The 71,639-nt window shown below is 34.7% G+C and overlaps 4 protein-coding genes across 4 annotated transcripts; 1 reads left to right on the forward strand and 3 right to left on the reverse strand.

The window, feature by feature from the left end:
• Positions 1–14,500: 14,500 nt before the first annotated feature.
• LOC110708043 (pentatricopeptide repeat-containing protein At3g53700, chloroplastic-like) lies at positions 14,501–17,387 on the reverse strand. The gene is given in 2 exon segments (XM_021886138.1): positions 14,501–15,584; positions 15,586–17,387. Coding segments are annotated over 2 exon segments (2,304 nt in total). The 5' UTR covers positions 17,095–17,387; the 3' UTR covers positions 14,501–14,789.
• A 15,809-nt stretch (positions 17,388–33,196) lies between these two features.
• Positions 33,197–34,741, forward strand: LOC110708044 (triphosphate tunel metalloenzyme 3-like). The gene has a single exon (XM_021886140.1). It carries the CDS (start codon positions 33,902–33,904, stop codon positions 34,520–34,522), a length of 621 nt encoding a protein of 206 aa, XP_021741832.1. The 5' UTR covers positions 33,197–33,901; the 3' UTR covers positions 34,523–34,741.
• A 2,609-nt stretch (positions 34,742–37,350) lies between these two features.
• Positions 37,351–39,799, reverse strand: LOC110708045 (prostatic spermine-binding protein-like). The gene is made up of 4 exons (XM_021886141.1): positions 39,661–39,799; positions 39,438–39,570; positions 38,045–38,103; positions 37,351–37,960 (listed from the first exon to the last, which is right to left on the reverse strand). The coding sequence occupies exons 2-4, from the start codon at positions 39,555–39,557 to the stop codon at positions 37,615–37,617; spliced, it is 525 nt and encodes a 174-aa protein (XP_021741833.1). The 5' UTR covers positions 39,558–39,570; positions 39,661–39,799; the 3' UTR covers positions 37,351–37,614.
• A 2,290-nt stretch (positions 39,800–42,089) lies between these two features.
• LOC110708046 (protein OS-9 homolog) lies at positions 42,090–47,518 on the reverse strand. The gene is made up of 8 exons (XM_021886142.1): positions 47,271–47,518; positions 45,668–45,744; positions 44,503–44,706; positions 43,714–43,785; positions 43,038–43,153; positions 42,876–42,942; positions 42,686–42,792; positions 42,090–42,410 (listed from the first exon to the last, which is right to left on the reverse strand). Exons 1-8 carry the CDS (start codon positions 47,359–47,361, stop codon positions 42,242–42,244), a joined length of 903 nt encoding a protein of 300 aa, XP_021741834.1. The 5' UTR covers positions 47,362–47,518; the 3' UTR covers positions 42,090–42,241.
• Positions 47,519–71,639: the final 24,121 nt, after the last annotated feature.

Below are 71,639 nucleotides of genomic sequence, written 5' to 3' on the forward strand. Positions count from 1 at the left end.
TCAACTAAGTACACATGAAAGTCCGAGCCAAAAGACTTTTCTTTCCTTGTCCTCTTACTTCTCCTAGGTTGAGATGATGATGTTGATGCTTCCCCTAAATGAGTTTGGTCATCAATTTTTTGATCAAATTCAATTTGATCAAAACTTTGAGCATTGGTATTTGAAGTTATATCCTTTGGTCTAGGAATTGATGAATATCTATTTTCATCAAATAATGCATCTCTAGACTCAATGGTGGTATGAACCGACCAATAGTCATTTTGTTCAATTACATAGAACCTATAGGATTTGCTATGTTCCGCATATCCTATAAAGATGCATTCCACTCCTATTTCACCTAACTCTTTATGTTTAGGTTTCGGCACTTTTACAATTGCCCTACAACCCCAAACTTTGAGCTGACTCAAGTTTGGTTTCTTTTTATACCATATCTCATATGGGGTTACCTCATTCCTTTTCATTGGAACTTGGTTTAAAATGTAACAAGCGGTTAATACCACTTCCCCCCAAAATCCATCACTCAAACCTGAATAGGACAACATGGAATTAACCATTTCTTCAAGAATCCTATTCTTCCTTTCCGCTACACCATTTTGTTGTGGTGTATATGCCGCAGTAGTTTCATGTACTATACCTATTGATTGGAAATAACTCGGATTAAAATGTTCACCACCTTTATCGGTTCTTAATCTTTCGATTTTACTGTTTGTTTGCAATTCTACTTCATTCTTGTAGATTTTAAATTTGTCAAGGGCCTCATCCTTAGAATGCAATAAATAAATATAGCAAAATCTTGAAAAATCATTAATGAAAGTTGCTAAATACTTTTTGTTGCCTAAGGAAGGTGTGCTATGAAAATCACATAGATCACTACACACTAAATCAAGCAATGCATTATTCTTTTCTACAACTTTAGGAAATGGTTTCCTTGTGATTTTTTTTAACATGCATGTCCTGCACTTCTCTATCCTTGGATCAAAAGACAAATTAAATCATGCCTTGACATAACATACAACTTTTTATAATTAACATGTCCAAGTCTTACATGCCATAGAGAAGAGCAATCATTAACAACATATACATTGTCTTTCAAAGCATTAGAAATACTAAGCTTAAACCTTCCATCACATAAGTAACCAAGTCCTACAAATAAACCACATTTAGAAAATATAAATGTATCCGACTCAAACACCATTTAAAATCCTAAACGATTCAAGATAGCACCAGAAACTAAATTTCTCCTAAGCTTGGGAGCATACAACACATCCCTTAAAATACGAGATTTGCCCGAGCTAAAAATTAACTCTACTTGCCCCTTGCCCAGCACTTTTGCGGTGGAGTCGTTCCCCATGTAAAGAATCCCTCCATTGGTCGCCTCAACGAAGGATGTAGACAACGAACGATCCTTGTAAACATACCTCGATGCACCCGAATCGATGTACCAAGAAGTTTCACCCTGCACACATAGGATTTCAGAAAATCACATACAAATAATTCATTAAAGAATTAAATGAAATTTGTGCACAAGAATTACCTTGCTTGTCTTGGGATTGGCTAGAACCGCCTTTCCCACCTTGAGCTTTCTTGTTGCTCATCTTTTTCTTCCAAATGGTACAATCTTTCTTAAAATGTCCGGGTTTTCCACAAACCCAACAAGCTCGTGATGTTTGACCACCACTTCCCACTTTAGGCTTTTTACCTTTATTCTTGTTTGAGTCATTTCCTCTCTTCTTCTCATTAGGCTTAGCATCCTCCACCACATTTACCGTAGTAGAACTAGGATTAACATCCTTTTGTCCCTCTTGCACCCGGATTTCTTCCTCAATTCGAATATGAGAGGTCAAGCCCTCGAGATTATTGTCATCTTTCTTATGCTTTAAAGCATTTCGAAAATCTTTCCATGAGGATGGTAGCTTATCAATTATTGAAGAAACAATAAAGGTCTCATCTAGATTAATATTGTGTTGTCTAAAACTCCCTAAAATTCTTTGGATTTCATGAAATTGTTCCATAACCGGCCTACTATCAATCATTTTGAAATTATTGAACTTACTAACAAGAAATTTTTCTTGCTAGATGCATCCTCGACCATGTACTTACACTATAGTTCATCCCAAAGCAATTTAGCGGACTCATGAAATTGATAAACATCAAACAATTCATTAAACATACCGTTTAAGATGTGACCACAACATATGTAGTTGTCATTGTCCCACTTGATCCTCTTTCTAGTAGCCTCCAATGTCTCATTTTCCTCCACCGATGGCTTCGAGGAGGTGAGAACATAAGCCACACCGAGTGATGTCAACAGAAAATGCATTTTCTTTTGCCACCTTCTAAAATCCACACCCTCGATGTAACACCCCAATAATTCTCTCTTAAAAACTTGTAAATACCTTTATCAATTTGCAAGAGAATTACTAACGTGCTACCGCCACGTGTTCAAACGTTAAGGCTAGTTCAGAATTTAGCAGCAGAAAAACTAACTTAGTTATAAATAAGTTTCAAAACCAGAAATCAAAACCAAATTTAGTCTTACAAGTTGGAACCATTAAGGCCCTTATTCAAAACCCAATAAAAGTAGTAAATTAATCAAACCAAAGATAAAATAAATCCAAACTTATGAAACGAAATATACTGTGGAAACATCCAACACTCCACTCAAAATCCCGCCACCTTGATGCAAGTTCGGATTATGTAAAAACCTGTGATTAATCTGCTCCCCAATATTACAAGTGTAAAAATTGGATCATTACAGGGTCATTGAAAAGGCGAAGGCCATGACCAAGAAAAAGACACACAAAGGCAAGCAATCAACAACGCTGAGTACATACAAGCTACGAAATATAACAAAGAATTCCTAGCATACTACTAATAAGCAATCAACACACACAATTTAATTACTTACTCAGGCACATGTCTCAACTGTTTATATTACTAAGACTCACTAATTAATAATAAATAATTCATTTCATTCATTGATTGGATTAAGCAATAGACCAGGTTGTCCCCCTATGCTCCATTTCAGAACATTAACAAAAGAAAACCCTATGCCTCCTTTGGGAAACATTAATAAACATCCAATGGCAGACGGGCGCGACTCCGTGGCCATAGCTAGTATGAGATCTCATCTAACTCCTTATAATTTAAAGAAAAACATTTGTAAACAAGAGACTCGTAGATCAGACGGCCTCTAGAAAGTACACGGCTGATACCCCGTGTACCCCAACCCCTGATTGTCATTACTCTAGATGTGCACAAATCCAGAGTTTTATTGCTCATCCTTCTTGCACTTTACGTGATTTACCAGTTTAAGCTTGGTGATGACTCAATGCAAAACAATACAACCAATCATACATCAATCATTCAAACAATTCAAATTTCTAATTCAATTCTTGATTTATTAGTGACAAACAATATTTAGCGTTGAATCCTCTAACTACCTCGGTGTATAAACACCTTAAGTGCATAAGGCACCTCAATCCTCAACCTCGTCTCATAAGACTTTAATTTTCCCTTTACTCGTTCCACTTCAATAATCATGAGCGAGTAATAAAATAATTCATTCCACATATTCACGTACCTTTGCCTTTGCCTCTAAGCTCATCTTGCAAGTTAATGCATAAATATTACTTACAAGAAAAATCAATACGCAATTCTCATACATGAATCAAACCAATCATCACATTAGTCCTCAATCAAACTCACTACCAAACAATTTCATCCAATCTACAAGTTTCCTAACATGATTCTAAGTTTTCCAACTCCTTAAACATGCTCCTAGAGTAGTCAAGGTTTTCGTATCCTTGTACGTACCTTGAGTAAACGAGTTGGTTGGCCACTCTAGGAACTAGAAATCGCCTTCTACTAAGTCCTCTCCTAAACCAAATAAAAATAATTCAATCAATACCCAAGCAATATAATTTACAGCAATACTAACTTACTTTAAAACCCCTTAAACCTTTGAAATAATGCTTTTAATTGTTCCCAATAGCCAATGTTAATAATTCAATAGTTCAACTATAAGTCTATATGTTAAAATCATGAAAATGTAGTTTATAACATAAAATTCAAGCAACTTTAAAGTAAGGATTATAATCTGGAAATTTAGTTTAAGATTATAAAACAACCTCATAAACATCTCTACTTAAATAATCATTATACAGTAGGTTAGTATGTTAAAAACCTAAAAATCCATCATAAACCATGATTTAAAACCTTTAAAACCAAGATTAAAAATCTGAAAATTTAATTTAATAAACTTAAAATACATAATTAGAATTCAACTAGTTTCATAAAAACTCAATCAAACCTTCAAAATTCAATTAAATAACACTTTAAAACCTTCCTTTTTGCTAGAATTAAAAGCTTATACATTATTCTTAAAATTTCCTACACAAAAACATTAAGATACATACTTATTCATAAAATTACAGCAAGTTTAGGGCTTTATAAAAATTTAAAAATTTATTTTAAACATTAAACCTTCGATAAAAATCAAAAACTCCCGAAAACCATATTTAGAGGCTGAATTTGGCCACGAGATGGTAGTGATCATTACCAAAGGTAGTGTGTTTTGATTAAAACGTCGTTTGCACACGAAAAACATTATTTTTTTTGTAAAAATCGGACGAGTTAGAATCTAAACGTGATTAAAAATAAATTAAGAACGTAGATCAAAGTTGATTACGGAAAACTGAAAATTTGTTTTTATGCTTAATTAATCATTAGAAATTCAATAGGAATAAAAGCCCCAAATTAATTGATCATTAGAACCCTAAAATCCCAATTTAACTAAATTAAAACCCTAGGTTTAAAATTACAAAATCTGAAAATTAAAACAACAATTATAATCTGAAATTATTAGTTTAAAACATTAAAAACATGATTTTGATACTAAATAAACTAATTTCAAGCAATAAAAACCAAAACCCAAAAATCAATTACATAAGCTTTATGAAAATAATAAGAAATAAAGGAGGAAGAAAATAAGACTAACCTTTTTGTGTGGGAGAAAATTTGGGGATTCATGGGGTATTTATAGGAGAGAATTGTAAGGTAGAATTGGGCATCATGAAAATAATGGGCCAGTTAAATAAACAAATGGGTTAGACTTTGTTTTTATGATACTGGATTGTAAGATATAGGTTCATAAAATAATTTAGCCTAAAATAATTTTTGACCCAAATTAATAATTTGAAACTTAAATTCTGGAAAAATACAAATAAATATTATAAATAAAATAAAATTTCATTTATAAAATATTTAAAAATACGGGGGATTACACTCGAACTTGTCCAATTTATGGAAATTAGTCATCATTTCCTTCACATTTACCATCTTTGTAGTGGATTATACTTTTGGACTGTTGGAGATTTTCTAGTAATTAAGGGTCTCAAAGAAATAGAAATGAAATTATTGGAAAAATCTTTGAGGCGTGAACGGGATCACTTTCCCAAAAGTATAATTGCGACCCTATACTACAACCAGGTATCACGGAAATTACTCAGGAGATACAACGAAGAACAATTACAATTACTTGCAGGATTATTGTAATTCAATGTATAAAAGTGTTTGTAATTTTGTGAAAATGAACAACTGATTATAACTTCCTATGCCAAAGTGATAAGATAGAAATTATATTTCATCTCTCAGCTTTTTTCATCCATCATATGAGGAGTTTCTCATATATATATATAAGATAGTAGCTTAGTATGTCACTGCATTTTTCAAACGTAAAAATGCATTAAGTCATGCATTAAACAATGCTTTAAGTTATGCATTGAACAATGTATTAAGAATTTAAGACATACATAAAACAACGCATCAAAAAACAAATGTTAAGAGATGCATTAAACAATGCATTAATATACTAAGTGATAATGCATTAAGTACGTAACTGCCTAACTAAATCAAGATAAATTAAAACTGAAATCGTAAATAGTAACAGTTGCAATAATAGTGACGAATCAACCACTTTTTTTTCCTTTCTCTTGATTAGTTGTATACTACTACCTTAATCATATCTTGTCTAAGTCATGACACCTTAACCAAATGACTTAAACCTAACATAACATGAATAATAATCAACTTGGCTCCACTACCCAAGATCCAAACAATATCCGGAAAAAAATCATGGATAGTGTAATTAAGTAAAAGTAAAGTATGACCCAATAACAAAAAAGTAGAACTTTCCTTCCACCACATGAAATCTGTAAAGTGAAATAGATCTTCTTAATCTGATAGGAGTATAAAATTCTAAATATAGATTTAGTTTCTAGCCTTTCAACTACGTACTCATAATTATTTTTTGTTAAAAAAAAGTTTAATTGATGGGTACATGTACATCACTTTTCTTTTTTAATTTCTCCCTTTTTTTTGTCATTGTAATTTACAAGGTGGTATTATGGTAGATGCTTTGATGAAAAATTACTTGTAATTAGTAATGACCCTTTAATTTTGATTGCTTTTACATGCTATTCAGTATTGTTAAAGACATATATACTCGTACTCTTTATACAATATTTTACTCTATTCAATTTATCTTTCTAAAACTAAATATCGATCAAGCTGATACACTTAAAAAATGAAGGGAGTAAAACATAATATAGTTTATCTACTTATACATAGTCGGTGGGCCAAGGACAATGGATATGTAATTAAAATTAAGCTTTGAAGATAGTGTTTCTGACTTTGTTAAGGTCACCAATGCATGGTATGATCAACTGCTACATATCATTGATTGGAATAAAGAGTTGAATTAATGATTTATAGTACTCCAAATCTGGCAGTGGTCAAATGCCTTTAAGACCACAAATATTGGGCCCCTAAATAAAACCTAATTATACTACTATATGGTCTTATGTAGTGTATAAAATAATATTACCTACACATTTGGACTGTTGTTAGCAACTTCAAAGAGAATATAATATTTATTCAAATCCTTAATTAGTTTAATACAATAATAGTTAATTAATTCCTCTAAACAAGTATTCTGTTTTGGGATAATAAATTGAATTATCCCCATCTTTAACAATACCATATTGGGTTACCTAGTATATAGCGACATATTATAAATGGAATATTAATGTCATTAAGCTAACCTACCAAAAAAATACTTCATTATTGCTGCTACCTTATATATCTGGGATTATTGGTATTATTCAAAGTAAATGTTGGATCTTGGAGTCTTTCATTTATTCATATTTTGGTGGGGGTGTTTGAGTTGTTGGATCTAATTGTTGAAATTATGATTAAGTTTCTTAGCAAATACGGAGTAAGTACACAAACTCTCTAACTTAATATTATAAAGAACATCTTGTTCATATATTCAACTAATGAAAATTTAAGGTGAATATATATATTTCACTTGCTTGGTCGTTAGAAAATAGATAAAACGATTTCATATGTATATATATATAAGACAATCAAATAAATAAGCTACAATCTTATGATACACTTAATAAAGTTAAAGAAAAAAAGTCATACTCGTATTCATGTAATCTATAACGAACTTAAATATGTGTGGTTTGATAGAAGAGTGCTTTTCATTCTTTTATTTTCCAAGACAAGTTGTCAATAATGAGTATAAAATCTCTTTATACATCCATATACAATTATACATTAATGCATCAAGTTGCACTTGGTTGGCTTGAACTAAAGTAGTATAAATATATTTGGAAAGAAAAGAAAAAGTAATCTTATCCCAAATTAGACTACACTTTATGTGAATCAAATCACAAAATTATAAAAAATGGTACAAATCATGTGGATCAGGTAAGCACTTATTGAAGACAGATCATCTAAATTTTGGAGTCTAAAATTGACGGGAGTTTAAAGAATACTCTCATGTGTTGTTTGGTGGATAGAAGTTGGAAATTTAACCTAACATTACCAACCAATTGGATTCAGTTTTTGATTTTGCTTGCCCTTTAATTTGCTTATACCAACCTCAATTTTTGTGCTTTGATTTGATTTTTACTTCTCTTATAACAAGATATTAATTAACGTCAACCTTACTAAAATTATTATAATGTCTTTGACTTCATTGGGGGTTCGGTTATTTGATTGAGTTACGTTTTCTTAAACTCAAAATAACTTTATATATTTATGCATTTTGCTTGTCATTTATTTTTATTTTTTTGCTTGTCAATTTGTCAATGTATAGGTTTAATCTTTAACTTTATGTGTAACAAATTAAGATTATATTTTTAAAAAATTTAAAATAAATAAATAAATAAATAAATTACCGAGACAATGTACTAGGATTTACAAAAAAACTACATTTTTTCTTATGTATATACACCGTATCACAAAAGACTATCAAAAAGGAATGTGTATATGGAGTTAAGTCTAAACATATTAACGGCAAATTAAAGAAACAAAAAAAATACTCAATATATACTGAATCCAGACAAAATAAATTGAATAAAACATTAAAAACAACCTAATTTGAAAGTATAAACTATGTAAAAAATACTATATGACAAAAAGTTCCAATAATTTTAATGTGTACTCGGTAAATAATTTCTAAGATTGGCAGTCTTTATCCAGCAGCAAAGTACAATTGTATCAAAAGAACAGGCCCACTAAGCAAAACTACACATTATGTTGAGTCAAATATATATCACCTAGACCAAATGAATGCATAATTACACATTTCTTTGTCATCTCTAATTAAAGTTTTACTAGATTTTAAACACTTTTTTCTTAAAGTTACTGATCTAAAACGTAAAGAATTAGATGCTTTAACCAAATGCATGTTACTCAATAAAAAGCATTGCTTTTACTGGTTAAAAATGAAATTTTCATCAATCTTTACAACTAAGATGAACACTAATTAGCTAAAGTTAATCAAGAAGTGAGCATTTAACGTTTTATTTAAGGTACAAAGTATTTGATTAACTTTAGAATTGTTGAAGAATCAAATGGGGAATGAAAGTACTTGTGTGTGTCTCAAGCTACAGGGAATGAAATTACTAGTATGTGGCTCAAGCTCTCAACTATCGTGAGTGAACCTTTTTGATAATAAGAGGGGAAAAAAGAATACAAGTAGATAGATTGAAATATATATGTGAGAATGTTAGAAGAAAGGAGAAAGTCATGAAACTAGCGATGCTTTGTCTTAAATTACCTAATGGAGAAAAACATCTAATGTATTATAAAGTTGTACCCTTCATTTTATATGGATCTATGATGAAATATGCAAGTGAAATAAGTAACACGTTTTACAAAACTTAAAAGTGAGACAAAGTATTTGTTTTCTAACAAATATATCCAATATATTTGTTTTCTAACAATTATATCCAATATCATATTACCATATAACAAATTTATTAAAGTTACATATGCATGGGGAAAGGTTGATAGTGGCTCACCATCAACCAATTTCAAGTTGAAAATGTAAGTTTCTAAGTCAATTTTCCAACAAATGTTTGTAGTTATGGTACTCCAATAAAAATAGGACACATTGACATTAATTAAAGAGCAAGTATCTTAACTTCAATTTAAGGGGAGGATTTATAAATTGATTGTAGTAGTAGTAGTCCTTTCAAAATCAGGTAACAAATTTAGAAGATAGTAAAAGAGTGCTTGCTATTCAAGACTCTTCACTTCTAAGAGAAAACCTTGTAAATTAACTTGTCAATTGTCTATGTCATTACGAAGAAAAAACTCTTGAATAATTAATGAAGCAAATTAAAGGTCTTAACAAAAATTATAAGGCCAATGAAAAGTGCAAAGTTGACATTGAATAGAAATCGAAACCCTCGTTTTTGTTTTATAAGGGATAAGAATCGAACCCCTCTTATAAAGGTAAAATTGTAGAAGGATAACCTTGTTGGTACACTACAATATCTCAAAAATTTATTTTCATTGAAAAGTATACAATATTACTTTATAAATTATTACTAGATCATAAATTCCAACCTTTATTACCATAACTAAACACTCTTCAGAGCCATGAGATAAATCTCCCTATGAACTTTCAGTTTTTAAACACATGATTATTTAAATTTTAATCAAGGAAATTCAATTCCAAAAAAAAGGAAAATTTTCCAAGAATAACACAACTTTCGCATTCTTCCAAAAATAGAACGATCTTTGGATTATCTCAAAATAACACGACCTTTGACACAAGTCTTCCGTAAATGGAACAAAAAACCGGTAACCTATTTTACAAGTTATATTAACACGTGTTGCGTTGTAATTTGTTAAGATTTTTTTTTAATTTTAACTTTTTTTAAAATAATGATTAATTATTTAAATTTTTTTAAAAAAATCTGAAAATTTTAAAAAAAATAATAATAATAAAAAAATAACAACTATCTTCAAAGCTTAATTTGTAATTATATATCCCTTGTCCCTGGCCCACCGGCTATATGTAAGTAGATTTTTACCCTATTCATTTTTTAAGTGTATCGGCTTGATAGACATTTAGGTTTAAAAAACAAATTAAATAATGAAAAATATTGTCTACAGAGTACGAGTATGTCTTTAACAATACTGAATAACATGTAAGAGCAATCGAAATGTCTTTAACAAAATAACATGTAAAAGCAATCAAAATGTATATAACAAGTGCACAAAAGACATATCAAAGTCTCACAAAAAGATAAAGTGAATAAAATACTCCAAAAATATACAAGTATTAAAGTCTAACAAGAGCTAACTAAGTAATGCAACTCCCTAAATTCCCAACACACGCCTTGGTATATACCTACAAAATTTTTTAAAAAAATTTATTAATAATTATCTAATTTGTATTAAAATATATTTTTGACAAAATAAATAATTCATTGCACTATTTTTACCTTTTCGTACGAGTAGAGGTAAGCTCCTCAATCCTTAGAGAAGGCTAATCATTCTTCAATTTGATGATTAGAGCATTCATTCCTGGCAATTGTTCCGTAAATTGCAAGATTTGAAGTTCTTGACTTTGACTTGGAACTAAATTCTTTGTTGCATGATATATATGCTATCATATCAGGCTATCAGCTAAAGAATTTTCTTCTCTTGGGATATGTGTGATCTCCCAACAATCAAATTGAGACAGTATCTTTAACAAATTACTACACAAACATAAAAATAAAATTAGTATTCAAACATATTTATACAATAAATCTAATTTAATTATCTACAAAATAATTATTATACTAATACTCATCACGAACATACGACCGACCTTCTAGTATATCTACCCAATCTTAACAATTGGTTTGGAGTACTACTCGGGTAAAATCGGTCGTCAAGGCATATGTTATGGGAGAATGAATGAATGACTAATAACACCTCCCCCATAAAAGCTGAGGTGGTAGCAACTTTAGTCCGTTTTAGTCCCACATTTCCTAATGGGTCTATATGACTATCCCACCCCCAGCTTCCATAGAACTCCAATACTTGTAGTAAGATGCATCAATATACATCTTAATCCAAGTATCTAAAGGCTTAGAAGGGACTAAAATCTGAATAAGGTGCACCAATTGTTTGACATGAGGTAGACTAAGAAAAAAGTAAAAGCACCAAGAAGTAGGGACTTGGTAATCGGAATCGAGAACGACTATTCGACTCCGTTTAAATTCTGCCCAAAACCAGATTCTATACTTAAGTGAACATCGCATAAATAGATTGACAAAATCAAGTTTCGTAATGACAGTTATCTCGTGAATTCTGTCAACTCTCATTGCATATTAACCGTTCCAGGAGTTGCGCTCGTACTTCGAGTTAGATATTAACTTTCATTACTGACAACCTGATTTTGAACACAGATTTATAGATGTCCAAAACAAATCCAGTATTCTTAGGGGTATAAGGAATAAAGTTTCAACGGTCACAATCATTATAATTGACCTAACTCATTATATGTGTCATTAATATATATGCAAAATAATATATATATGTAAGTTTACCTAATTTGTTAATTCATAAATAATTTTAATATAATTTATTTTATATTGATTTGAACAACTTATAAAAATTGCTAAATTCACTACTACTAACAGTTGTTCTTTGAATATTTGTAATTGCTAGCATGGAACGTGATAAAAATTCTTTGTGGCAATAACGATAAAAATAAAATTAGTACTCTAAACATATTTATAAAATGTAAATCAATATTAATTAATTAAAAAATAATAGGAGGTTGTTATATACACCCGGGTGTACCGTACACCCACGAATATTTAGGCTAGTAGGGTGTACGGTACACCGAGAGTATATAACAAATTCTATAAATTAATTATTGTACTAAATATTTATTATACAACCCAATATATTCATCACGAATATATGACCGTCTTTTTAATATGTCCACTCAATCCAAGCAATCGGTCTTCTACACTACTCCAGTAAAATAAGTGCTCAAAGCATACTTAATGACAGTAAGGATTACCAAACCCTCCCCATAAATACTTAGGTGGCGACAACTTTAGTCCAATTCACTACCACATTCCCTTGTGGGTCTATTATGATAAACCACCCATCTTTTGTAGAACTCCAAAGCTTAGAAAAAGATGCATCAACCTAAATCTTAATCCAAGTTTTTAAAGGATTAGTGAGACTAAAATTTGAATATGATACACAAGTTGTTTCACACTAAGAAGGAAAACAGTAATCTGAAAAGAAGGATATGTTAATTGATAATCGAAATCAAAGACCATTATACGCCTTAATATTAACTTAGACCACAACCAGTTTCTATATTTAGAAGAGCATCTCATATATAAGTTAAAAAAAATCGAACCCATTTTATAAGGATAAAAAGGATGACCTTGTTGGTATACTAACATCTCAAAAGATTATTTTCATAGTACTTATGAAAAGCATATAATATTACTTTACAAATTTTTACTAGATTAGAAATTCCAACCCTTTATTACCATAACTGAACACTCTTAAGAGTTAAGAGCATGAAGATTAATCTCCCTTTGAACTTGTAAAAACTTGATTAATTAGGTTCCAATCAAATAAATTCCTTAAGAAATAAATGGAAAAAAAAAAAACAACTAAATGTCCTTGGACTGCGATCCACTTATAAATCGATCACATTGAGCTTTGAAGAGTGGATATATTTTGGGCTTCATTTGGGAAAAAAAGGGCCCAATATCTGTCATTCATGACACTAATGGCCTCACAGCAGAGTGGGCCAGGGCTAAAATGGGCTTTAATGATAGAGTTAAAAAAAAACCCTAGTAAACATCCAGGGGCCTTGTCATAAAAGGAAATTAAACAATCTTGAGGATCTCCTTGAGCCCAATCAATTGGGTGTTGTGGTTGTGGAACTGGGCACTTGCACTTGATTCGGGTCCGGAGACACTAGATCCAGGACCTTGGGCCCATCTAGCTAGCCCGGTTCGAAATGTAGATACGAGGAGAGAGAAAATGAAGATGCTTGTTAGGAAACTTGGTGCCTTAACATTCATGTTTTTATAATGAAATAAGGTAATCAAAAAGTTAGATGCATAGTGAATTTGTGGAGGTTTATATAGTATGTTTCTTGTTAATTGTATTAATGAATTTGGTAACGTCACTAAGCTAATTGCTTTAATTTGGTCTTTTGCTCAAATAAATTGACATTCTTAGCAACAGCATAACGTTTTATTTAGTCAGAAGAATAAACTAACATAAACATTAATTATGTATGACAATAAACTTGATAATAATCAAATTAAGGAGAAACATTTTCATGCAATGCTATGTATTTAGTGTTGGCTCCATCAGTTTGCTTTTTCTAAAACATCAACACTGGAATCATAATTGTTTATACGCATCATACATTTATGTCAAACCAATGTGAAATGGTTGACATCGCGATAACAACGGAGAAACCACTTTCGAGGGCAAAATGGTTTGCAGCCAAGCCAAGCCAATTATCATGCCTGTAATACTGTAGTTGTGCTGTTGAGATTCAATTTCCAGTGTACCAGAATGTATAAATATATTACAAGTAGAAAAATTGACAATCTTTTTAAGCAATACTTGGGGATTCTGCAGGTACTTCGACTTAGATATTAACTTTCATTACTCACAATCTGATTTTGAACACAAATTTATAGATGACCAAAACCAATCCAGTATTCATAGGGAGTAAAAAGCATAAAGTTTCAACAGTCACAATCGGAAGACAATTTCAGAAAAGCATCTAGTTTTACAGATTCAGAAGAGCAGAACACGACTCTGAAACAAATTTGGGCTGTGTACTCGGTGTCTTCACTTGCTGTGCGCTTGTATCAAAGAGAGTCATGAAATTACGCATCATCTGCACTTTTGAAGGTGAAGCTTCTGAGGAAAAGATTATGCTTTTAAGCGTTTGTGCATTACACACTAACACACTTGTTTGTCCAACATTTCTGTAACTGTAAACCATGTACTAGTTACATCTTAACCCTGTATATAATCAAAGACAAATTATAGTAGTCTGATGCCGAAATTGCACAATTTAAATTGAAGAATAAATGCAAAAATATATTTTCATATAGAAATTCATGTGCAAAAAAGAATAAGGTTAAGTCATAGACCAGAAATCTACAATTTAGCAGCAAAGCCTCATGATTTCTCATTACAGCAGCATTTCATCTATCATGAACCATACTATAATATAAGAGTAACATACGAACCAAATGACACCTGAGGCTTAACTAATAACCTTGACAAATAAACAAACCCTTTGCTTAAGCAAAAAAGAATTTATTAACAAAACTAATATCAACTCAAGGATATTTGTGTTGTTACAAGACATGTAACTATTTAGTTTCAGGCTTTGGCTTAAGAAATAGGTCACCTCATACTATCCTTCACCTGTAATTTCTTCGGGGCATACGACTATTCAAAATGCGGCCAAGGGTGGCTAATGCATCCTGAAATTTACGAATTTTCATAAAACCCTTTATCATGGAAACCTCGTTTTCTGAGAACTTTGCTTGTTTCATGATCATATGAACAAGCTTCATTAATGCATCTTCCATCCCTAGTGAACGAAGACCGTCTGCTAGCATCATAAAAGAAGAGAACTCTGGTATAAATCCTTTCTCCAGCATCTCAACTAGAAAATCAACAGCTTCTCCAATAGGGCCTCCGCTTGAACAAAGACCACGAAAAATTATCTTATGAGTTACAGCATCTGGAGGGTCACCCTTCTCCACCATTTCTCGGAAAAGCCTCATTGCTTCTTTTGATTGTCTCCTTCTAAATAGAGCCTGTATTACGGGGTTGTATGCATGAGGGGTTAGAATCATTCCTTTCATCTGAATGCTTCGAAGGAGTCGAGTGGCAACCTCAACCCGACCTGCTTTACAAAGCCCCTGAATCAAGGTCCCATAAGTAACAATATCAGGCTCACACCCATTTGAAGTCATTGTTTGCACTATATCTGCTGCCTTCTTAATATCTCCTGCCCTACAAAAATGAGAAAGCAAAGAATTATAAGTAAATTTATCGGGTTTTAACCCTTCCATTATCATCTGGTCCATCAGTTCAGCAGCATCCTCCACCCTCTTAATTTTGCAAAGACCGTCAATGAGGGTGTTGTAAGTAACCAGGTTTCTCGACACCCCTTGCAGTTCCATCTGATCAAAAACCTCTTCGGCATCTTCTATCCTCTTGTTTTTTACAGAACCCATCAATTAATGTATTATATGTCACCACATTTCTTGCACAACCACTTGATTCCATTTCCTTTAGCAAGTTCAAAGCTTCATCAATTTTCCCTCTTGAACAAAGGCTGTCTATCAGCATATTATAAGTAAATTCATCAGGCTGGCACCCATCATTTTTCATATCTCTGAATAGCTCCATAGCAAGTTTGTGGTTTCTGGACAAGCAAAGACCTTGTATGATAGAATTGAATGTACAAACATCAGGCAAAATTCCCTTGCTTGTAAGAAGGCGCACAAATTCAGTGGCTTTCTCAACTTGATTCTCTTTACACATGGTGTTAATCAGAGTATTATAGGTAACAGTATTCGGTGTGCAACCCCGTAAAACCATCAACTCAAGCACTTCCATCGCCTCTTCAATTTCACCCATTTTACACAGCCCGGATATTAGAGCATTATAAGTAAATATATCCGGATCAAACCCTTCTTCTAGCATAGCATCTAACACCTCTAGTGCATGTTTAACATGACCCAATTTGCACAAACCACTAACTAAAGTGTTAAATGTAAAATGATCAGGATGAAATCCCTCAACAACCCTTTCCTGAACAAAACCCAACGCTTCTTCTATCCTTCCCTCCTTACAAAACCCATACACCAAAACATTTACAGTCACATTGGTCGAAACACAACCAGCTCCCACCATTTGTTCTCTAACTCGCAAAGCGCCATCCACATTCCCTTCCTCAATATAACCCTGCATAATCGTCGTGTACGTTTTCTCATCGGGGGTTAATCCATACCTTTCCATCTCTTCCATCATAATAAGGGCAGGCCTAATTTGATGAGCTTTACAAAGCCCTTTGATTAATATATTAAATGTGGAAACATCTTTCTTAACCCCACTTTCTACCATTTTTGAATGAACAATTTCGACTAATTTCAATTTATGCCCATCAACAAGAACATTCAACAAGAAATTAAAGGTATGAGTCCCACATTTAACCCCATATTCTTTCTCCATCATATCAATCACATAAACAGCTTCATCATACAAACCACAATTAACATAAGAATCAATGAAAATCAAAAAAGTACCTTCATTAATTTCACAACCTAATTCCTTCATTTCATCCAAAACCCTTTTCATTGAATCAAAAGACCCTTCATAACCAAGCTTCCTAAGAACTTCCTCAATAACTGACAAAGTGGGTATGAAATTAGACTGTTTTGAAGCCCAATCAAACATCCAGAGTGCCATTTCTGCATCTTTCTCTCTCCTCAGAGTTTCAAGCAGCTGTTTTGGAGTAAAATTTGGGGGAAGTTGATGGGCAGAATCAAATGACAATGAAGAAGAAGAAGAACTGGGATTTTGAGCTAATGAGAAGGAGATTAATGGGGAAGATTTGGAATTTGAAAAGAAAGTTGAATTTGATGGAAATTTTTGAGGTATTGGACATGGATAAGGTTTGAGGTGAGCAGAAAAACACATTGAAGCAGCCATTTTTATGTAATTACACTGTGAAATAAAGAAGATTCAAGAAAATAATCCAAAATTTATGGAAGATTTAAACATGCCAAGAAGGGAGAAATAGGAAAACTTACTGTACTGCTGCTATATTGCCGGGGTCTGCTCAAGTGACCATTTTTAGACGAGTGAAGCAGTAGAGTTCATCGGATGAGGAAGCAGAAAACACTTGCATAAGGCACAATCCCAAAGTTTACTTTTTTCTTTGTTCTATTAAGTTTGTTAGGTGTACTAGTATTTACAATAAGGAAAAATAGTTATGTGGATATTTTTTGATTTGACTGGAATATATTTTTCCTAGTTAAATCGTTCCCTATAATTTTTGTTTGTGGTATCACTAAATCTACGAGTAATATGATAATGAAAACTCGTCATGACTTATGATAACAAATTTTTTGCCACTTTCATATTGGTAGAGAATGATAATGTAGTTTTAATTTCTCAAGTTGTCATAGGATTTCTCCAATAAATAAACCTAAATATTGCCATTGCACAATATTGTAAAAAGAAACAATTAGCAAAATCTGGTTAAGTTATCTAATAACCCTTATTGATAAATGATGACACAAAGTGATGAGCTCAACATATCAAGGTTACATACAAAGACAAGTGGGGACTACTTAGGGAAATTCACAAATCAATTGAAGATGTGGCCTAAATTTTCAAATGAACTCTCATGGCTATTTAATCAAGGAGCAAATGTTGAATTAAACCAACTAAATTAATCGACATCTATTTGATAATTGAAACAAAATGCTTACTAAAGATGTAGAAACATAAACAACAATGAATTCATAATGTACATGTTTGTCAACCTACTTTTTTTTTGTTCATATCTAAATTTAGAACCGAACGATAGGATTCGATCAAAGTAAGCATATGATCAGATAAAAAGAGACCGAAATACACACTAGCAAAATTATAGATTACTTATTGGAGTACTACTGATAACACAATCATAATTTTTGTAGGATTGATTTAATTCAACTACTATTCTATTACCACAAACAACTTGAACAACAAAACGGAAGAAAGAGAGTACAACATGCTAGACTTATTACACAATTCACCGAACATCCCAAAACAAAATCCATTGAACAAAGTCATACTCATAATAATCAACAAATACATGCGAATGAACTGCGTACTACTAGTACAAGTTTAAGCACACATGCATTGTAAGCCTATATTTATCTGCTAGCTTAGCTGCCTTCACCAATCTGCCTAGCAAAAGTATCAACGGCCTTAACAGCAGAAGCAACCGTAGCTGTAGCAGTAGTCACGGTCCCGACAATCGGTCCGACGAATGGAACTACGTAGGCGATAGGTGCCACCACGGCTGCCATAGGAAGTGTTACATTTGCTACTTGAACAACTGCTTCCCAACAAACACCCATTTTAATCCTAAACAATGCTCCAATAATATACGAAGTATATGTAATGGGATTGCTAATAGAGTAGTAATAATGTTTTTCTAGTGAATTATTTTGTGAAGTAAGTTTTTTTTTTTTTTGAAGGGATTGTTAAGTAAGTTTATTGTACTGTAGTCTGTACTCTGTAGTAGCCTAGTAGGTATTTAAAATAGTGTATACCTAGGGAATTAGTAAGGCACATACTGACATACTACGTATTTAATTTTCTTACATTTTCTATGATATTAAGTAGGAATGATCATACTCCTTTTTTTTTTTTTTTTGAAAGGGAATGATCATACTCCATTATTATACTACGTATATCGAGTTTTGGGAGTTTTTGGAAAATCGGATATTATTGAAACAACAAAAATACGGAGTCCATCAATTAAGCTTATTGTTTCTTTTGGTCATTGGAATTTTTGAAAAATGAAAATTAATGCATTAGATCATGATTAATTTTAATCTTGGAACTCCTAAAGGAAGTTATGTAGACTCCGTAGCAGTAAATTCTTTGACTTTCCAAGAAAACTGTATACTGTAGCTTTTTTAAGTTAACAAGAAGTTATTAAATGAGCTACTGTATTATTTTTTATTTGAGTCATGGTAAATTATTTTGCCTATACAAATCAGTGAATCACAAATATGTATAGGGTCGGAGAGGAAGATGGGTAGTCAAAAAGTAGAAAAAAGTGAATAACTTTACACTAGGCTGGGTTAATAAACATATTTGTCCGTGAAATTAACGTTAATTATCTCTAATTAAACCATGCTACAATCGATGAACATAATTGGGAGTTGGGGTACTTCTACCATATCATAGAGAGTGTATTCATGAAACTTCTGTAAAATTACAGCAATAATACATCATTGCATATAACAAAAGCTTGAATAAGGATCGAACCAAGCAATATAATTACTACAACAGGCATGAAAAGAGAAACATTATAATTGTAAATTAATTTTTTTTTTATTCAAAAAAAATAAATTATTTTTTTATAATTCTCCTAGGGACTTATGTAAACGTACTTAGCTTGCAATTGATAAATGATTTGATACTTTAAAGAATAATAGATCGAACATTGGTACGTAAATTATTCTTTTTTAATTAAAAGGTGCGGGAGCACTAGCACCCCCATCGCTCCCAGGGGAAGGAAACAAAGGTGGAAATGCCCCGCCGCTGCCACCACCACCACCAAAACTAGGTGGAAAAGGATGTGGTAAAGGCGATGATAAAGGTGGAATTGGAAAACCACCTCCCCCGCTACCACCACCACCTCCGCCACTTGAATACAAGCTCTTAAAGAAGGGAACTATAAAAGGATTTTCAGGAAGTAGTTTAGGTAAACATTCATCATGAATTTCCTCTAAAGCCTTGCAACATGGTTGACTTAACTTCCCTAAATTAGCCCAAAAGCTAGCAACACACTTTTCTATATCTAATATGGGTGGAATGCACCCTTGAATAGCATCATTTGGAAAGGATCTACCACCATATCCAATATCAAATAAGAGTGTCATGCATAATATAAGGGTTAAATATTTAAACCATAAAATCTTTGAAGAAAAACTATATGCCATGGATGGTTTAACTTACGTAGTTATAGTTGTTTTTAGTTTGGTTTAATTTGAGTTATTTTGCCAAACAAAAATCGTGAGAATTTATAGTGTGATTTGGAGGATAAAACTCCTTGAGTAAATTAATTCTTTTGAGCGGTTGCTTGAATGCATTTGCTTTTCTAAGTTAATAGGTTAATGCTAATTACTCAATTCGTTATATGTTTTTTTAAGCTTAAGGTGTAATGTAACATATATATGTCTTACTAAATTATTCAATTTAATTAAATTAATTAGAGGCTTTAGATAGAGCACCATTAAATCGGTAATAATGTTAAATTTCTTGAGGTTAATTTGTTATAACATGGGAAATCCGAGAATGTAAAATTAGTACTCCGTACTCCCCAATGACATATATAGTCTTTTTAAGAATATTTTTTTGTTAAGCTTTTATAATTTGTCTTTCCAAAATTAAATATAGAACTAGTGCATGCATGAATCAATTACGGTAATGTCTTTTCCTCTAAAATAAAATAAAATAAAAAGGTACGGTAATGTCTTGGGCTGGTACTTTAAATATATATCTACTGTTTACATGGCCTAAGTAATCAAGTTTGACTCTTTTTGAAGGTAGTGAAATACTGTCAATTGGTTTTTAATGTTAACAAAATATCATAAATATGAAGGCCTACCTTAACACTTTGAATACAAGATAATAAGCTTAATATCCTTAAAAAAAAAAAAAAAAAAAAAAAAAAAAAAAAAAAAAAAAGAAAAAAGAAGAGAGAGAGAGAGATAATAAGCTTAATAAATCACCTTTCATTTACCGGATTATTTTACATTTTTAAAAAGTGTCAACCACAATCCTTATTACGTAGCATGATTTGATTGGAGGTAAAATGCTATGTAATTTTTGACTTTTCAAAACATATTTTAATTAAAATTATTTTTGTAATTTCTGAAATTCTTTTTTATTTTCGAAAATTATACTTTATAATTTCTGATTTTTTTTAATTTCTTAATTAATTTTAGAAATTCAAAATTCAAAATAAAAAAATTAAATTAAAAAAACTGTTATTCATTGTTCTGAATTTCAACTGATGATTGAACACGGCGGCTTTGCGGCGTTGATGCTGTCCACCACCAATAAGATGGTTGTTATGGTAAAGCCGATCACGGCGAGCACGCTCCTTCTCAGCCTCACGTTTACAAGCTTCGATTTCTTTGTCGCGGCGTTGAGGGAGATGGCGAGATGGGTTGTTATGGTGGTGGCGGGTATCATCCCAATTTTTCTGGGTATCATCCCAAATTCTCAGGGAATTATCCCAATTTTTCTAGGTATCAACTTAATCATTGCCAGGTTGAAGCCTCACAATCTTGTAAACAATTTTCTTAACCACCTTCTTACCTTTCCTTCCACTAATTTTCTCAGTCAGTGACCTATCAGCTTTCTGGGTTTCATCCATGGAGGTATTTTTCTTCTGCTTGGGTTTTGAGAGGTCAAGAACTTCATCAGATGGAAGATTTTTTTTTTTTTTTTTTTTTTTTTTTTGATTTTTGATTCAAATTTGATTTTATGATAATAATTAAGAAACTAAAAAACGAATTTCAGAAATTATAAAATATAATTTTCGAAAAAAAAAAACAGAAATTATTGAATTTTAATTAAAATATGCTTTAAAAAGTCAAATATTACCTGGCAAATTACATCCAATTAAATTATGCCACGTAATAAGGCTTGTGGTAGTCACTTTTCAAAAGAATACTGTAAATTTTTCATCATTTACCTAATCGAAGTAATTCGGACTATGATGGAGTGAATTTATAAGTATTTTTTGTGTTATAAGTTAATAATATATTCAACTATCTCAGCTCCTAGTCTCCTATTATCATATGATAAGGTATGAACTATATGATCCTAACCATATATGCATCTTGTCGGATTTGAAAATATTCTACTGTAATTGAAAATTATGTACTAACTCCTTTTCTTTTTATTTGCAATGATTTGACACAAAGTGTGAATAGAAATGTCTAATATAGTTGCAATCATAGTTGTTAGAATCCCGATTCGGATCTTACGATTCTACGATGCGAAATTGCGTGATCGATTCGGATCTTTGGTAGGAATCCGGTCCAACATTTTACTATAATATGAGACTTTGATTTATTTTGACATATTTTTTATTACTCATTAGGTTATATGCACTTAAATTTAATGTATTCAATAATTATCGCTAATAAATTAGCAAATCCGAGACATTATTATGATTTTATCAATTGACAACTTACAATTGTCATAGTTAAGGTCTCATTCTTGACAAATTTGCACATAATCTACCAATTTAAACTTGTGTTACTAATCTTCTAACTACCATACAGACAAAGCTAAATGAAGATCGACCTTTCCTAAGCAAACCAATGTCTTTTAGCATTGAAACCCCTTAGAAGAAATGTTATTAAGTCAATTTATAGCATAATATATAATATTATTCGTTATTAAGTAGGATAGGATCTTTCCTTACTATCCTATGATTCGATTCTATCGATTCGATCACACCCCCCCTCCCCCCATCGATCCAAGGTAGGATCCCGATCCTAACAACCTTGGTTGCAATGAAAAGAAATAGAGGTAGTATATATAATACACGAATTTCAACCATTTATTATGGATCTTATTAGGACATGATAGATGTTGATAACTCAAGTAATAATAGTAAATATTCTAGGTGATGCATTTCAAAGTCGTCATTAAACGGTGTTTGAAATCTTATTAGTCTCACATAAAGGTTCATGATGACCTTTAGTCAATGACAAGAGACATGTTCATAATAACAGGTTTAAATGATACTGAATTAGGAGACATGTTCATAAGAGACATGATGACCTTTGAAATCTTATTACTTGGCATGCATGGGAGTATCTTGGTGCATGTGGATGTAATGTTTGATGTATTACAAAGCAGCGGAAAACTTCCTTTGTTAAGTTTATCGTGTAGTAATGTAGTAACTATCCCCAATCCGATAATCGGAAAACTTCCTTTGGCATCCATAGGTTTAACAACGCTGGTAAATTCACCCCCAACATTGACCTTGCTTTAATTTGGTAAAGCGATTAAGCTTGTTATCATGTTTTCAAAACTTTAAGCTAAGCGCCTTCATATTTTGAAAATTAACATAATTTCTCTTTAAATCAACAACTTAATTGCTTGGTTTCACAATATAAACATTGATTGACCTGCACATTATTTGTCAATAGTACGGAGTATATGAACTACTTATGACGATTAATTGAATCATAAATGTTTTCTTGTAGTTTTAATTTTAAACAATAGTTATGAATACTAACAATGTTGAATGAGTGTAATATATTGTTATTGATGTATTCCATAGATTGATAAATAAATATATGCATCGTCGAATATTTCAAATAATCACTTATTGATAATGTAATGGAAGTCATGGAACCATTGAACAATTAACAAGACGATACCACACTCATAAGAGAAACACTATTGTTTTATAATCCATATATATTATTTTGTAGTTCATACAATTAAGTATCGTGATGAACTAACTACTAGTTAATCTACAATAGACTTTATTTGATACTTTACTCACTCCATAGTAAAATAATACTTCACACATTTGAAAAAATATTTTAGACCATTGGACTATTCTTCCTTAGAAGGTGCGGGAGGACTAGCACCCCCTCCGATTAGGCAACAAAGGTGGTAATGGAATACCCCCTCCACCACCACCTATAGGTGGTGTAGGCAACAAAGGCGGTAACGGAACACCCCCTCCACCACCACCACCAATAGGCAGTATTGGCAGCAAAGGTGGTAATGGAATACCCCCTCCACCACCACCAATCAAAGGTGGTAATTATACACCACCTTCGTTTTTGCCACCACCTCCAGCAATAGTAGATTCCTTTGGAATGGATCTGCCACCATATCCAATCCCAAATGAGAGTGTCATGCATAAAACTAGGGATAAATATTTGAATCCTAAGATCTTTGAAGAATAACTTTTTGCCATGGTTGGTTTAAATTGTGTTGTGTTTGTTTTGGTGGATTTGTGTTATATATGTTAAAAAGAGTAAAACTGTGAGGCATTATATAGTGGTGTGTACGTACTAGTCGTTGGAGGAGGGCGTTATAACTCCTTAGGAGTAATGTACGCATATGTTTTGAACGGTTGATTCAAAATTTAATAGCACTTAATTTAATTTGTTTTTGAAGGTCAATAGCTTAATAATGCTAATTAATTTTCCATAAGTTATTTTTATGGTGTAATTTACTCCGTAACATATAGTGCACCATCAAATAATCAATTTTTATATTGAATTTGCTTAGCAAGTCATACTCACTCATTATACGTTTAATGAAGGAGAATGTCATAAGAAAGAATAAATCAAGCTCTGCTCAACTAATAATTCTTTGCGGGAAAGATCAGAGTTCATACAAACTAATTTAGCATTACCGTTAGTATCCCAACTAGCTACTAAAAAAGCTAAGGTATTTCTTACGCGTTAAACATGAGATAACATAAAACTATCAAACAAAGGGATCATACTAGCAAGTAGCAATATCCTCATAGACCGGGAAGATAGGTTAAAGAACTAATGTAGCAAAAATTAGACAAATACAAGTAACAATTTATAGATATTATCATTCCCTAATTGCATTAATCATCAAGATGCTATATTAGAAACCAACTTAGTAACCAACTAACCACGCACACATACATCAAATAAACTACTACTAGTTGATCAATTAATTAATCTCGCGAATCCTCTGTTATCCTACGCCTCGAAACCTCCTCGATCCACTTCCTCGCGAGTTCCAGCAACCACGGCGCTACGAACCTCCCAGCAGTTGCAATAGCCGGTCCCACAATCGGTATTTGCTGAACTAACTCTGTTAACAGCGTTAGTCCAGATCCAAGTATAACCCACCAGAAACACATCTTTTAACACTCGTTATTTCTAAGTATTTTCTACTAGTTGAAACCTTTTGGATTATAATATTTTGTTAAGACGTAGAAAATGCATGCATCTGAAATGGCATATATATATAGTGCAACTGTGCATGTATACATATATATAGACTGAAAATGTGCAGGTTTTTTTTTTTACTTTTTTTTTTCATGGTAAACTCTTGAGTTTCTAAAGATAACACAATATATTAATGATGGACCAACTACCATTGCTCCTAGGAAGTTGAAATTTTTTATTGCTGCCCGACGTTTACATTATCTAAGTTCTAAAATAAAATTGGAACTTTTGAATATATACTTAATTGAATTAGTGTAATCCCTAACAAGTTAATTATACTAATACCGAGTGTATAATACAATGGACTTGATTAGTTGATTACTTGATCGTATTCTTGAAAATATCAAGTTTAAGTTTTGAGTAGCTTATTATATGTTGTGCTTAATTGTTTGGTTATTTTACTTATTTAGATGGAAAATGAAAAATTGCTATGAAATGCTTGGGTCATTTGTTGTTTCATTTGTTTGGTTAACCAGAAAATTTTAGGGATTTGTTAAACATCGCCCACAAATTACTACATAAAGCCCACAAAATTCACTTGGTTTGACAAAATTGCCCTTGACCTTAAAAAAAAACACTCACACTCTCATCACTCACACTCTCATTGCTCATCTTCTTTCAACCTCTCTTAAAAAAAAAAAAAATTTCAAACAACGGCAATGTCGAGGCGGCAAGGCAAGGAATTGGCGGCGGCGGCGGAGGGAAGGATGTCCCAAGGAGGCAAGGTACAATTTGTAAAAAAAATAAAAAAAAAATAAAGGGAAAAACCGTCGTGACGGCGGTGGGGCGCCCTGGCTGGACGCCCAGCAAGCGGTGGTGGCGCCAGCTGCAGACGCCGCCACCAGTTGGCTGGCGCCTGGGCTGGACGCCATAGCCACGGTTGTGGCGTTTATTCAAGGCGCCGCAGCCGTGGCTGTGGCGTCCAGACCAGGCGCCAGCCCACTGGTGGCGGCGTCTGCAGCTGGCGCCACCACCGCTGGCTGGGCGTCCAGCCAAGGCGCCCCCCCTTTTTTTTTATATTTGTTTTAAAATATTGTTTTTATTTTATTTTATTTTTTATTTTTTTTTGTGTAATATATTTTTGAATTGTTTTTATATTTTGTTGTTTATTTTTATAAATTTTTTCAATTTCGTTGTATTTTTTCTATGTTTATATTTTGTTTACAATTATTTGTATGTTTTTAGTTTATTTGATTTGGGAGTGGTAGCTATTTTTCGTATAAATTTTTGTATGTTTATATATTTTAAAATTTTGTGTAGAATTCACTGGGTCGTCATGGTGCGGGGAAGAATGTAGAGCTTCTTAGTAGAAGCTATTCAGTGGAGAGGTCGGGGCATAGACATGTCAGATCCCGTGGTATTTCGGCCTCAGCTCGTAGAGAACGGATCCACCGTCGGGATGAGGATGACGATGACGATGATGATGCTGAGGAGGGTGACCAGGAGGAGGAGCAGGAGGAGGGCGCAGATGAGGATGAGGATGAGGATGTGGACGATGGCAGTGGACCGTATGATGATTACGGTCCATTCAGTCAGAGGGTTGATGACATGTACGAGACACATATGGTGGAGGTGCGTAAGGGTAGGGGTGGTAGGTTTGTTAGTAGATCTGGCACATCATCTGCGTCCACTGTATCTGGGGCAAGCAGGAAACGGTCGAGGGCCGGTAATGATTCTTGGGTTGTTAGGAGTGAGGTGCCCGGTGGGCCTGTTGACGGGAGTGTGATTCCTAGCTTTCTAGGACACATAGCTGCCCGTATTTGGGAGGACCAGGAGAGGCCTTCAGTTACGGGGTTGTTGAAATGTCATACCCGGGAAAAGACTTGTAGCTTTTTGCGTACATGGGCTGAGGCTTGGCCGGCGGAGAGCGAGATGTTCGAGCGACTGGAGGGCACTGGGGTGAATCACGTTCCTGCCACCATGCACGATAAGATTGACAGTACGCTAATCACGGCTTTCATTGAGCGATGGCAGCCGGATACAAACTCTTTCCACCTTCCGTTCGGTGAGATGACGATCATGTTACATGACGTCGAGGCCATTCTGGGGATTCGTGTTGAGGGTAAACGACTTTGTGTTGTGGCTGATGCGGATCAGGCAGATTTGCTGGCAGAGTTATTGGCGGTGGACAGGGCTGCACTGTACACCGAGGCGCTAGGTGTTTGGGAACACGGAGGTGTGAAGATCGCATCCGTGTTGCAGCGGTGTTTGTACCCCAGTGCACGTAGGACGCACGACGCACAGCTGAGTGCTTATGTTTTTCTACTCCTCGGATGTACCTTGTTTCCGGATAAGAGCGGCGGAAACAAGCTCAGGCCACGCGACATAGTGGAGGCGTGTGACCCCGACAGGGTAGGCCAGTTTTCCTGGGGATCGGCTACGTTGGCGTATTTGTATCGCCAACTAGGATTTGCGAGTCGGGCTGACGCGGCAGGTATCACTGGGTGTCTGACTCTATTGCAGACCTGGATATACGAGTACTTTCTTGCATTGCGACCACATCGTGACCCAGTTCCTATTGATGAGGGGATGTCGCGTGCTTGTGCGTGGAGTCCGCGCTCGGAGAAGAAGTCCGTTGACCGCCTCCGATCGATACGGTTGTTGCTGGACAGGCTGTCCCCCTTAGAGGTAACGTTTATAAATTGTTTCTACATTTTATTATTTGCACATATTATATTCATGTTATTAAATTTTAAAACTATGTGCAGGTGAACTGGATGCCTTTCGGCCCGAACCCTAGTGTTAGGGTACCCAGGACCCTGTACACGGGACTCATTCAGTATCGTGAGATCGTCGAGGCGTACATGCCCCAGCGTTGTCTTCGCCAGCTTGGATTTGTCCAAGTTGTCCCTCCTCCCCCGGCATGCCCGATGAAGGCGGTCCGACCTGCATCTTCGAGGGACTACGTCGTGCAATGGCCGGATATCATGACCGGGACGTGGGACCAGTTTCCGATGGTGGCCCGCTTATGGACTGCGGAGTTGCAGTGGCCGCCCTCTGGGGTTACTCCCATGTGTGACCATTACTACATGGAATGGTTCAACCGGTATTCGCACCCGAGGTTGATCGCAGATCTCGACCACAGCGATGATGATTATGTGCCACCGCCTACTGCCATGGAAGCGGTATGTCTTATATTATATTTATCGTTGTCTTTTAATTAAGTTTTATATGTTGTTATTGTATTTCATCTTCTGTTTTTTGTTGTATGCAGTGGATGGGAAAGATAATGCAGGACGTACAGAAACTCTCTCTTGAGAAGGACAGCATGAGTGCAACAGGGAGAGCTGTTGTTGATAGTCTGGAACAGACCCTTGCGCAGTGGGAGTCGTCGTCGAGGAGGGATTACTGATGGTTTTGTCATTTTATTTATAGAGCACTTTAAATATCATCGTTTTAATTTATTAAATTGGACATTATGTTGTAAGTTTGTAACATTTTAGATTGTTCTTTTAGCTTCCAACTTAATCATTGTTGTTTTTAAATTTTGATATAACCGTTCGTGGATCCGCGCAACTTACCCATGCAGCATATAGAATGCAGTAAGCAATACAATGTAAAAGATTAATGTTCTCATTAAAAGAGCAACGTACAAATAAGATTACAAATAAAGAATGTAAACATGAAAAACTAAAATGCAGCTAGGGTGTTCCATTCGTGGATCCGGTCATGATATAGCGCATCCCAACCCTGTACGCTCGCTGTGCGAATGTTGTACCACCGAGGTATAATCGGTGGCACTGGAAAATCGGATGACATGTCTAGTCGGATGAAATGTCTGTATGACGACCCAAGAAACGCAATAGCTAGCTCTCTGACCGGTGTGGTGACAGTCTCACGCGACCGCCAAGGGAGAACCGTGGTACAAGGATAATAAGCTTGACTATGCACTCCCAGGCCGAAATGCATGACTGCGCATTTGTAAATGTTTGCAACGGCAAACAGATCTAGGGGCGCGTCAAAATAATGATTTTGGCCGCAAGGTCCACCTCCCCACCGGATACGCCGCAGAGCGCCATCCAAGTCATCTTGGTACACATGACGATAAACATTTCGGTTAGATGCAATTTCGTTGTACATCAACTGACGCACCAAACCGTAGTTGTCTTCGCCCATTTGAAAAACATCAGCCACGACCCGAAATCCGCAGTTACCATCTCCGACTACATCATTCCACCCTTCCAAGTACGGCATGATGATCGCAGGTATCCTTTCCTTGTACGGAAACTGATCAACATCGTTTCTTCCTATTCACCATATAATTATAGACAGTTAAGAAGGCAGGAGTAACACTTTAAAACTATGTGCAATGTAAACAACCAAAACGTACCAGTTCTCAGGGGCATATTCACAGACGATGAAGATTGACTACGACTAGATGACGATGTCCGACCACGAGCACGACCACGACCAAGACCACGGATATACTCAAACGCACTCCTGTTCCGCCGTTGTCGACCTCGAGGACGGTCAACTCCTTCGGGTTCCTCATAATCTAAGGTAGACGTGTGGAACATGTCATGAAGTACATGAGTAGCGTTACGAATAATAGAAGGATGGCTAGAGGACACTCGGTCGTACATCGAACGAAACTGCTCCAACTCCTCCTGTTCACGGTCGGCCGTTTGAGTGTCTGCATGCTCACCAATAACAAGCGTCCTCCATAATGAATGGACCTGATCAACATGTAACGACGCCCTTTCTTCTGTAATAACGCGGTGAATGGTGCATGCGCAAGGTAATCCATGAGTTACTGAAATAGCACACCCACACCGAGCATACACTTCGTCAGCCAAGTCCCTCATCCTGTTCAGCTCAGTGAGAATCAACCCCAAGCAGTAGTGCGACACACGACCATGGAGAATCTTAAATATAAAATGGCTATACATCGTACCATGTCGTCGTCTGGAGTCCTCTAGAGAGTTCCTGATGTCGTTCTTCTGAGTTTCAATTGACTTGTTCAGTCTAGCGAACAGTGTATCCAAAGCAGCGGTCGATGAATTAATCCAGTCCTTAGTAGCTCTATGAGCGCTCTCAACTCTACATGTTGTAGTGTTCCCAAAATGAAGTACCTGGTTTGTCCAATATTTGACAAACTTTTCCCTGTGAGGGACCCATTGCTGCATCACATAGTCCACCAGTGCCGGACACCACTGGTACGAATCCCTGAAGTTAGCCAATGCTCGCTCATACGCTTCCTCTGTGGTAGCCTGTAGGATCTTCCGCCACTTACCATTCACCAATCTCTCTGCCATTTCCAAATTCTTGTTGAAAAGGTTGTAGGCTTTCACTTTCACGCAGTTGTTGATGTGCCATGTGCACAATAAGTGGTTCGATTCGGGAAACAGCTCTGCTATGGGGGCAAAGAGACCTCCCTCGCAGTCGCTGACGATGGCTGCTGGATGAACATTAGGCCCGATGTAGTTTCTCAGCTTCTCCAACACCCAATAATAACTTGGAGCCGTCTCATCCTTGATGATTGCATGACCAATCAAAAAGTTCTGGTTCGTTGGAGTCATCCCCATGATCTCAACCAGTGGGAACTTGTACTTGTTTGTCTTGTACGTTGAGTCGATCAAAATCACAAATGGCCAAGACTTGATTATATCAGCACAATCAGGATGCACAAGGAAAAGATGAGTCACCTCCGCTGTATCTTCATCAGAATCAAACCAGAACAGGTAACCACGTGATTGTGCCTGGTGTAGCAGCTGCTGTATAGGGTTCCTTCCCTCTGACCGTTCAAACCTGAGTTGTTGTCTGACGTTGTAGATGTGTCTTCGGTTTGGATGGTCTTCTGGAAATTTCTCTAACACAGATGCTAATATTTTAGCAGGCTTCACTTGAGCATCACTCATTTCTTTCACAACTAGTTTCGCAGCAGGACTTAAGCCGCTCAGTTGTCGATGACCCTCTTCATATACTATCATCTCATGGTTGTGATACCCCCATTTAGAGTAACCAATCACTTCCCAACCGTCACGACTCCGTAGTTGTCGAACCTTTACTCTGAACTCACACCCACAACCTTTCCGCTTTGTATCAAACCGAGTGGCTGTACGAAAATCTCTTTCTTCTCTTTTGCGATAACGGTCACATCTCAAAATGCGATCCATTCTACCATCCCGTTGAGATTTATGAGTTACTACTACCAAGCAAAATCCAGCTGCAATTGCAACCTGTTTTGCCCAATCAATCGCCTGTTGAGCTTCTTCGAATGGACCATCATGTTCAAATATCCCACTGTAATCATTTCCGTCTCCACCATATTCCTGCATCAATTATATATTACAATAAATACATTTAACGGATAATACATTTAATTTCTATATTTACACAGAATTAACACAAAAAAAAGCATAATTATATATAATCAAACTTAATTTTTATAAAAACCCAATTCGAATTTTCAAACTAAATTTAAAAATATACCATTTCGAATTTTCAAACTTAATTTTAAAAAAACCTATTTCGAATATTCAAAATTAATTTAAAAAAAACCCATTTCGAATTTTTTTTAAAAATCATTTTCGATTTTTTTTTTAAAAAAAAAATTAAATAAAAAAACAACAACAAAATCAAAAAAGATAAAAAAAATTAATTTATAAGGGTGGCGTCTGCCAGGGCTGCCACAGCCACTGGACTGGCGCCTGGCAGGGCCGCCTCAGCCAGTAGAGTGACGCCTGGCCAGGACGCCAGTCTGGTGGTCTGGGCGTCTGGGCTGGACGCCGCTCTGGTGGTTCTGGCGTCTGGCTTGGACGTCCAGGCTACGGTTTGGGCGTCCATCCTAGGCGCCGGAGCCACTCCGACGGTAAACCGTGAATTTTAACGGTGACTTACCTCGTTTTCCGTCGACGACGACGTACCTCCGGCGTCCCCCGCATCTCCGGCCTGCCCTCCGGTCTCCCCCGGCGAGCCAGTACGGCTCCACATTTTTTAAACCGAGATTATTTCAATTTTAGAAAATGGGCATAATGGTCACACCAAATCATATTTGTGGGCTTTATATGGTAAATTGCGGGCGATGTTTAGCGTTTCACAAATTTTAGAAGGAATGATTTGTAATGCTCCAAGAAAATTGAAATTCTCACGTAGCAAGTGATTTTTGTTAGACAAATTTGTAAAAATAAACACCTTTTTAATGAACCATTTTGCGAAAAAAAAAACCTTTTAAAAGCTTTTTGGCAGAAGAAAACTCGATTTTTAACATTTTAGCAAAAGAAAACCCAATTGTGAAATTTTTTTGTTGAAGACAACCTAATGCCTCTAATTCACTTAATTAAGCTCTAATTTCTTCTAATTATCCTCTAAGTCTCACTTAACCATTTATTAATTAATTTAACTTATAAATAAAAATAAAAAAACCCAAAAACCACCATCCCCACCACTAGCCAAGCCACTCCCTCCTTTTCCCCTTCCCATGGCAGCAGCCCCCTCCCCCATACCGAGCCACCGCCTTGAACCCCCAACTCCCGGCGACCCACCTTGACCGCCAGCCGACCCTGCTACCTTTTCCGCGCGCTTACCCCGCTGCAACCCTCCCCCCTCCCTAAACCCTAACATCGAGCAATTAATGGGTGTTTCCGGTCAGGTGGCACGCTTCTTCTCCCTCTTCCTTTTCATTCTCAGATTTATCACGCTTCTTCTCCCTTTTTTTGTTAAACATTATAGAGTATCTAACCAAAGAATATTTCTTACTGAAATTAAAATTTGAGCTTGTTAGAATACTTACAATGTAATTCTCAATGCAACCAAAAAAGCATTGTCTTGATGGTAATATAATACTCACTCCGTCCTATTACCACGTTACCACCCACTGCCATTTTTGACAAACTTTTAAATAGATCGGATGTATAATAAAATATTGTACATCTGTTATAAAGTTACCCTAAAATGAACAAAAGTTACCCTAATATGAATAAAAGTTGCACTGACAAGTATTTATACTTTATTCATAAAAGTTACCAAAAAAATAGTAAAAGTGACCCTAAATTTGATAAAAGTGACCTCCAATTTACAGTAAATTACTATACATCGGATGTATATAAAAGTTACTCTCCATTTTTAGAGTCTAAAACAGATGCTAGAGCCGCAAACTCTACCCAAACTCTAAGGTCCGAAGTTTTGCATATCTTATTTCTAATTACTCTCTCCGTCCTATTTAATTGACACAATTTATTTTATTGAAACACATACTCTAGACTAGTTTACTTACAACTATTATGAAGTTACGAGAGATTCTAATCCGGTAGAGTCTTTCTTCTTTAAAAAAAAAAAAAAAATCATGATTGTTTATTTATCACGACTCAAACCCGAAATAATTTGTTCACACACAAAAAAAAATTCCAAAATAATTCAACCCCAACTAAACCCAACCCAACTAGAATCGAACTAATTGATCCAACCCGAACAGAACTTAGTGGATGACCCGAATTTACGCCTCTTCCTGCGTGCCTATCGGTTAGCTTTGATTTATCAATTTATGGCTTACTAGCACAAAATCAAACCAGAACCATTTTAAGTAGAAAAAGAGAGAGAATAATGCTGAGAAGAAAACCAACAAAAATCGAAGTAAAATTAGAAGACAAAGAAGAACTCCAACAACTCCAATCGCGCTACACCACACCTTCTTCTACCTCCGACACCACCTCGTCCGCCGCAGTAACAACCACCACCACCACCACCACTCTTCTGCAACACTTCGATCGATCTTCCTCCAAACCCCAACGAATCGGCCTCTCTTCCCCTTGAAAATGGAGGTCGAAGTCAAGCTCAGACTCCCTGATTCCGCCGCACACCAATCTCTCTCCTCCGTCCTTTCGCCGTTTCTCCGGCGAACCCACTTTCAGCACAACGTCTTCTTCGACGGCGCCAATTCCGAGCTCTCTGCGCTTCGCGCTGTTCTTCGATTGAGGTTTTATGGTGAAGATCCCCAAACAGCAGAACGCTGCGTTTCGAGCCTTAAAGCAAAAGCGATTCTTGTTAATGGGGTAAGTAGAGTTGAGGAAGATGAGGAAGATGTTGATCCATGTGTGGGTCGGGAGATTTGGGCTAACCCGAATCTAATTGGGTCGTCGGATTCTAGGGTTTTGAAGAGGGTGAAGGAGGAATTTGGGGTTAAGGATGAATCTGGGTATGTTTGTTTAGGAGGGTTTAAGAATGTAAGAGGGGTTTATGAATGGAAAGGGTTGACATTAGAGGTGGATGAGACACTTTTTGATTTTGGGACTTTGTATGAGATTGAATGTGAGAGTTCTGAGCCTGATAAAGCTAAGGAGATGATTGAAGAGCTCTTTAAGGATAATGGGATTCCTTATTCTTGCTCTAAGATGTCGAAATTCGCCATCTTTCGATCCGGGGAACTTCCATTGTGAGTGGTGTTGGATTCCATTGTTCTGCTGATACTTTGTTTAATGCTATTTGTATGCTTGGCTTTATAATATGGTCTTTTGTTAAGTGTAATTTTACTTTGTCATTGATTATATGATTGAGATATTTCATGAATTGGACTGCTTATGTATTGTATTTGCTATGGTCTAATGATGTGTTAAATACATTGTTTTCGCAAATGATAATTGTAAAGTGCTTGGTAATCTGGTTGATTCTTCTAGTTCTTTACATTTGATGAACCTAATCTTCTTGGCTGCTAGAGCCTAGAGGCTATACTCTTTATTACATTTTTTTTTTTGGCAACTGATAAACAAATTTTAGTACTTAGTAGCTTTAGTTGCTAGACAGTGGGCCTCCCTCACTTGTTGTCTAGCAACCTTGATACATAGACAAAAGTTAAAATGTGAGGCTAATGAAATGATTTCTTCAATAGTTGGTCTGATGCTTGCCGGTGCTAACTTGGGTTGCTTCAGTAATCGCACTACATCTTGATTGTCCGTTTTGACCATTACTTGATCGTATTTCCCTGAGGCTTCGCGTGGTCCAATTTCTACTGCTCTGCATTCTGCTTGTAGGACACTTGAAGCTAATACCCTCTTCACCCCCGAGCTATGGTAGACATCTCCTATCTTGATATGCCAACCTGCTGCCACTATAGGGTGATTTCTCTCACAATCATTGGCGAAGTCAGACATCCTGATCTCCAAACCCAGCATTGTTGTAATCTAGCCTGTTGCCCTGTTTAGCAATCTTTTGCTGTAGTCATGGCATTGCTCCATCGTTGCACCTGCTTGTTAGATTGTTGCAAGATGCCATTTGGGTCCAGAGTAGTAGAGTTGAGCCGAACGTGATTTCGATGTATTCAACAGAGCAGTAAGTGCTATAGGAGAGTTTAAGAAAGCTAATGCTCCAAGTGATCTTGTTTCAAGGAATGGACAGCCTGTTTCTCACAAGTGGATGCCACCCATGACAGGGGTGTATAAACGCAACACTGATGCTGCTTTCTTTTGGAATGATATTGTTGGGTTTGGAGGCATTGTAAGGGACAGCGTGGGGGATGCTTTGGTCACAATGTCCCACTGTGTGAGGGGAAGCTATGAGCCTGATATTGCTAAAGCTTTAGCTGCAAGACATGCCCTCGGTATTACTCTTGAAGTAGGTATCAACATCATCATGGAGATATTCTAGGATTGTAAAGTAGGTATCAACATCACATGGAGATGAAGCTACGATTCAATCAACATTTGCTATTTGATAAACTTCTAATGTGGCTAAAGCAGTATGTTCTAGGATTGTTTTATTTTTTGTTCTGTTTTAATTAGATGGGTTATTGATTGGGGTAATAATAACTGGATTTTGGAGTTATGGAAGATGAATTATTGATTGATGTTTGATAAAGTTGATATTACAAAGGCTTGATAATGTTCATCCTCCATAACTCCAAAATTAGAAGATATGGAAGATGAACATTTTTTTATTTTAATAAATGGAAGGTAAATGAACATTAAAAGTAAGTCATGTGAAATTTCCTCAAAAAAAAAATGATGTGAATGTAAGAGAATTCTCTTTTCTGCTCTCTTCCTCTCGTAATAATACAAGTTGGACTTTAAAAGTAAGTAATGTGAATGAATAGCTCATTATAGACTCCATCACACCCTTATTATAGCTAGCATCATTAAAATGTAAGGATTACAACCATTAGGAAAACTATAGTAACCATAACTCCTTTTCTTCCTTGGACAACTGAAACATTCTGGCAATGAAATGGATGAATCTTTTGTTTTGTCTTCGAACGATACTTGCACATAAATTCAAGGAAAGTATGGGCTTGGGAAGAGCTTCTTCCCATAGCCGATGGTTTCCACAACAGGCATTCTTATTGTAGTTGGGCCATTTTCTTCCTTGCCTTTGCTGCTCGTGACTGCTTGGCTTGGGATTAAGAGCCAATGAATAGGAATCATTGCTTGACCTCCATAGAAATACATTATAATGATGCGCATTCGCTACACTATTTAGAGCTTCTTCACCTAAAATTCCTCCCTCGCATTCAAGGACATCACCTCCTCTCTTGGTCCTCATTTTCTCTCATTCCTGGGTTCTCGGAGATGACATTGGCCTCACCACTTTGAGGCCCCTCTTGATCAGTGATGATTGGGGACGGGGCATCAGATAGCACATTCTCTTGACTTCCTTCTTTATTAGAAGGTTTAATATGCTGACTAGTTATGACTTTTCATAATCTCAGCGTATTGCTAAAAATACAATGATTTACGGTCGGAGTCTAACTGGGATTAACACAATTGCTCGGTTGCGTTAGTATGGGTAAAATTGAATATTGGATCACATTTTTTTTTTCAAAAGTCAACCAATATTTTTTGGCCGATTTTGAGCCGTCAGTTTTTGACAACTAATTTGTACCACTATATTTCAAAATTGGAACTCTTGCTATATTCACTTCCACCTATTTCCCTCAAAGATACTGCAAACATTTTCATCATTCACATGACCTGTATGTCCTGCAAGCTGCAGTTGGTCCATCCCATGACCAAATATCACAAATTCATAGTACCTCAAACTTCCCAAATATCAAGAGATCTACACTACTACAGTAAAACTTCCATTGCCAAATTGTGGCAGGAAGCAAGAGCATGATGTAACAATATTTTAGGAGACTTCTTTCCCCTTGATATATAGCCATATCACTTGACAATTGGACATAGATGGTTTTAGTATTACGACATACCTTAACGGTTCTTGGAATGATCAGAAATTCCCGTGAAGCAAAAACATATAAAAAATAAAAAATATTGTCTACCCAGCAAAGGACCTACTTGTACTTCATAATTCGATAAAGGTAACATTCATAGTTAGAATAATCAACAATTCTACAAACTTTTATCACAACAATGAGTGCACAATAGAGCTACGAATGTTAACCAATGTGTAAACCACCATGCGAAATAACTAACCTGATCCAACTAGACATAGTCCTAAAGGCCCTCCACCCTCTAATGAACTCCTGCATTGGAAGCTTAAGCAATTGAAATCTAAAACTCTACTGAACCTAAACTCATTCTCACTTCCTCTTCTTTGCAGGGGGCTGGTCATCTTCCTCCTCCTCGTCTTCCTCTTCCTCCTCACCATCTTCAGCATCGTCATCATCATCATCCCCATCATCATCGTCATCGTCGTCATCATCACTTCCTCCTTCCCCATTAGCATTAGCTCCTGGCTCATCATCCTCAGGGTCACCCTCATCATCATCGTCTCCCCCAGCTTCTCCTCCAGAGAAATCCTCATCGTCATCATCATCCTGATCCTCTACAGCATCTTCATCTTCTTCATCGTCATCCTCTGTGTCACTACCATCTTTGTTCTCAGGATCAGGTCGTTCTGTTTTACGGAGTTCCTCTATAGGAAACCTGTACAATCATTGTTCAACAATCAAACACTAAGGATTATACATACCAATTACAACTTCACGTTAATGAAGCAAGAATATATACCTGTCCTCAATAGCAGTCAAACCAGGCAGCTTGCTGACACCCCCCAAGAGAGCTCCAGTCTGCAACCATTTCAAGTAACATCAATTTAACATAGTATAATCGAATTCTTGCATCATCAAAATTGTTGTTCAGCAAACTTTTCAAGGAGTATGGAAATTAGAGAGAACACAAGTGTCACAGATCATTTATAATGATACCATTTTACTATGAAAGAAAAAAAAAAAAATGCAAGGCTTCTCTCATACACAAACTATCCCCAAAGACCTCCATTACACTCATTAGTCATTACCATCTTGAGTATCTAAGAAAAAGACAGCGAATTTCAGAGATGAGCACTTGATAGTGCAGCTCTTACAAGTTTTGATACAGTCTGAAAATCGACTTTACAGTACATCACTTCTCAAGAGAAAACAGTATCCATCCTATTAGCCTCATGATGGCCAACCGAAGAAAGAATGTGTAGCCGCTTATCAGATAATCTTACTAAGTTTACCCTCCAATCCCCAAACAAGACTTGCTCTAGAACGGTCAATCATCCTCAAGTCAGGCCATCCATGCCAAACCTACAAAGTTCGGTCACTTATCTGATTCCCAAAGTTTAAAGATTAGCAATCAGTTCCATAAAGAAACTGTGTGTGTCAAAAAAATTCCAACCCTGGCAGAAGGCAACCCCGAAGGTTTGTCAGGAAGTTCTTCTCATGCTTAAAGATCAAGGAATAGCAAACAAGAAGCCCTTTTTTCCCTAGAAGAAACAACTGGAATAAATATAGAATCTATATCCTATCATCTCAGTCCATATATTTGAAAGCCTAGTTGATCTACTTCTCTGTCCGAAAATCCGAAAACATTAATTCGAAAGCCTAGTTGTAATCTAATTCTCTGTCCAAAAAAACCGAAAACATAAATTCAAAAGCCTGATTGTAATCTACTTATAAAAGGAAATACTCAAAAGCAACCAAATCTAACAAAGGAAGCATGTCATTTCTACAGACAATTGTCCATTAAATTGCAGAAGTAAAACAACTCATAGTGAGACAAACAATAGAAATGCAAAAAGAACCCCGAAAGTTTGCTTATTCGACGAGCAATTTATTCAAATACAGCTAAACAGACCACAATTCACAACACATGCTTCCATTTCAGACCAGTTCATCCAAAATCTTGCTGAAATGTCACATAATCGAAATCATATTGACCAGAACAAACTGCAATTATTCTTCTTAAAGCAAAACATGAAATGTACATTTAGTTAAATTACCAAATTAAAAACCCTAACAAAATTAAGCTAAATATTTAAATAAAAACAACCAATTTTAAACATATAGAGAGATTTAAGACAGAAAAATACCCAAATTTAACAAGAAAAAAGAGCAAAAATTAAGAGAAATCATACCAGAAGAAGAAGGCAAGTAAGAGAATTTCCAGCGAGCAAAAGGGTTTCCAACATCACAAATTCCAAGTTGGAGGAGCCATTAATTTGACCCAATTGAGAGCTGTAAAACCCTAATTCCATGGTTTCCAAAACCCTGCAAATTTCAGAAGAAAATTAAAGGGGATAAATTGAAATTTTGTTGGAGATAAAAGAAAGAAAAGAAAAAGTAAAAAGTTGGAGATACCGAGAGGAGAGAGAGAATGTAATTCAGTGGACACTGGATGAGCAATGGACTGAAAGAGAGAGAAAGCGTGTGTGTGTGTTTGGGTGTTGGGGATTGAGGGTTTGGGCAACTATGGTCTAGGTATGGGTGAAAGTAAATTGGATAAAAATCGAAAACTGAACCAATCCAAACCGAATAAGCAATTAGGTTCGGTTTTTTTCGGTTTTCGGATTGGATCGGTTTGAAAAAATGGGAACCGAAATATTTCGGTGTGGATTCGGTTTTGGAATTTGAAAACCGAAAACCGAACACCGAACCGAAATTTATAAGCCCACTAATCCAGCCCTTTTTATGACATATATATACCCAAAACCCTAGATCTTTTCGTCCCCTCTTTTCCTATTTCCCTTTCACAGTTTCACTTTCCCTCACCAAAACCCTAGATTTTCCCTCCTCTCTCCCTCACCACCTCACTCCGTCCGTCCACCACCAGTCTGGTACTTCGGTATCTCACCGCCGCTCAACGCTCACCAGTTACCACCACGTTCGATTAAGTGAAAGGTAAGAATACCTTCTCTTTTCAGATTTCACTTCTCTTTTCCTGCTTCTCTACAATTTTGTGAATTTGATGTTTTATAGTTCGAATTGGTGAATTTTCCTTTGTCCAATTGTCCCTAGATTTCCTTTATTCTATTCGAAAACTTCGAATTGGTGATAGATTGATTGTTTGGTGATATTTGATGTTCGAATTGGTGATAGATTGATTGTTCGGCGATAATTGATGTTCACCCATAGCCTCTGTTTGATATGTTTTAATAACAACAATTATTATATGATTTTTTTTTCATTATTTCATATATATTATGTAACTTGTTTTTTTGTTTCTGTTATTAGACTAGAAATTTGACACAATTGGTGGTGGTCAAAATAACCAAGACTTGGTTGAGCTTGATTGAACGATTGAAGAGTTAAAGCTGCCAGCCAATTAAGCTGCTGCCATTGTTTCATTAAGCTGCTGCCAATTGAATTAAGTTGCTGCTAGTTGGACTGCTATTTCATTTTTAAGATTTCTATTATGTCTGTAATTTTATTCTAATGGCTGGAATGTTTTTTTTTTTTTTTTTTTTTTATAATTATTATGCTATTACTTAATGTGACAAATATTAGTCTTAAAAACTTTAGTTTTTTCTTAAAATTTTGTTCAGGAAACGTACAAAATTTAGGCCTTTAAAATGACTAAAACGATAGGCCCAAATAAAAGCCCAAATTTAAGGCCCAAAATGATAGCCCAAAAAAAAATTCGGTTTGGATTGGATTCATTTTTCAAAACCGAATTATTTCGGTTTGGATTGGATTGGATTGAATCCAAATTTGGTTTGGATTCGGTTTCAAAAATCTGAAACCGAAATAATTCGGTTTGGATTCGGTTTGGAGTAAAATCCAAACCGAATACCGAACTTTCACCCCTAGGTCTAGGGTTCGTTTAGTCATAACCATAATTGGTATTTTATCCGTTCTTTTTTAATTGTAACATACGGAGTACGTTGTAGTATTTTTTTATTTTTTTTAAAAATACGGAGTAATATATTAATTCCTTTGTTTTTGAAAGAGAATTACGTTTTACGGAATAATTATTTCCTATATTTTTATATATACATTTTTTCAATGCAAATATCTCTGTATATCAATATATTTGCATATTACCAAAGTAAATAGGATATTGCTAACGAGCGCCTCGGGATGTTAGATAACTAATTAATATATTACTAAAAATATTATTAACTTAGGAAGGCATGCCAAAATCACGCGTAGATCGGTGTAATTAATGCTTATTTTATTTTAATATTTTCACTTTTTGTTCTCTTATCTAACGCCTTGGGGGCGCTCGTTAGCTTTGCCTTTGAGGTATGTGACATTTAATAAGTGATTTTCACTATCTTATTTTTGAAGGGATTAGTAATAGATGATTAATAATATTCTAGAGTATTATACAATATTATTTATTACACGTAATAAATGATTACATCCAAAATAGGAGGATATTATGTACAAATATTATTCTATGGAATATGTACAAGGTATACTAAGGATATCATATCTTGAAAATTTTATCAAGGGATACTCTTGATATTTACCATATTTTGCTTTTCTTTTTCTGTTTGAGGACATTACCAATAGAAGGGAGGATTCGTTCCTGCCATATGATATGGAATACACTCAACCTTTGCCACTAGGTCAAAATCACTAGGTCAAAATGTCATTGGTTTTATAATGTAATATTATATTAGCGTATTGAGTTTTACTTCTATGTAATTAATGTGTTGAAACAAAGGCGATGGAGGAGATGAAAAATGAAAACTTCAAGTAGGAACAGAGAACCTACATCTGCGCCCAACCCGCTCCATTGACACCCCCGCATGCACACTCATCCAGTCTTTTCAGGGGAGGGATAAATAACATAAAAGCTTATATTTTTGGAGAAAGGGAGCAATCTACAAAATTACAACAATCTACATTTGGCATTATCAGTAATAATTCCTTTTTCTTCTCTCAATTTTCCTCCCTACACGTTGATGAACAAAATTAAATAAATAAATTAAAATTATGCAGCAGAATCATCAGCACCAATGCCAAATGGATATTCGACATCCAAAACCAATTTGATTTCATTGTCATGCTTAGTATCTTCTTCTGCTTTCGTATCTTTGGCATCCTTGGAAAGCAAGTTGCAATGGATGACATACCAAACTGGCCGCTCTTCTTGGAAAAGACTGCAAAGCGGACATTTGGTTATTTAACAAGCAAGATTTCTTTCCAATTCGAATGATTTATCACAACGATTCATCCCCTCGTCATTTAGAATATAGCATTATTTTGCAAAAAGATCTCTCCATTATCATATTATTTTAGTAGCATATTGGGAAAACTATTAGAAAGGTCAAAACATTTTTAAAACAACTTGAAACAATGTGACATATGATTCCAGATAGACGGGGATGAATAATTAGTAATGAAAACAGAACACGAGCAAGAGAGAGACACTCACGGGTGTGAACAAAGCATCGGAGACTGAACTGTAAGTGCATATTTACAGGTGGATAACTCTGTAATAGAGGTAATCATAGATTTGCCCTCTGAACACACAAATCGTACCTGAGATAAATACAGGGAAGGATTAATTGTGAGCACAGGCAAAGTGTGAGCAGGTCGACAGGTGAAGTGTAAAAGGTTTATACCTCTGTCTCTCGATGCTGCTTTGTAAGGTCACATACTGTTCCATTGGTATATTGATGAGCATGATACCTGCATAGCTCGTACCATCAATAGCATCTACGTAAGGCAGTAGTAACCATAATATATCTGCATCAATCTAGTTATAAGATTAAAAGTTATCATACCTCTGAGAAGCATCTTTAGAATGTGGATCTTTTAATATAGATATGTCAGAGAGATTCTGGTTATAAGCAGCTGTAGCTTCAGGATCATATTCTCCCAGCACAAACTCCTGAGCTATCTGTATCATCATAGTTTTATGTTGGTTAGAAACATAGAACCCATAATTTCATGCAAAAATGAATAGCTATCCAACGAATGCTAAAAAAAGCTCCCGTTGTCCTATACTCCCATTTAAGGTGTTAGAAGGAAATTTGAAACAACTAAGGCAAACAGCAGATAGTTGCATTAGAAAGAATTACAAGATAAAACAGAAATTAAACTTAATTAAATTTGGCAAAACATCAATAGTTTAAGTGCATCCCCCACCCCCACCCCCACCCCCCAAATCCATTTGCGTCAAGGAATAGAATATCAAAAGCAATAGCCACCAATGATTAAATCAGAAAACAAGCCAAGTCCTGCTTTATCTCTTCAGTTATGAGTAGTCATCTTATAAAGGAATTGAACTCTGTTTTTTCATTTAAGATATGATTCACTATGAATCAAAAAGTATAGCATTATACTACATTATGATCAAACTGTCCCATTGAAATAACACCAGGATTCAATCAGTAACTTGGTCAGCATTTTAGCAAAATAAGTATACAGGGCACCAGACCAAAAGACTCATGAATGTACCTTATCATCTTCCAAATGGAGCTGCAGCAGTTTCTTCTTGTAACAGAATTCATACGTCCACCAACCCTCTTGCTGCAATAAAAGGGAACAGAACAAGTTACTACCATTTGCACATAATACAGGGAAAAACAACAAAACAAAACAAAAAAACATTAAAAAAAAATATGCAGCCTCCTCTCCCCTCACCCATGAATCTGTTATTCAAATCATTTTGCAGAAGCAGGAAAATAAGATTTCTTTCTGCAAGAACAAGGTTTGAACAACCCCCCTCTTCCTCCTCCCAAATGGAAAAAAATAGGAGGCAAGGGTAGGGAGATTATAGTGAAACCACTTTACTTTCAGCAGTTAAATAGATGCCAAACAATAAACGCCAATACAGGTATTGTAAAAGTGTAGACATTTGGGTCTATAACATGCCATGGCTCATTCAGGATACAGGGACAGATTTTGAAATTTTGAAAATAAGGTGACAGGTGTAGGGATATGGCAAGCATGATATATTATCTTAATCCTTAACAACTTTTGCAAAAGCCTTGCACGGACTGCACACAAGTATAAGCACAAAATTTCAGCTTCGGGTTGAAAAGCTATTTAGATATTGTTAAAATTCATCTATATCTCACCTCTACAATTAATCTCTACCAATAATTGATTCAACATTATATAGAGGTAAAGGTGAATTATCAAGCAATCAAGGATCTCATATCTAAGACGAAACATCAATGTACGTAAAACAGATAAAAGAGTCAATGTAACAAAAACTTCACATAAAGGGGGATTCATACTGACCCTGAGAAAACACTGCCCCTCCAGTACTTCAAGTAGTTCATCTGGTGTCTTGACTTTCATTCGTTTTTCGCTTTCCATAATCATGCCACTGGTGTTATATTGGCTGACTGGCTTCCCACTCTTAGGTTTCTCGATCTTGGGTAGGAAGCACAAATAATTCTTCCCATCTTCATTTGGCATGAAGACAGACTCCTGGTCATCACCCTGTATATTAATGTCAAGCAATGATATCATTAATATGTGGATTTAAAGTAAGAAAACCACAGAAAATGATAGATAATCCAAACAGAAGAACTATGCCGAATTGTTTGGCCAACATACAAGGGGATGCTGCCATTAACATGATTCCATTTGCCTACCTCAGACAATGTGAATAGATCGAAAACTAGGTTGGCCTCTTACTGTAATTATACTTCTTCTGTGTGGCCTCACTTCAAGCTGTCAAGGCAAGCTTTTGAGAACTACCAAATTAAGGAATCTACCCAATATAGCTGAACTATATCTAACACTCATCTAACAGTAAGATTGGAGTTATTTGACCCTTTTCCCTTCCAATCCTTCTATTTTTAAATATAGTATGGGTAGCTACTTCAATAAATTTGAGAGGCTTAGAAGTGAGAATAAACTATGTCTAAGAGTCTGAGATCAAGACATAGCTGGGTCAGATTCAGTAAGTTCATTTAAGAGCACTACATTGTAGAAGAGAACAAGATGACTTAACTTTAGTCTCAGAAACTTTTAAAACTTAAGAGACAAAAGAAAACAAACTTTCTACGAATAAGAAGAGAAATTTACAGGTCCAACGACAGAGTAGTAGAAAATAACAGGTTAAGTCTAAACAGCTTCATACCACCAAGCACCTCATAGCTTCTCACAAGTAGAGAACAAAGCAAGGAGATATTATGTCCTCAAAATTGATAACGGAACACATGCTAGATGGGATAAAATCAGTTACTAGCTTTAATATCAGAGTAAAAATTCTTGCAAACAATCTTAACGTAGAATATGTTTGAAACTTAATTGATCCATTAGTCAAGAAGGATAAAGAGTGAACCAAACCGAAAAGGTAACTAAAAGTTCAGCATTATCATAAGCAAACCGAAGATGAATAAAAGGTTCATGATAGATTAAAAACAAAAATCTACACTTTTATCAGCTAGCTTACAGGAGAATGTGGCGCATCTTCGGAGTGGAATTCAATCTTGTATTTTGGTTCACGTGACCTGTCAGAATTTGTGCCGCCTGCATTTTCAGCAATAAACAGAAGTAAGTTTCAATTTCCAAACAAATGGCCAGGAATATCACTGTAGTAAAACTAATACAGAATTTGGCTCTCTTGGTTTCTCTTCTTAATAATTTGACCTAAAAATCTGTCACTGTAGTAAAAATGATAAATAGAGAAGTTTGTAAAAGAATTTTATTAAACAAACTGAATAATACTATATTTACATCGTCAATCAGTATACACTGTTAGCAAATTGATAATCAAATTAGTCAAAAAGTAATGCAAAAGAGGTGGTAATATGAACATGAATCATAGTAGTAGCCCATCCTATCATTCAAATACTTAAGAAATAGCAAAAAGTTAAATTTGCAGCTAATAACATTAGATTACAGATGAAGCAGGTCATAGGTCTTTAAAGTTTGCAGGTCATCAAGTAAACAAACAAGGCAGTCCCTTGAAAATTCCAAGACAACATGGTAAGTTGGTAAGGATGTAAATCCATACCCGCTTAGAGTCTTAGGTGTACATCAAAATCAACATCATATAATTCATACCTTAGACCTAAAGCAGTGTCCACTAATTCGCTAACGTCCACACAAACCAAAACCCATCACTACAGTATAAGTTGTGGTATATGATACATGGTGCAATGGATTTCTGGGCTAAAACGACAGTAGGAAGCAAACTACGTACCCGTTCCACATACCAAAACATACTGCACTCCCGGTAGCACAGGTCTAAAGAAGCTCTTTAGTTGCGGGGGGGGGGGGGGGGTGAGATGTGGGGTGGGCGCTAGATGTTAAGGATAACATGTATGTCACCTTATCCTATTGATAACATGGAGACTGTTTCTTCTAACCCTTGATCCGCCAATTCGATTAAGCTTTGGCATGCAACAATACCCATTCTCTAGATACCATCTTTAATCAGATTATGTTCGACACTACCACGAATCAATCAAATTCTTCACAGTCACTCAACCAAGAAATTAACAACATATATACCACTAAACAAGTCAACATCACCATATTAAGACATGATAGCAAAATTAGAACCAAGGATACACCAAAGCATGATTAAGGCTACACCAAAGCATGAACATAGAAATAACTTGCACAAGCGAATCGATTTCTCCAAAAAAATTTCAACCAACAAAAAGCAAACTACTCCTCTTTTAGCATCAAGTTATCAACCCATTAACTCAAATCAATATGTAGTCCTGATTTCCTCTACTGGAAATTCATACTTAGCTCAAAATTCAAAGGCTTTTAAACTAAAACGTAATAAAACCCAGAACCTCGAGCTACAGAACAAGCAAATCCTTATTTTCACATCAACTAAATAACAACAGAAATAAAACCCAGAAAACACTCACAATTAGGGTTCTAAATTACCCAACTGTTTAGAAGAAAAATCGAATCATAATCAACTTTATATTTGTACTATATATGAGCATTATAATTTGAGCAAGAACAATATAAACTAAGCAATTCGATTAATAAAAATTGAAACTTTAGAAAGGGAACAGTATGATATGATTTACCTAATCGAGTTGTGATTACTTGATCAGCTAAAATTTTCTGGGTTAAGAAGAAAAGGAAAATCTGGGCAATAATTAACCAAAAAAATCTCATCTTTGATAGAAAAAATCAATCAAAAACCCAGGATTAATTCTTGAAATTGTTCCTGGTAGGAGAGAGAAATTGAAAGAATGATGAAGAAGAATAAGAAAGAAGTTGGTTGGGTCGTTAATTTTTGCAAACGGGTACGAGTGTGAGACCCGTTATAGTTAAGGATATTGGAATTTGAAATTGCTACGTATTTGGACCAATCAAAATAATCCTAAATCGTTTAATAAAGAAAGGAATAAAAAGGAGAATAAAATTAAAGGGTTAGTTTAGAATGGATCAAAGTGTGATGATGGATTTCATATTCGGATTCGGACTTAAATTTGGATATAGATTTAAATTTGGACTTATCAAGAGGAGGATTTGAGAGGTAGATAGTGCATGGGCTTTAAAAGATACAACTAGATTTGGGTCAAATCTTTCTTTTTTTTCTTTTTTTTTTTAGAAAAGTAGTAAATTTATGTTAAATTTTTTTAAACCCAAAAAAAAAAAAAAAAAAAAAAAAAAAAAAAAAAATTGGTTGAGCAAAGAAATTGAGGGTGTGTTTTATTCACCTGAATTTTACTTATTTGATCTTATCTGAATTTACCTAAACTTATTATACCTTATTAGAACTTTTTTTAGTTGTGATTTGAACTTGAGCAACCCTTATCAGAACTTATTTTTCCTGAATTGAACTTATCTAAACTTATTAGACTTAAAATAAGTGAACATAACGGACCTTAAATAATTCTAATTTAGAGAATATTTATCGATGATGATACAAATAAAGTATGTAGTAATTATTTTAAAAAAGAACATACTTAGGTAATTAGTGTAACACTAAAATATGTTATCATATCAATTTTTTAGAGTAGAGATTTTCACCTTCACGCCCTCTCAAGAGTCTAACTTGCAATTTTGCAAAGATGAATGAAGGCCCTATTCACTTCACCTTATTTTTGCTGAACTGAAATTATTTTTACTGAACTGAAATCATTTTTGCTGAACTTAAACTGTTTTTACTGAACTGAAATTATATTTGCTGAACTTAAATTACTTTTACCAAACTTAAATTAATTTAATGAACTGAAATTATTTTTACTGATTTTCTATTATATTTCTTCTTTAAAGATACTGAATTTTACTGAACTGAACTTATTTTTACTGAACTGAAATTATTTTTACTGAACTGGACTTATTTTTTACTAAACTAAACTTATTTTTACTTGATATTATTTTTTTAAGGTGAAGTGAACAGGGCCTAAATTAATTTGTGAGGATTTTCCTTAAATAAATTTCCCTTTTCTACTAAAATAAAGAGTAAATTATTCAGCACAACAATATCATATCATATCATCAATCAATAACTATATACTAAAAGACACACCAGCAATGACACGTGTCATCTTCTGGTGTGTCCTTTGTATTTTCTTCCAAAAAATCGATAGTGAATATATACGCAATATATTTTCTTCCAAAATTTAGGAAAAAAATCGTACAAAAATATATTACCAATTTAGATATCTTATCATATATTTATATAAATTCCTATATAAGTAATTGCTTTTTAATGTATAATGATTATTTATAGTAAAAGAATCATGAATATAATATCTTTCAACCTAACATAATTGGTGAATGAAAAATTATCAAATGGGAAATAAAAAAAAAAAAAAAAATACCGTCGGGGTTCAAAATAGAAGAAAGCTTAAAAAAATATATTTTAAGTTGCTTGATTTGGGATAAAACAAGAAATAGATTTTGGACCAGATAAATTATTTTTTATATTTAAATACAGTTTTAATACTCCGTAACAAAGAGTGAAAAACCGTGCATGACACGGGATCTAACCTAGTATCACTGATAAATAAAGCCGGTTTCGCAGCCAGGCCACGAGACATCGACACTTGGCATTCCAGTTTTTTGTCAAGTGTCGCGCCACGTAGGTGATAAATAGGTATTATTGTGACACATATGATACTAAGTAAGCGATTTTTGGACAGATTTTTTAAGATAAAATTATTGTATAGAGTTTTTATTATCGATCAAATTCTAATATTTCATATATACAAAATTAATCATAACTTTTAATAAATATCCTATAACTCAATTATATTTCCATCAACAAATTCATTTTAAAAAGTTCTTTAAAATAAGATCCATTTATAATATATTTAATCACAAACTTTTATAAGTAGTTGGACAAACCGTGTCACCAAATAGAAGAAGTCCATATTTTAGGTGAGATTGTAAGAAAAAATTTCCCTCTAGGTTTTCCTTGGGAGGGCGACTTTTCTAGTGACGGCTAGGGTTCCTTTTTTTCGAGGTTGTGTTTCTCGATTCTCCGAGTTTTCTTCTTAATCTTCCGAGGGGATTGCTAGAATATGGAAGATAATGAGTTAGCAATAGTGAAACAGAATATTGTAGACAATGATGGGGAGGAAGAAGAGGCAGTATGGGAAAATAAATGGGGAAGAGAAGGAAGAAGCTTGCTGGCATATATTTCTTGACTTATTTATTTATTTATTTATTTATTATATACTTCTTCCATTCCTTTAAAATTACAAGTTGCAACAATTGCTGTTGGAGGGAGTGTCACAAATATTGTAACTATTACCGTATGAGGAAGTTTCACAAATATTGCAACATTGCCATATATGCACATGCTTTCTCTCTATCTCTCTCCTCATCATATGAGACCCCCTATCTTTATTTCTCTCTTAAATTCAGTGTCTTCCCCCGTGCTGCAAGTTAGGGGAACGGAGGAAGTATGTTTGAGTGTTTGATTTCCTACTTGGAAATGTTTGTATTTCTTTGTTTTCTTGATGTGTGGGCTTGTTGGGAAAAGGTTTCACTGATCTTTAAAACCAGTAGTTGTTTCTTTCGTAAGATTTTTGCAGATCTTTTAAAACCACTAGCTGTTTCTTCATATGATTCATATGATTTCCGCAGATGCTGCACAAGAGAAGAAAACAGAGGAGCTTAATTAAGAAGGTGATTCAGAGAATGGGGAGAAGAAGGATAGTGGTGCTTCAGAGCCTAAGAGTGCAAAGAAGAAGAAGAAGAAGGACAAGGCATCCAAGGAAGCTCAAGATCAAACTAACAGCTCGGAGGCCACTGCTCAGCCAAATGATACGGCTGGAACAGAACAGCCAGAGGAGGACGCATCCTCGCTTGATGTCAAAGAACGCCTGAAGAGAGTGGCTGCTCTAAAGAAGAAGAAATCAAGTAAAGGGATGACTCCGGTGAAAGCTGATGCATCGGAAGCTGCTGCGAGGAGTGCAAAGCTTGCTGCTGCAGAGAAGAATGAGAAGAACCATTACAACCAGCGGCCTGTGTGGTAAACCTTCGATGTTCTTTTTGTATACAGGTCAAGGTATTCCCTTTTGGTCGTTCATTGCTGGTGCACAAATAAACTCTTGGGGGATCTGCTATGCTTTTGGATAGAATTTATTTTGCTCTGGACAGCCTTGTTTATGTAGTCAGGAAAATTTCTCCATTTTTGGCTTCTGAGGTCTTTACTAAATCGCTTAGTTATAATGTGATACCAATTTGGAACCAGTTTTTTATTATAACCTTTTGCTAAATGTTACTTAAACTTGGTGGAGCAGATGCGGGTAATGTACATTGGAAGCCATTTTTGCGAATGCTTGTGATTTGATGTTTGACCTTTATAGTCCTGTTCTGATGTGTAATTTTTTCTGTTTGTTTGCATCCTTTAGTACATAACCAGTATTAGTGATTCTGAGATAATGAAAAGTTGAAGCTCTTTCTATGACTCGAAACAATCTTCTATATCAAGTGGAATGTTCTAGCTTTTCCATTATATGTGATGTGATTGTAAAATTATGTCTGTCTGTCTGTTCCATTGAAGAGATTCCCTAATGTATGTATGAATTCAACTTGGTTTCGTACCAGAATTGTTGAACCCAGTTATCCTAGGTGCAATAATTTATTTGAAATTTTGAATAGAGGAATTTCCAGGTTCTCCCATCTATTGTGTTACTCTTGTGATTAAGCTTTGCCTGTGTTATGAAGGCAATAGTTTAGAGAAAAATAACGCTTTATTTAAACGAGCGTTAATATTTGTTGTGGGGAAAAAATATATATATATACCAGGGAAAGTTTAGTACAATTGCAGTCACTTCCATAGTTATTTTAGAAGGATTATATTGTATATATATGTACTCTTTATATTTAAGAACAATTGTTGTACATTCAAAAATAACTTCTACTTCCTTTTTTTTTTAGTTGCATCACTTTGCATATTGTGGACTCTTAATCAATTTTTGGCGATTGTTGGAGATGAGAGAGATGGAGTGAATAAAAAAAAATGGACTCATATAATAGGAGAAATAAAGAGAGTTTAGTAACTAATAAGTGATGCAATTGATTTGAAACTTTTGTTTTTGGAAAGTGAAGTAAAAGAAACAGAGGAAATAGTTTATGTAAGAGCAATTTTGGCATGGTTGTGACTTGTGATAGATTTCTCTAGCTTTAAAGAAGGTGCATATTTAGTTGCCTTTGTATAAAAAAAAAAAAGGTGCATATTATACCTTCCATGTTTGATGAGTAATCCATAATTAATGGTGTTATATACAAAGAGCAAATTATAGAGGGCATCAATGGCTTGATCGTTTGAAAACTTATCTGAGTTCTAGGCAACAACTTTCATATTCAACCTTTAACTCCTTCAAATTTTATTCTTAGAATTACTCATATTCATCATATACAATTTATGTTTAGTAAAACTAATTTTAACATATTGAGAATGAGTTAAGTTTTATGTTAAATAGTAAAAATAAGTAAACATCAAAGTTCAAATCTATTAGCGAAACAAAAAAAAAATAGTCGGTAAAAATAAAATAAACTAAGCAGATTTGGGTTAAGAGAACATGATCTAATTAAAGAACTAAGAAAACAAAATCAAGAACAATTAATATACAATTGATAACCCTTCAAACAAAAAAAAATAAAAAAAAAATACAATTGATAAAGAAAAGAATGGTTAAAGTAGATTTGTAGTATTCGCTAAATGGTTTAGAGGATAGAGGATCGGGTAAGAGTGAGTTATTTTTCAACGAGTTTACTAATTGTGACTTGCTATGTAAAATAGCTCATTCCAATTATCAACAATTTATTTTTCTTGTAATAGAGTTCTTTCCCTAAATATTGTTTGGAAAACACGCAATTTCCAAAATACAGCCAATCTTTTTTTAATTCCCAAATTACCGTCCACGTCAGCTAAGGGAAAAAATCGGTTTTTTTTAATCGGTCCAGCACCAAACCGCTACTTGAAGTAGCGGTGTTCTGGGAATAAACCGCTACTTCAAGTAGCGGTTTCAATTTCATACACCGCTACTTGAAGTAGCGGTTTATTCTCAGAAGTAGCGGTTTTCCAATTTATGTTAAGAAAAAAAAAAATTATTGAAAGAAGCTAGAAACATATTGATCATGCCCTGCCTTCATAAAATCTGAATGTATAAACATATCATAAACTATTATAAACCCATCAAAATAAAATCACAACTTTCTCAAATTAATTAACAAAACCCAATTGAAATCATCTTCAATTCTCCATTAACGAATCCCTTTTTATAAATTTAACCCAAAATAAAATACAGAGGTTTGAGAAGCTAACCACGGGCGAAATAGCGAACAAAGTTGGTTTCAACAGCGGAAGAAGGACAAAGGGGAAGAGTGGAAACATTAGGTTGAAGTGATTTCTTCAATTCATCATCAGGTTGAAGTAATTTCTTCAATTCATCGTCTAGCTTATTTCAATAATTTTTTTTTATTTTATATAAAATGGAAAACCAAGTAGCGGTTTTTCGAGACAAACCGCTACTTCAAGTAGAGGTGTATGAAATTGAAACCGCTACTTGAAGTAGCGGTTTATTCCCAGAACACTGCCACTTCAAGTAGCGGTTTGTTGCTGGACCGATAAAAAAAAATCGGGTTTTTTCCCTTAGCTGACGTGGACGGTAATTTGGGAATTAAAAAAGATTGGCTGTAATTTGGGAATTAGATAATTTCCCAACATTATTTAGGGAAAGGACTCCTTGTAATATGCTACGGAGTACATAAGAATATGAGGATACATGGTCATACAAAAAAAAAATTAATTTATATAAATAATCATTTTGTTCTTTAGAAATATGCAAGAAGTTACCTAATATTTCTCATATTACTTTTTGTGAGAAATTAGCTAATAAATGAATGAATAAAATACCTTATAAAGCAAATTTTAATGTAAAAACATACCTTTAGCCGGATTCCGGTAGTTGGTTGAATTCCACGATGGCGTTGATTGCCATATGAGTGTGATGTAACCTAATGACCCATCTTTTGCCCCTTTCACGATGTTTTTTGGTTTCTTTAACCCATTTCTCTTTTTTTCTTCTCTATCCTTGCGCCGATATTAATCATGCAAATTGACCATTGATGCATTAATTTGAAGGCTAATTGAATTAGGCACATTAAATTTCTCCTATTCAAAATAGGAAATCCAAACTTGAACCTAAGAATCACACCTTGTCATGAAGACATGTTGGCTGATAGAAATTTGACCAATTTGACGGCTACATCACCAATTAAACATGTTTCAATAATCAAACCCTATTTTTCTTAATTTTTTAAATCGGAATATTGTGAAAGATGAAGAGAGGGTTTTAGAATTACCTTAATTTGTGATACTGTTATTGAACTTTAAAGCAAAAAATTTTGATTTTTGGTGCTTATTAATGAGGTTTGAACTAATTTTTCCTTTGCGCTTCACAAATGAAGGAGCAATTAGAGAACACGAAGAAGAGAAACGTAGGGAGTGAATAATAAATGTGAGAAATAATGGGAAAAAGGGGGTCATAAGTCACGCGATGTTTGTGTGTACCAGTCAACGCTGTGAAATTTAGTAAACTACCGGAATTCGGCCAAAGGTTAGTTTTTTTTTTTTTGAAAGGAGCCAAAGGTTAGTTTTTACAACAAAATATTGTCGTAAATCTTCATATAAGTTATTGTTATTATACAGAGTAATTACTCTTATTAAATGTCAACTTTGTATTTGAAAGGAAGCAATGTTTTTATTCTCAAAATAGAAGATTTAAAACCATCCATCTATTCTTGCCTTATAAAGTCAAGTTAAGCCAATTCAAGTCGATTTATGACAGTCGTGTTCAAGTTCATCAACTAAATTAACAACCCTAGACCAATAGCTCATACCACCGAAAATATGAAATTACCAATTTACCCTGAATACCGTTATCAGACCCTCAAATATTTCGATGATATTTTATGATGGGTAAAAAATGTTTTATGGTATTTTCGTGAACAAAACAAAACAATTATTCGTCATTTACTTACATGAAGAAAGAAATCTCAGAAGAAAAACCAAACAAATTCATCTCCCAAAAATAAAATTCAAGGCAAATGCTTTATTTTCTAACACAAAAACCCTTTAATTCTCTCTTTTCTAGCAAGAAATTAGAAGCGGGGCAAAGAATCCCAGGTAACTGGATTCTATCTCTCATCACTACATACTTTCTCTACTAATTTTTCGTTTTATATTTGTATTAATACAATTTCTATTTTTTTTTTTTTTTTTTTTTTTTTGCAGGTTAAAGGACTTAATTCTACCCGCCAAATTCAGAATTTTCCAGAATTTCTTGTAATCCCCCGTAATTTTGTGAAATTTAAAATTATATTTTAACATATTTTTGTGAATATTTAATTTATTTTACTATGATTTAAGCAAATAAATTTAATGTTTATAAAGCTAATAAAACTATTTCATTAGATTATTTCCCTACCCATATTTTAATCATGCATTAATATGCAAGTCCAACCCATAAATTAGTAAGCCCATTCTCTCATACCTAAAACCCACTCACTTTAAGCCCAAGTTTTAATCCTAGTTTTATTAGAACTAGGGAAACCCAAAACCCCCACTTCTTATTAGTTAAACCCACCTAAAATTTCCCACTTTCTCACTCCCAAATCCCACATTGAATTGCTGCTACTGCCTTTCCTTCTTCTTCTCCCTATTCACGCTTTGTAATACCCCGTATTTTTTAAAGGTATTTTCTAAATTAAAGAGTATTTTAGTTTCGTATTTTGACGTATTTTTCTAAATTAATTATTTTTCTAAAGAGTATTTTAGTTTTGGAGCCAAAATTATATTTAAATTTTGGCGCCTAAATCATTTGTCTTATTAAAACTAATTAAATTGGATAATCCAATAAATGAAACTATTTTATACTTATGTTATAAATAGTATTTTTGATATCTCAAAATTAAATAGCTAAACCAAAATTATAGATTAATTAAATTGTATTTTTGGTTTTCATAGAATAAAAATCTAAATTGTTTTAATATCTTTCTAAATTAATTATTTTCATGAAATATATTAATTTTCGGATTTTATACAATAGAAATCTGATTTAATTAATTATTATATGTCAATATTTTCGGCCACCCCAATTATTTAATAAAAATCTGATTTTTATTCTTCAATTATTAATTTTCACAAATAAATTTTATTGGATTATTAATTTTAGGCAAATAATTATTTTACAAAATCCATAAATTAACATAGAGGGACCGAAATTATTGAGCAATATCACTACTACATTTTTAATCTAATACAACAGTACAAAATTGGCTAATACAACGGTTAATTTCATACCGTTGTATTAGATGTAGTCTAATACAACGGTTTATGCTAAAATAGGTCTAATACAACGGTTTATACTAATCGTTGTATTAGATAAATTCATCCGTTGTATTAGCTCAGCTAATACAACGGATTAGAGAAACCGTTGTATTAGACCCTTTTGGGCTTTTTTTTGGGGCTTTTGAAAACACATTGTACGCTCCCCTCATTCTATTTATCTCTCAAACCCTAGCAGCTCTCACGCCTCTCATTTTTAATCTCTCCTTAACTCTCTCATCTACCCCCTCTCTCTCCTAAACTCCATCATTCTAGTTTTTTTTAGATCGTTTTTTGTTTTTAAATTGTTTTAAGATCGGTTTTTTTTTTTTGTTTTTCAGATTTTATTTTCGTTTTTCGTATTTTTGTTCTTGTTATTTAGATCGTTTTTTGGGTTTTTATTTGGGTTCGATTTCGTTTTTTTTGGTGTTTTTTCGATTTCTGGGTTTATTTGTTATGGGTTCGATTTCGATTTCGTTTTATTCTAATTTCGATTTCAATTTTTTCGATTTCATTTTTTGGTTCGATTTCGTTTTTTCTTGGTTCTTTTTTTGTTCGTTTTTTTGGGTTCGGTTTCCTTTTTTGAGTTCGTTTTTTGTTCGATTTTTGGGTTTTTTCTGGGTTTTTTTTTCAGATTTGGGTTCGATTTCTAGGTTTTTTTTAGATTGTTTTTCGTTTTTTTAATCGTTTTAAAATGGTTTTTTTTTTGTTTTTAAGATCGTTTTTAAGATCGTTTTTCAGATCTTGTTTTCGTTTTTCGTTTTTTTGTTTTTGTTTTTTAGATCGTTTTTTGTTTGATTTCTAGGTTTTTATTTGGGTTTGATTTCGTTTTTGGGTTAGTTTTTTTTCGATTTCTAGGTTTGTTCTTTATGGGTTCGATTTCGATTTCGTTTTTTGGTTTGATTTCGTTTTTTCTGGATTCGTTTTTTTGATCGTTTTTTCTAGGTTCGATTTAGTTTTTTTTTCTGGGTTCGTTTTTTTGTTCAATTTTTGGGTTTTTTTCTGGGTTTTTTTTTTTAGATCTGGGTTCGATTTCTGGTTTTTTTTTTCTTCAGATTTTTCAATTTTTCATTCTTCATTTTTCGTTATTCAATTTTTCATTCTTCGTTTTTCGTTATTCAATTTTCATATCTTAGTTTTTCCAAATTTCAAATTCTAATCATCCAAAGATACAATACCAATATCTGAAAAATTGAACAATCTGGACATACAGGACTTGGACAATATAATAATAATAATAATAATAATAATAATAATAATAATAATAATAATAATAATAATAATAATAATAATAATAATAATAATAATAATAATAATAATAATAATAATAATAATAATAATAATAATAATAATAATAATAATAATAATAATAATAATAATAATAATAATAATAATAATAATAATAATAATAATAATAATAATCTGGACATACAGGACTTGGCCCATTGCTTTTTGCTTTGGTGCTCCATCCGTTGGTTTGTCAAATTAGGGATTCTTTTGACTTATGTTTGCAGGCTTGGTATTTGGATGATGGCACTATTATTGGTGACACCTTGGTGGTAGGGAAGGTTATGGAGTTGATTTTGGTGGAGGGACCTCGTCTCGGTCTCCATGTTAACGTTGAGAAAACGGAAGTTTTCTGGCCCACGGAGGACCCTCGTAGCCGTCTGGCCGGTGTCTTTCCTCCAAATATTGCTCGTCCTGCTCATGGTGTTAAGTTGCTTGGGGGTCCTGTCAGTGCGGATGCCTCTTTATGTGGTGAGCTTGTTTCGCAGAGGGTGTCGAAGACCATTGTGCTCATGGATGTTGTTGCTAAGCTTGAGGATCCCCAATGTGAGTTATTACTTCTTCGTGCGTGTACTGGAGTTTCAAAACTCTACTTTTTTATGCGTACTTGTCCTCCTCGTCTTTTTGAAGCGGCCCAGATTTCTTTTGATGTGGCCCTTCGAGGTTCTGTGGAGCGCATTGTAACTGCTTCGGGGCCAGGTTTTGGTGATTGGCAATGGCGACTTGCCACCTTACCTTTTTCTTATGGAGGATTGGGCGTCTATTCAGCGGGTGATGTTCGACACTATGCTTTCCTTGCGTCGCGTTTGCAGTCTTCTGGTCTACAGGCTTCGCTTCTTCGCAATTCTGGTATTGTTGGTCCAGGTCCGGCCTTCGACGACACTCTTAGTCTTTTTAATAGGACTGTGGAGACTGACCTTTTGCGTTACCTTGGTGAGATCGCTGCCCCCAAACTCATGAAGAAATTGGCATATATATATTTCACGAAGGTCACTGCATCTGCAGAATCCACTTTCTCCTTGTCTCCGCGTCAGGTTGCCTTATGGAAGTCCCAGCAGGGGGATTACTCTTCTGTCTGGTTGCGAGCGGTCCCGATATCAGGTCTGGGTCAGACTATGAATGGTAAGACTTACCGTTGTGTTCTTTGCTACCGGTTGGGTGTTCCCTTGTTCTCCGTATCGGCACCTTGTTTTGCTTGCTCAAGAGTTTTTGATTGGGATATTTATGGGGATCATGCAGTGTCTTGTGCTGGGATGGTGGGTATTAAACATCGGCATAACATTGTTCGTGATACCCTTGTTGATATTTGTTTTCGCTCTGGGATTTCTTCAAGGAAGGAGGTCAACGTTGGGTTAATTGGAGGGAACGACGGGGCTCTTCGACCAGCAGATGTGTTGCTTTACTCCTGGGATAGAGGCCTAGATGTATGTGTTGACTTGACGGGGTCTTCTCCATTGACTCAATCTGGGTTGTCTGACTTTGTTCCTGGTCGTGTTATGTCGGCTGCGGCTCAGCGGAAGCGAGACAAGTATGGGGCGCGTTGCAGGGCTATTGGCTATGGTTTTCTTCCTTTCTCCTTTTCTTCATTGGGGGAATTAGAGAAGGATGTCGTTGCGTTGCTGAAGCGGGTTCAGGCGTTCGCTAGGACTCAGAATATTGGAGCTCGTGCGGCTGCTCACATCTTTAACAGGATTGGGTTCGCTATAGCTAGAGGGGTGGGGGCCCAGATTGTATCTCGGCTCCCCACTAATTTCTTGAAAATCTTTTGACTTTGTAGGTTTTTGTTATTTTATAATAATAATAATAATAATAATAATAATAATAATAAAAAAAGGAAAAGGAAAAGAAAAAGAGAAAAAAGACCTAATACAACGGAAGAAAGATTTAATATAACGGATTGGGGAGCAATTCGTTGTATTAGGTTCAGTTATTCCAAAAAAAGAAGTAAGGAACCTAATACAACGGATTGGGCAATCCGTTGGATTAGGTATATGTACCTAATCTAACGGATTGCCCAATCCGTTGTATTAGGTTCTTTTTACCGTTGTATTAGACCTAATCCAACCCTAGCAAATGTGACGGTTGCTTGCCGTTGTATTAGGTCTAATACAACGGTTTTTAACACCTAATACAACGGAAATAGGGGTTGTATTAGGTCTAAAATGTAGTAGTGTATTAAGCTCAATATTTTCGGCCACTCATGAATTTTCTAAATGATTTTAATTTATTTTATTTAAAAATAAAAATCCTTTAAAATTCCTTATTTCTATTCTTAAATCTAATCTCTTGATCTTATTCTATACTTGCACTCCAAGCTCAAATCCTACTAAACAAAATTTCATGATCAAATAAAATCTAATATCCTTCCATACATTTAAAACCGTAATTTCTATTCTTTAAAATTTTCATAAATTATACAACCCTAAAATGCTATAAACCCATCACCTAAACACCTATAAATACCCATTTCAAACACCCCAAGACTCACACCAAAAACCTCAAGAAATCTCCTTCTCCTTCTCTTTCTCTCCCTCACGGTTTTCCTCTTCTTTCTCCTCTCCATTTTCTGGCCACCACCATCACCGGCGACCACCCCCATCGGCGACCACCTGCTGCCGCCACCTCTGCCGGCCACCCTTGCTCCTCCCTTGCTTTGGTTCCACCACCATCCTTCAATCCCTCCTTTCTTCTAATCTTGTTTTACATTTCTAATCATTTTCATAAGTATTATTTCTTACATAAATTATAGTATAAAAACAGAAAATTATTATTTAAATTATAAAAACAGAAAATTATTATTTAAATTATAGAAACAGAAAATTATTTTATTAAAATATAATGTTACTTTATAATTAATTCATGTACATATAGGGTAGTTTGGTTAAGTTGTTGTGTTTATTTGATAGCCTTATATTAATTAAGGTTATAATAATGTGTAGGGTGTTCGTGATTAAGTAAAGTGAAGTAAAGTATTGTGTGAATCGCTCATGTTATGATCAAGGTACGTTATGTGGTTTGATACCTTCGAAAGTTGTCTATGAAATTATGTTTTATTATATTTCTATGAAGTTATGATTTATTATGAAATTATGTTTCTTATGAAATTATAAGTTATTATGTTCCGTATAAAATTATATCTTACTATGTACCGTATGAAACTATATTTTATGTTCCGTATGAAATTATGATTTATTATGTTCTGTATGAAATTATAATTTATTATGTTTTGTATGAAATCATATTTTACTACGTTCCGTATGAAATTATACTTTATGTTCCGTGTGAATTATGAAATCACGTTCCATATGAAGTTATGTTTTATAAAATTATGTTATATGATGAATTGAAATTAATGATTTTGAATGGTGATTGAAATTATTAAAAGGGATTGGAAACGATTTACAAGTTTATTGTTATTCAAGTGTAACGACTTTTAAAAAGGTGCTTTTAAACAAATCAATCGATATGTTGTGAATCCCACTTAGGGAATGGATTAGAGAAGGTTATGGACTTTGCATGACCTAGTCTTTCCTCAAGATTGACTTTTGTTCATAAAGTAAACCACTTGGGGGGTGTGCACACTTAGTGAGGAATTGATTTTGAAATGTAATCGATTGAGTTTTAAACTTGTCTTGAAAGAATTGAATTTGAAAAGCTCTTACATGAGTATGGCATTGGAATTCTTATGAATTAAACCTAAACGATTTAAATTATGTTTTACTTATCTTACACATAATCTACTTAGCATAATTTGCTAATACGTGCTTTTGTTTTGGCTTTGCCCTGTTTGTCATTATGGTAATCAGGTGAATGTTTCAGGTGGAAGTTGATTGATGCATACGGGAGTTCACGGGAATTTCACCTAGCTTAGGAAAAGTTGGAGTCGTTTTTGTGTCACAAATTATGAACAAGTTTTATTTAAAGTTTTATTAATGAGAATAAATAATTTCCGCTGTAAAGTATTTTAAAGTATAAGCCTTGCGTTATCACGCGGCGGTAATACGCCCAAGTCTATCTCTACGGTATTTGTACATATTTTCTACATATTCCGTAGAGGGAGATTTGGGAGTGTTACACGCTTCAATATAAAAAATAAAAAAAATAAAAAAAAAATTCTGCTTGCTGCCCGGCGACACCAGCCACCACCGACGCCACAACTGCTGCTCTGGCGTCCACCGCGGCCCCTGATGAGTGACATTTATGTTACCCTTAGGGGTAGTGTATTGGTCTCTTTTCTCCTGTTTTTCTTAGGTTTTTCTACCTCTTTTCTCCTCTTATGGCTTCCTTTTTTTTGTGGATGAAAAGTATGCTCATTTGCGCTTGTTTTGATAATCTTTATGCATTATTTTATCATCCCCATGTTCTCGTGATCTTTGCTATCTTTTGCAGGTTCCATGGCGGTCCTAAGCACGGTAGGAGGCCCCTTGGCCAAGTATGGAGGCATGGACAATGACAAGAGGAGCAAAAGGGGAGGAGAGGAAGCAAGAAGAGGAAGTTCAAGAGGAGGTGTGACCACACCTCTAAGAGGTTCGGTCGAACCAAGGTGTGGTCAAACTTTTGAAAAGTTCGACCGAACCTCCAAGGCAGTTTCAACCAAGTTTTCAGCATTTTTGCAGGAGGGGTCGAACCTCAAAAGTTCGACCAAACAAGGATCAGGTAGGTTCGACCGAACCTACCCTGAGTTCGACCGAACCTACCCTGAGTCCGACCGAACCTACCCAGAGTTCGGTCGGACCTTTTCCCGTTTCAGCTGACTTTTTGCGGAGCTTCCTAAGCAATTTTGTAAGGGGTATAAATAGATTTTTTTTTGCTCATTAAAGGGAAGAGGATTTTTCAGTTTAGAATAGATTTTAGGTTAGTTTTAGGTTTTAGAGAGAGAAACTCTCAAAATTTTAGAGAGAGAAAGTGAGGAGCACAATGGTTTTCATGGATTTTGGATAATCAAATGAGGAATTTGAAGATCTCCATCTTATATCAATGAGCATTTCTTACTTTCTCTTCTCTTTATGCTTTATTTAGTTGCTTTCATTATGCTTGAGTAGTTTCCCTTCTACTAGGTGTTGAGTGAAGCTTTGTAACGATTAATTGAGTTATTTGAGATAAATTTGATGATAATTGTGTGATTAAATTGATTGAATTGATGTTGGCATGTTGTTTGTTTTAAATTGGATTGATCTCCCATGATAGCAAACTTAATTGCATATTGGTTCTTGTTTGACAAGGGATTGTGAATTAGAATTGATATATTTGATTGCATTTTGGGTAAATTTCTTCTATGCACCTAGTCAATGAGGGATCTAGGCTAGGAATTTGAGAGATTACTTTTGAGTGTAGTTAATTTTCATTTTAATTCTTTCTTTGCATGATTGATTATCAAATGGATTCTCATTAGCTTATTAATTGTTCTAAGTGGATCTTTTCCCCTAGTAGACTTTATCATACCCTGTTCTTTATATGTGTTTTAGTGTAGTTGTAGTGTCCTTTATCCGTAAATCGACTTCGGCATAGCTTAGGCATTAGATTAAGAACAATCTAGCATTACCGTTCCTTGTGGTTCGACTCCGAACTTACCACTAGACTTGTTTAGGGGTTAGTTTTAGGATTTATAAATTTATTTGATTGAGTGTGGAATGTGCGACCGTTCTAACGCCCGTCAAAATGGCTTCGTTGCCGGGGAACGGTGTCAATGCTTGATTGTTTTTGATTGCTTGAGTCTAGGTCTTTGTGTATACTTTTCTTTTTATTTTATTTTTTTTAATTTTTGCTTGTTTTTGTAAAAAAATGGCATGTTTCTCATTTCCTCAATATGATAATGAGCCTTTTTGTGACTATTTCAATAGACTTGAGGGATTTGTAGATCATAATTGTTGTAGTCTTTGGGAGGCTTGTGAGATTTGTTATTTTGGTTTGAATGAGCAAACTAGGGATATTGTTGAAAGCATGTATAATGGTGAATTTAGAGCATTATCAATTGATGATGCTTGGGATTTTTATGTATGGTTTGCTAGGGATGTTTATAATAGGGGTAATCGTGTTTCTGATATTGATGTGCAATGTGTCGATTCTTATACTGTTAGCATGAATTCCCATGATTTGTCACATGATCTCATTGGTGAAACTAGAACAAATGATTTCAACTCTATTTCCCCTATTGTTCATGATGATGAAGTGCATTCCAATGTTGATGAGCATGGAGTGTTTCAATATTCTTCATTATTTAGCATGCCTTCTGGTGATGTACCTTTTTCTCCCAATAACGAATATTATATGCTTGATTGTGCCCCCTCTCCCCGTGATGATGATTATACTCATCCTTCTAAAGTTGATGCTTACAATCTTGGTTGTGATCCTTCTTCCCTTGTTAACCCTCAATTTTCTTCATCCTGTGAGTGTCCGATTGATTATTTACAATCCCTTATTAGGTGTGTTGAGCTTGATTCTACTTTTGGGCCAAGTAAGGAGTTGTTTTTAAATTCTATGAGAAGTCAATTGGAGATGATGAATAGGAGTGAAGAGCGTATTGAGGAGGTAATAAGGAGAAAGGAAGAGCTAGAAAGCCAATTGTCATCTTTGTTGCATGATCTTGAATCTTTCAAATCCCATGTGTGTATTGAAGATGATGATGATGATGTTTTTGTGCAATCAAAAGATTGTGAGGAAGACAACAATGAGCTTTTGAGTGAAGGAAAGAGAGTTGAGAGTGAATTAAATGATGATTTTATGAGTCAAAACCCTCTTTCTTATTTTGACCAAGTGCATGTTTGTGATTCCTCTATTCATGAGTATTTGGACTCATTTGAGATTATGTCCCATTTATTTTGTGAGGTTCAAATGAAAAATAATGACATTTTGAGTGAGTTCATTGAGAATGCTTCATGGGAAAGAGATGAATTTGAGATGAATTTGCATCCATTCATGCATGGTTTTGAGATCTTAGGCTTTCAGATTTCTAAGGGAAATGTTGTTTATCGTCGTGATAGGGAATTGGAAGATGAGGTTGTTTCTCTTGGAGATTGGTTGTTTGAGGGAGATGTAGATCATGAGTGTTCTTCTTTTGAGAATTCAATGATTAATTTTCATTCCCTTATTAGTGATGAGAGGCAAGGTGGTGAAAATGAGATCATTTGTGAGACCATTTCTCCTATTCCCCCACGTCATCATATTCCATTTTCAAGAAAATTTGATCATGTTCCCTCCTATCCCATGTCACTCCCTTCTTTTCTCAAAGAGCCTATTGGGGACCCTCTTTCTATTTGTGATCTTCAAGCTCCCCACTCATCGATTATTGAGGAAAAGGGTGATTTTGCCACCAAAAAACATTTTAAGGAGAGTTTGCCTTCCTTTTCTTTTTCTTCTTCTTCTTCTTTTGTTGAATTTTCTTTTGATTCTTCTTATTCTTTTTCTTGGCATCTCTCTCCTCATTTGCGTGCACTATCCTTGTTGCACGTTATCTTCCCGTCATTTGCCTACCTTCTTTCTTATGAAATGTGTAGTAGTGCATTCAATAATAAATATTGTTTGTCACTAATAAATCAAGAATTGAATTGGAAATTTGAATTGCTTGAGTGATTAATGTTTGATTAATTGTATTATTTTGCATTAGAGTCATCACCAAGTTTAAACTGGTAAATCACCCGTAAAGTGCAAGAAGGATGAGCAATAAAACTCTGGATTTGTACACATCTAGAGTATTAACAAACAGGGGTTGGGGTTCACGGGGTATTAGCCGTGTACTTTTCAGAGGCCGTCTGATCTACGAGTCTCTTGTTTTCAAATACTTTTAAAATTATAAGGAGTTAGATGAGATCTCATACTAGCTATGGCCACGGAGTTGCGCCCGTGTGCCATTAGATGTTTATTAATGTTTCCGAAAGGAGGCATAGGGTTTTCTTTTATTAATGTTCCGAAATGGAGCATAGGGGGACAACCTGGTCTATTGCTTAATCCGATCAATGAATGAAATGAATTATTTTTTATTAATTAGTGAAGTTTTAGTAATGTTAACAATTGAGTCATGTGTTCGAGTCAATGATTATATTGTGTGTGTGGAGATTGATTTTTAGTAACATGCTAGGGCTCTTTGCTATATTTCGTAGCTTGTATGTACTCAACGTTGCTGATTGCGTGCTTTTGTGTGTCTTTTCTTGGTCATGGCCTTCGCCTTCCAATGACCCTGTAATGATCCAATTTTTACACTTGTAATATTGGGGAGCAGATTAATCACAGGTCTTACCTAATCAGAACTTGCATCAAGGTGATGGGATTTTGAGTGGAGTGTTGGTTAATCTCACAGTTTATTTCATTTCATTTTATTTCATAAGTTGGATTTATTTTGACTCTGATTTTATTTACTTACTATTTTCACGGGTTTTGAATAAGGGCTATAATGGTTCCAGCTTGTAAGACTAAATTTGGTTTTGATTATTGGTTTTGGAGACTTATTTATAACTGAGTTAGTTTTTCCGCTGCTAAATTCTGAACTAGACTTAACGTTTGAACACGTGGCGGTAGCACGTTAGTAATTCTCTTGCAGATTATTAAAGGTATTTACAGGTATTGAAAGAGAGAATTATTGGGATGTTACATTTCTGTATTGTTTTTCTGGGTAAGTTTTGTTTTACTAAAAGAATTGTTTTGCTCAGAGCCGTTTTTGACATTTTGGAGGCTCAGGGCAAAATGACAGTTACAAAAATCATTTATTTATATAATTGTTAAATAGTTATGTAATTTGTTAATTCATAAATAATTTTATATAATTTGTTAAATACATTTTCCCTTTCTTTAATTGCACCATTTGGACATTTTCATTCACACTTTTCTTTTAACCTTCTTTTGTGATTTATCCGTTAAAAAAATACAATTAAATATCATATTTTTATATTTACTTAAATAAATAATTAGTAATCATCAATAAATAATAACCAATTAATTATCCATAAATATATATTTCAATAACTATATATACTTAATGACACACTAAAAAAATTCGTGTTGATTCTTGGTGTGATAATACACCATTCTTTTTTTGCCTTTTTTGTCATTCTCGTATGGAAAATATTTGTGTAAAATAGAAATGCATATACAGATGACTAGTAAAAGGAAAGTCTAATATAATAAAATAATGAACAAAATAATCACAATAAGTCGAACTTTAGGTGATCTTCCAATATTAAGTCAACTTTAATAAATTAAAAAATAAGTCTAACATTGATGTCTATATTCCATAAATAATTTAAGTACTAGATTTGACTTGTGACCGATCAAACAAGTCAATTGACTTATATAATAATTAAATCTCAATTAAACAATAATTGACTTAATTAAAAACAAAATATAGCTTAATATTAATTTTAAACACAAAAATTTATTTTTAATTTTAATTATAATAAATAATTTTTTAAAAATATTGGGGTGTCGGGTTTGATGTGGAGGGCTGGATGGTTATAGGTAGGGGTGAAACAAATTTGGTTTAACACCGAACCGAACTGAATAAGAAATATGGTTCGGTTTTTTTTTCGAAAGTGGTTCGGTTTGGTTTTGAAAAAAAATAATTCGGTTTGAGAAATTGAAAAACCGAAATTTCGGCCCAAACCCCCTAGCCCAACACTGATTTTACCCTAAGTTTATAAAGCAAAAAAAAAAAAAAAAAAAAAAAAAAAAAAAAAAAAAAAAACCTAATCTAACATTCATCCTTCTCAGCCTCTCACTCTCCTCCTACTCACCTACTCTTGTACTCACTGAGTCACTGACATCCGACCAGTCGACCACCGTCCACCGGCGTCCGATCACCGTCCAGCGTCCACCGTCCACCCACTCCACCGTCCAAAGGTATGCTTTTAAGTTTTAATCTTTGCATATCAATTGCAATTATAATTGCGATTATGCATTTATGCTTGATGTTCATGTAATTATGCTTGATTTACATATTATACTTGCGATTATGCTTGATGTTCATGCAATTATGCTTCATGTTCATGTTGATAGTGTGATTATGCTTCATAATTTCATAAATTGATGAAAAATATTTAGGAAATTATAGATTAGGTTAAGAAATTGAATTAACGACTACATTTACAGATTTTTGAACAATTTCTGAATTATTTTCGAACAATCCTTGAATTACTGATTAACGAATAATGACTACAGTAAGAAGAATTTCGAATAATTACTGATTTTCTGCTAGAGTGCTACTATTTTGTTCACTAGTGCTACTAGTCTGCTAATGCTTTGCTGAATTGCTTTATGCTACTGCTTTGCTCTATTAATTTGGTTTTTTTTTTTTTAATGTGGGTGGTGTTCCTGACCAACCTCAATTCGAACATGAGACTGACCAAGTCTCTCAAATTCAGAAAAAGAAAAGGGAGCAAAAAGGAAGAGGATAAAAGAGCGCTTTGAAGTTTGGGAGCACTTTGTTAAAGAATGTTTACCTTCTGGAAGGCAGGCAACTTGCAAGTATTGTGGATGAGCTACAAGTGTGGGGCAAAGAAAAACGGCACTAGTGTGTTATGGGCTCATATTTCACGATGTCGTAAGTATCCCTTTAACACCTCTAAAGATTCAAAACAAAGTATGCTTTCATTCAAAAGTGCTAAAGTACCAAGTGGTGGTACTAGTGGGTTGACATACCACAAATTTGATGCTGGTAAAAGCTTTGTCATTTATGGTGATTGTTGATGAACTTCCATTTGAGTTTGTTAAAGGTATAGGTTTTAGACACTTTTGTGGTGTAATAATGGAACCTAGATTTAATGTTCCTTCTCGAATTACAATAGCCAAAGATTGTTTTGAAACATATTTAACTGAAAAACGAAAGCTGAAAAATGTGTTAAAGAGGTGTAATTCAAGAGTTTCTTTAACCACTGATACATGGACCTCTATACAACAAATCAATTACATGTGCTTGACTGTCCACTTTATTGATAATGATTGGAATTTACACAAAAGAATTCTGAATTTTTGTCCTATTTCTAGTCATAAGGGTGATGATATTGGCAAAGAAATTGAAAAATGTTTACTTGATTGGGGGCTTGAAAAAGTCATGTGCATAACTATTGACAATTCTAGCTCAAATGATACTGCAATTAGGTATATGAGAAGGAAAATGAATTGATGGAAAACTGGGGTTCTTAAGGGTCGTTTCATTCACATGCGTTGTGTTGCACACATTGCCAATTTGGTTGTTTCTGATGGGTTGAAAACTGTTAATGAGTCGGTTCAACGTGTTAGGCATGCTGTTAGGTTTATCAAACAATCTCCTGCTAGGTTGCAAAGGTTTAAAAAATGTGTCTTAGATGAAAAAATCAACACAAAAAAGGGATTGTGCCTTAATGTGCCTACTAGGTGGAATTGGAACTCCACCTATTTGATGTTGAATGCTGCTATTGAACTTGAGGATGCTTTTGAGAGGTATTCTGAGGAAGACCCTCACTATGTAATTGATTTGAATGAGATGGATGATAAGGGTAGCCCTGATTATGATGATTGGAATAATGTGAGAAGATTTTCTGAATTTCTACAAGCCTTTTATGATATGACCTTGCATGTCTCTGGCTCTTTATATGTCACTTTGAATTTGTTTTTTCATGAATTGGTGAGTGTTTCTGTACTTTTGAAGGATTTGGTTTCAAGTGATGATCAGGATATGTGTCTTATGGCTTGTAGAATGAAAGAAAAATATGAAAAGTATTGGGGTGATCCAGAAAAAATAAACCTCCTGATTTTTATTGTCGTTGTCCTTGATCCTCGTTATAAGCTTGATTGTGTTGAGTGGATGATAACTGAAATTTATAATCCTATTGTTTGTATCAAAGTTGGTTAATAATGTGAAGGAAGCTTTGAATGCTTTGTATGAGGAGTATCGTGTTTCTTCATCTAATGATGTGAATGGGGAGGAAGTGTCTTCAAGTAAGGACGACAAAACTCCATTGTCTCCCAAACATAAGAAGGATTGAAGTCTTAAAGAGTAAGTATAAGAAACACAAGTGTGAGAGAGATGGAGATGCAAAAATAGAGTTAGACAAATATTTGGAGGAGGATACGGCGGATGATTTTGATGAATTTGACATTTTGAGCTGGTGGAAATACAATTGTTCAAGGTTTCCTACTGTGGGGAGAATTGCCCGTGATGTTCTTGTTGTCCCTGATTCGATAGTAGCTTCTGAGAGTGCATTTAGCACTGGTGGCAGAGTTCTAGATCGGTTTAGGAGCTCATTAACTCCCGGAGTTGTAGAAGGTCTTGTTTGTGCTCAAAATTGGTTACGTGCTTCACCATTTCCAAGTATTGAAGAATGTTTAGAGGAAGTTGAGCTTCTTGAAGAAGGTAATATATAAGAACATCTAATCAAAAGTTACTTATTTTCATTATGTATATATACATATTAACTTGGTTATTTTTGTTATGAATTATGATAGACTTAAAGAATATGGCAATTGGTGATGCTGATATTGATGAAGTGCTTGAAATAATAGACTGATGTGGCTCTGCTGCTACTGTTTGCTCATTGTTGTTGCTATTGCCTTGCTCTATGCTGTTGCTGACCTGCTTCTGTATGATGTTGTTGCTGACCTGATGCTGCTACTGTTATGCTGCTGCTGCTGCTTGTTGCTGTTATGCTAGTGCTGTTTCAATTTTTAAAGTTGTTATAATGTTGAACAAATTTTTTTTGGATGAAGTGTTGAATTTTTTTTTATTTATTTTTTTTCCAGATTGGCCTTGGCAACTTTGAATTAGGAGTTTTAGAACTTGTTAATGTTGTTTTAATCGGATTATGCTACCGCAATACTGCTATGTTGATGAATATGATATTTCATATTGGTTCATATGGTTTGGAAGGCCACAAAAAATTGCAGATTAAAGCCCAAATAAATAAGGCCCAAAAAATTCGGTTTGGTTCGGTTTTTTTTAAACCGAAATTTATATGGTTTGGTTTGGTTTCAAAAGTAATAAAGTGGTGCGGTGTGGTTTCTAAAATCCAGAAACCGAATTAGAGTGGTTCGGTTTCGGTTTGGGCTATAAACCAAACCGAAAACTAAACTTTCACCCCTAGTCATAGGTTTGTGCCGACTAGGGTGGGTGGGAGTTGTGTGGGTTCGATCGATCGGCTAGGTTGGGGCTAGGTGGGAGTTCGTCGCATAAGTGTGGTTTGAGAGTAAGGGTTGGGGTTTGGGTGGGAGTTCGCCAAATAAGTGGGGTTCGAGAGTTAGAGTTAGGGTTTGGGTGGGTGTTCGCTGGACTGGTTGGGACACTAGGGTGTAAAGTCAAAATGTACCTAATAAAAGAAACAGATGGAGTATTAAAGCAACTCCAATAGTAAGCTAATTAGCAAATTAGCTTTTTAGGCCACATAAGATTTTAAAGCTAATTTTTATGTAGCTAGTTTGTGCCCTGACTACTAGCTTGTGGTGTTTTTCAGAGAGAAGAAGAATCTGTCTTGCATGCGTTAAAAGATTGCAGTTTAGCCCGAGCAATTTGGAGTAAGTGTAATTATTCTATGGTTTTGTCTCACTCTCTTTAATTTGTAGTATGGGTGACTGGTGGGAGCACTGTTTTGGTAATTTTGGAGAGGATATGGTGAGTTTAATTACCATGTGTTGGGCGATGTGGGGCGCAAGGAACAAATGGATGATTGAGGGTGAAAATCCGAATGTTGAGCAAATTGATGCCTATGCTTTGAAGATTAATACGAAGGGGCATGAGGTGGGAAAGTTGAATAACATGGGGAATGGAGGGGTGGAAAGAGTGTCTCTATGGGCGAGTCTCCTCCGGCATTTGGTGTGGTTAAAATTATTGTTGATTTTGGTGTTTTGGGGGAGGTGGGGACGGGGTTGGGTGCAGTCTGCAGGAATAGTGAAGGGGTGGTGCTTTGGAGAGATACAGTGTAGTGGAGTGAAAAATGAGAGACTAAGATTGCAGAGGTGAAAGCGGTATTTTGGGGCATGAAGATTGCGAGACACAAGGGTATGAGCTGCATTGGGATCGAGAGTGATAATCTAGTGGTGATTGAGGCAATGAGGAAGCATTTGTATGGCTCCAGTTCCTTTCCTCTGATTATAAAGGATATTCTAGATTTTTTTCTTCTTCTAATTTTACTAGTGATTCATGGTCTTTTGTAAAAGCGAGGGGGTAATAATGTAGCTCACAAATTGACTTACTTTCAACCATGGCAGTTTGGCCAATGGGTGTGGAGTGATGTAATCCCTCCTCGTGTTTTGGAAATTTCTTCGGTTGATCTAGATGGATTTTTTTTTTCAAAAAAAAAAAAGTATTAAAGTTGTTACTTTCAAAGTTATTCACTAATAATTTTCTGTTTTA

The sequence above is a fragment of the Chenopodium quinoa genome, unplaced genomic scaffold, assembly GCF_001683475.1.
Source record: "Chenopodium quinoa cultivar QQ74 unplaced genomic scaffold, ASM168347v1, whole genome shotgun sequence".
Taxonomy (NCBI): domain Eukaryota; kingdom Viridiplantae; phylum Streptophyta; class Magnoliopsida; order Caryophyllales; family Amaranthaceae; genus Chenopodium; species Chenopodium quinoa.

Coding starts and splice junctions, on each gene's coding strand:
- LOC110708044 (XM_021886140.1), top strand. CDS start 33,902: ATGGAGGTCGAAGTCAAGCTCAGACTCCCTGATTCCGCCGCACACCAA.
- LOC110708045 (XM_021886141.1), bottom strand. CDS start 39,557: ATGGAATTAGGGTTTTACAGCTCTCAATTGGGTCAAATTAATGGCTCC. Junction 38,104..39,437: donor TTACTTGCCTTCTTCTTCTG/GTATGATTTCTC, acceptor AAATGGTTGCAG/ACTGGAGCTCTCTTGGGGGG. Junction 37,961..38,044: donor TTGACTGCTATTGAGGACAG/GTATATATTCTT, acceptor ATGATTGTACAG/GTTTCCTATAGAGGAACTCC.
- LOC110708046 (XM_021886142.1), bottom strand. CDS start 47,361: ATGAGATTTTTTTGGTTAATTATTGCCCAGATTTTCCTTTTCTTCTTA. Junction 44,707..45,667: donor AAGATGCGCCACATTCTCCT/GTAAGCTAGCTG, acceptor ATTAATATACAG/GGTGATGACCAGGAGTCTGT. Junction 43,154..43,713: donor TCCATTTGGAAGATGATAAG/GTACATTCATGA, acceptor ATGATGATACAG/ATAGCTCAGGAGTTTGTGCT.